The sequence below is a fragment of the Cajanus cajan genome, chromosome 4 (genome assembly GCF_000230855.2).
Source record: "Cajanus cajan strain Asha chromosome 4, NIPB_CcT2T_4, whole genome shotgun sequence".
In the NCBI taxonomy this organism is placed as follows: Eukaryota; Viridiplantae; Streptophyta; class Magnoliopsida; order Fabales; family Fabaceae; genus Cajanus; species Cajanus cajan.
The window spans coordinates 45,722,149-45,794,237 of NC_138520.1; the positions used below are offsets into that span (position 1 = coordinate 45,722,149).

The 72,089-nt window shown below is 33.1% G+C and overlaps 2 protein-coding genes across 2 annotated transcripts; one reads left to right on the forward strand and one right to left on the reverse strand.

Annotated features, from left to right (window-relative positions):
* Positions 1 to 9,246: 9,246 nt before the first annotated feature.
* On the forward strand, positions 9,247 to 11,972 carry LOC145957317 (uncharacterized). The gene is made up of 2 exons (XM_083073551.1): positions 9,247 to 9,286; positions 11,221 to 11,972. Exons 1-2 carry the CDS (start codon positions 9,247 to 9,249, stop codon positions 11,970 to 11,972), a joined length of 792 nt encoding a protein of 263 aa, XP_082929677.1.
* Positions 11,973 to 31,576: 19,604 nt separating this feature from the next.
* On the reverse strand, positions 31,577 to 37,534 carry CCD7 (carotenoid cleavage dioxygenase 7). The gene is made up of 7 exons (XM_020353087.3): positions 36,689 to 37,534; positions 35,241 to 35,369; positions 34,907 to 35,038; positions 34,298 to 34,567; positions 33,553 to 33,635; positions 32,740 to 33,060; positions 31,577 to 31,862 (listed from the first exon to the last, which is right to left on the reverse strand). The coding sequence occupies exons 1-7, from the start codon at positions 37,452 to 37,454 to the stop codon at positions 31,719 to 31,721; spliced, it is 1,845 nt and encodes a 614-aa protein (XP_020208676.1). The 5' UTR covers positions 37,455 to 37,534; the 3' UTR covers positions 31,577 to 31,718.
* Between the last annotated feature and the right edge of the window lie 34,555 nt (positions 37,535 to 72,089).

Below are 72,089 nucleotides of genomic sequence, written 5' to 3' on the forward strand. Positions count from 1 at the left end.
TTATTTTTAGAAGAGAAGAAAGATGGAGAGAATAAAAGACAAAGGAGAACCGTTAATAGTGCACCACCCCAGCATGAACACTCGCCAATCACCATGAATTTTTAGGGTAGGTTTTGGGTTGCCCAGACACAACAAAATTGTAACGTATAACACTGATTCTAAGAGTTGGGAAGTTATTGGGAGTTTGAGAGAAATGAGTGTGCAATTACAATTTTATCAATGTGAGAATAGTGGGTGGGTTGGAAAGTGAAGGAGATGCGAGTCACATATATGATTTTAAAATTTTTTTTTTCTCTTTCCATTTGTATCCATATAAATTAAGCAAGACAATATCTATAACAATAAATAAAGGGAATACTTGAGTTTGGTTTCCACATTAAAGAAATTGAATTGAAAATCTCTTTTCTTGAAAAAGATATTCATATGCTTAAATTAGAAAATAGAAATAGAAATTGACATGTTTAGATTGCAAAAACTTATATGTTGTTTTGAAAAATAAAATTGAAGCATCAAAGTATAAAAGCAAATCCACAACTTCTCACATATCATGTAATTACTGCATGAAACCTTGAAATAGTATCTATAAATTCATGATAAGGAAAATTGGTATTCTTAATGAAAAGTTTGTATGAATTAAGAAATTGAATTATGATTGCACTAACAAACAAGGACCCAAGATCCTTTGGGTACCAAAATAAAGTTATTCTCTTAATTGTAGGTGTGCTTGAGAGCCAAGCAAACAATGTGGTATCTGGACAGCAGCTGCTTAAGACATATGACAAGGGATAAAAGCAAATTTGCATCCCTACAAGAAAGAGAAAATGGAACCGTAACATATGGAGATAATAATAAAGGCAAAATACTAGGATCGGGTACTGTCAGTAACTCCTTTAATACTCTTATTGAAGACATTCTATATGTTGAAGGTCTAAAATATAATTTTCTTAGTATTAGCTAGCTTTGTGATAAAAACTTTAATGTCTCCTTTAATAATGAGTGTTGTTTGGTGTGTGATAAGTCAACCAATAAAACATTGTTTGTTGAACATATACATCTTAGACTTAGATAACACTACATCCAATATTGCATGTCTTTCATCCAATGATGACTTAACATGGTTATGGCGTAGATGCATTGCTCATATAAATGTAAATCAACTAAACAGACTTGCTTCTAAAAATCTAGTTGAAGGTCTACCTAAAATCAAGTTCTCAAAATAAGGACTGCGATGCATGTTAAAAGGGAAAGCAATCTAGAACATCTTTCAAAAATAAGAAAACTGTTTCTACTTCTAGATCGCTTGAACTTTTGCATATGGATCTGTTTGGACCCTCAAGAACATGAGTTTTGTAACGTCTAATAGTATAAATATTAACCCCAATTTTATACGTATATATATTTGCAGATTTATATATATTTATAGATTGAGAACACAAATAAGTAATAAAAGAAAAGTTTCAAACTCACATACATATAATTAACTTATAATGACCTTAAAATAATTGCAATAATATGCGTAATTATAAACTACTCATATCTTACATTATTATTTCAAATATTTATATTACATATTATTCTACTATTATTTAAAGTACATGCCTTACATACTACTTTTTTTTCTACTACTACAATAGTATTTACATTGGTGGTGGAAATAAGTTTATAATAGGATTTGCATGATTTGCTGGTGGTATAAAGAAAGTCACTATAATGGGTCCATCTATAATAGTGGGATTTTCTTGATTGGGAAAGAAAATGAACGAAGACAGTCCTATGCCTTGGAACGTGACTGAGTTGGAGATAGCGTCTACACTCCAATTACCCCTAGTAAAAATGGCAGTGATAACTACTGCAAAAAGACCTAGAATGACAGGTAAATCCATCTATTTTATGATATATTTAATTTTACACAAAAAAATAAGGAGTGAGAACACTTATCAAATAAATACAATTAATTAAATAAAGAACAAGATTGTCTATATAGTAAACATAAAAATTAAATTTTTATTGTTATAATAAAATTTGAATTATTTTAATAGTGACTAGTCAGGATAAATGAGCATTATCATAATATCAACCAAATATCAAACAGGATATTTCACCATAAGTCCTTACTCATTTAAATCCCCAAGGTCGAACCTCCAACTACAAATAATTCAAACTTTATCTTCTATGGCCATAGAACAATATTTATCTTCATAAATAAATGAAGAAATAACAATAAGACGAGTCCAAGATATCACAACTATATTATAGTTGATTATAGAATATATTTACGTAAAAAGAATATATTACGAGTATTAATGATATAAATAAAAAATGAAAACAATTATAAAATAATTAAACAATATAAAACATGAATACCTTAATATTTATTATGGATAAAAATAATCATATATTAAGCAAATAAATGAGGTTAGGGACACCCCACTAAATAAATATACATAAAAAATAACATAAATAAATAAACATAGTAGTATATAAAATTTTAAAGAGATAAAATTCTCCTCCCCCTTACCTTAAGGAAAATGATATGACTTTGAGACATTCCAAAGTTGTATATTTCTTCCTTTTTTTTTTTTTTTTTTTTTCTTTTCTCTCTTCCCACTTACTACTCTTTCTCTACGCAAACCCTTTCTTTTCTCTCAAAATTTTTTCGAGTTTCATTTGACCCTCACCTACGACTATTTATACTAACATTTGTAATGATTACATTCTCATTAATTTAATTATTTATTGTGTATTTAGTTACCAGGAAACTATACCTTAGTGTATCTAGTTAGTAAGTGATAAACCTTATTTTGAGAAGGATAGGGCATGGACAGATTTTATCCGTAGTAATTATCACTTCATTTTTTTTAATAATTACTCATTCGTATTATTTATCTATATATATATATAATTTAATATAATGACTTACATTAAACATTTAAAATTTTAATACTAATAATTAAAATATTCTTCTAAAAGAATTATTAAATATTTCTAAAAGTATAAAAATCATAACTAAAAGAATTATAATAATTAATTATTAAATATTTCTATTTTAATTTGTTAAAAGTATAAAAATCATAATGTATCAAATTAAAACATCTATATTTATTTATATGATAACTAAAAAATAAATAATATATAATTCTATTTTAGTTTAACTTTTTTAATGTATTGTAATTATATAAAATATTGTATTTATTCTCTATTTATTTTTAAAATATAATAACTAAAATTTTAGAGTACTATTTTAAGAATAGTATAATAATAACAAAGTTGAGAATATTGTATTAAAATTTAGGATATTATAATTCTCCCCTACTTACAGAAATTTCGTCCTCGAAATTTATTGCTTAAAATAAATATGGATAATTTTTCGTAATTTTCTCTTCCAGTTCCCAAGTAGCGTCTCCAATGTCTTCATTCCAAATGACCTTTACCAATGGAATCTGTTTGCCTCTCAATTGCTTGATTCTCCTGTCTGTGATCTGTACAGGTATGGTTTCAAATATACGGTTATCCTTTAACTGTACTATATCAGACATTATTACATGAGATGGATTAGAAATATATTTTCTTAACTAAGACACATGAAAAACATTGTGAAGATTAGAAAGAAAAGGAGGTAGAGAAATTTGGTAAGCAATAGGACCTATTTTTCTGAGGATTTGATAAGGACCAATAAATCGAGGTGTGAGTTTCTTTGATTTCATTACCCTACCAATTCTAGTTATTGGTGTAACTTTCAAAAATACATGATCACCTTCCTGAAATTCAAGAGGTCGTCTTTTTTTATCAACATAACTTTTTTGTCTGCTTTGAGTCGTTCTCAATTTTTCTTGAATCATTTTGATTTTTTTTCGTGGTTTGTTGTACCAATTCAGGACCCAAGATTAAATTTTCTCATGTCTCAAACCAATACAAAGGAGTTCTGCACCTTCTCCCATATAGAGCTTCATAGGGTGCCATACCTATGCTAGAATCGAAACTGTTGTTATAAGTGAATTCAATTAGAGGCAAATATTGATCCCAACTACCAGAATCCTCTAGCACACAAGCTCTCAATAAGTCTTTTAAGGATTTTATGGTCCTTTCTGATTGTCCATCTGTTTAAGGATGATATGCAGAGCTAAGGCGAAGCTTAGTTCCCAATGCTTGATGTAAACTTCCCCAAAATTTAGAAGTAAACCTAGGATCTCTATAAGATATTATGCTAGATGGTACACCATGCAGCCGTACAATCTCTCTTATATACAGTTCAGTCAATTTTTCTAGTGAATACCTAATGTTGATGGGTAAGAAATGAGCAGATTTTGTTAGTCTATCCACAATAACCCATATGGAATCAAACTTATGGATTATTTGTGGTAAACCAACTACAAAATCCATTGCTATATTGTCCTATTTCCATTCAGGTATATCTAAGGGTTGTAACATTCCTGCTGGCTTTTGGTGTTCTATCTTGGCCTTTTGACAAATCAAACATGTAGCTACATATTGTGCTACCTCCTTTTTCATTTTAGGCCACCAAAATATTCTCTTGAGATCCTGATACATTTTTGTTGCCCCAGGGTGTATACTCAACTTGCTCTTATGTGTCTCTCCTAAAATTATTTTCTTAATTTCTGAATCATTGGGCACACATATTCTATCATTAAATCTCAAAATCCCCTTTTTATCTATATTAAACTTTTCACCACCCTTTTTCCCCAATAATCTCTTTTTCTTCTGAATGAATTTATCTACTGCCTGAGCCTCACTGATTTGTCCATGTAAGTCACTAGTAATCTGCACTACATGCAACTGTATTCTATCTTGACTTACTATATTTGACAAACTCATATCTCTAAATTTTTCTATCAAATTCATCTCATGAATCATCAATGAAGAAATATGTAAAGATTTTCTACTCAATGCATCAGCCACAACATTGGCTTTTCCTGGATGATAATGTAATTCAAAATCATAATCTTTCAAAAATTCCATCCACCTTCTTTGTCTCATATTCAATTCTTTTTTATCAAAAATATTTTACATTCTTATAATCACTAAAAACATCAAACTTACCACCATACACGTAATGTCTCCATATCTTGAGTGCAAAAACAATAACAGCTAGTTCTAGATCATGGGTTGGGTAATTCTTTTCATGAGCTCTCAGTTGTCTGGAAGCATATGCTACTACCCTTCTATCTTGCATAAGAACACACCCTAATCCCATTTTTGAGGCATCACAAAATATGACAAATTTTTCATTAGGATTGGGTAAGGCTAAGACTGGTGTAGTGGTTAATCTTTCTTAAGCTCTTGAAAACGATTCTCACATTTTTCTGTCCACTCAAAGGGTTGCCCTTTCTTAGTGAGTTGAGTTAAAGGCATGGCTATTTTAGAGAATCCCTCAATGAATCTCCTATAATATCCTGCCAAACCCAAAACACTATGGATTTCTGTCACCATCTTTGGAGGTTCCCATAGCATAACTGCTTCTACTTTAGACGGATCCATAGACACTCCGTCTTTGGAAATCACATATCCTAAAAACTTAACCTCCTCTAACCAAAATTCACACTTAGAAAGTTTGGCATACAATTATTTATCTTTCAGGATTTGGAGAACAGTTTGAAGGTTTTCTTCATGCTCTTCATGAGTTCCAGAATATATGAGCATATCATCTATAAAGACTACCACAAAATGGTCTAATTATGGACGAAAAATCCTATTCATATAATCCATGAAAACTGCAGGTGCATTGGTTACTCCAAAAGGCATCACTTGATATTCATAATGACCATACCTTGTTCTAAATGCAGTTTTCTGTATGTCTTCTACTTTCACTTTGATTTGATGGTATCCTGATCTTAAATCTATTTTAGAAAACATAGTGGCTCCTCTTAATTGATCCATCAAATCATCTATCCTAGGAAGAGGATATTTATTCTTTATGGTGAACTTGTTTAATTGTCGATAGTCTACACACAACCTAAAACTTCCATCTTTCTTTTTAAATAACAAAACAAGAGCCCCCCAAGGTGATACACTAGGGCGTATGAATTATTTTTCAAGCAACTCTTCTAATTGTTTCTTCAACTCAGCTAGTTCAGAAGGCGATATCCTATAAGGTGCCATTGAAATTGGTCCTGTTCCAGGCATTAAATCAATTGAAAATTCAACCTCTCTATCAGGTGGCAAACCAGGAATATCATTAGGAAAAACTTCAGGAAAATTTTGAACAACAGCTATGTTTTTCAAGTCGACTTCTTCATTAGCTTCCATAGAAGATAAGATTAAATATCCTTGAACTTTACCCCATGAAAACTTGCTTATTGATTTGGATAATGAAATCGATAGGTCCTTAGAATCAGAAAACATTACAGACTTTTCGGCACAATTGAGAAAGACATGGTTGGAAGATAACCAGTCCATACCTAAAATCACATCTAATTGTGATAAAGGTAAGTAGATCAAATTTACAAGAAATTTTCTATCACCAATAAAAATAAGACAATCTAAACAAACTTTATTAGCAATTACAGATTTGTTTGTAGGGGTTAAAACAATTAGATTATTCTCTAAAGAAGAAACTGGTAATTGAAGATGTTGAACGCAATCATTGGAGATAAAAGAATGAGTTGCGCCTGAATCATACACATTTAAAGTTTTACCTTTAATGAAACATTTACCTTGTATTAGATCATTATTTTGAGAAGCTTCAGTTCCGGTCATGGTATAAACTTTCCCAGTCGTAGGAGGTCTCGTGTTGGTTCCAGAAGTATTTGCGTATGCCTTTGGTTTTCCACACTCATAAAATACATGACTAGGTTTTCCACACTTGAAACAAACAGGTCCTTTGAGATGACAGTCTTTAGTATAATCACCCTGTCCATACTTAAGACACTTAGCTTGATTATTCATGGGTCTACTTGAATTTCCTGCAAATTGGGAAGATTGGAGTTTCCATTGAGATCGATCATAAGGTTTTCCTTCATTATTCCTTTTCTTATTAAAATGAGGGCCAAAAGATTTTGGTCTATTATCCTTATTATGATCAAAACCTTCCAGAAATCGACACTTGTGTATTAATGTGGGAAAATCAGAGATTTCTAATATCCCTACTGCCTTTCTTAATTCTGGTCTAAGTCCATCCTCAAATTTAATACACTTCATCCTCTCATCAGTGTGATAAAACAAAGCAGAATATTTTCCCAATTCCTCAAACTTAGAAGCATACTCTCCTACTATCATATTACCCTGTTTTAATTGGATAAATTCTATTTCTTTAGCCCTCTTAACATCATTAGGAAAATATTTTTCAAAAATTTTTGCTCTAAACACTTCCCATGTAATAATTATTCCTCCTCCTTCTAATAACCTTCTAGTACCATCCCACCAATATTCCGCTTCTCCTACTAACATAAACACTGCATAGTTTACTTTTTGGTTATCAGGATAGTTCATGGCTCGAAATATCTTTTCTATTTATTTAATCCATAATTCAGTTTTTTCAGGATTATATCCTCCGTCAAAATGGGAAGGTTTATTTCTCCTAAATTCTACTAGTCCCTGTGACTCTCCCATTCTTTCCGGTCGTTGATTTCTTAATAAGGTTGCAACCATGTCCTTAATAGCTTGTACAACCTCTGTCAGCTCGGTATTTCTTCTTCCTGCCATCTAAAATTTTATAGATTAGTTTATCAACTAGAAACATGGTTAGCACATTTCTCCAAGTTACACATGGAACGTTGCTCTGATACCATTAAAATGTAGCATCTAATAGTATAAATATTAACCCCAATTTTATACGTATATATATTTGCAGATAATTTATATATATTTATAGATTGAGAACACAAATAAGTAATAAAAGAAAAGTTTCAAACTCACATACATATAATTAACTTATAATGACCTTAAAATATTTGCAATAATATGCGTAATTATAAACTACTCATATCTTACATTATTATTTCCAATATTTATATTATATATTATTCTACTATTATTTAGAGTTGATGGAATCATGCTTTGGAGTGCAAGAGGTGACATACTCAAAGATCCAAGAGGAGTTGGCTAGACATGAAGGTTTGGGCCAGTCAGGGCCCATCGGGCCCAATGGGCCTAGGAAGGCCCAAGTTGAACTTTTCATGGGCCATATTTTGTTATAGCTATTTTCATATGTTTTGTATACATCATGTTAGTATAGGTATCATATATTTTGGTCTTGTATTTTGGACCACATAGAGTAGCATTTTAGGTTTTAGGCTTGTTGGGCCTAGTTTTGGGCTTCATGGGCCTTTGGGCTTTTGGTACCCAATATTGGGCTCATTTTCATTATTGTAATTTTTCCTTTCCATTGTATTTGTTTGACCATTGTATTTAGGTCATTAGATTAGGAAAATACAAGAAATACTAAAGTAGGTTAACTAGGTTAAATTAGGTTTAATTTGGAAGCCATTTAAGTTACATTTGAGTCACATGTTTTGCACCAATTGGTGGCTGAACATGTGACACTCAAATTAACCCTAAATGACTCTCAAATCAGACCTAGATACACATTAGATACCTAAACTTACGGCCACACCCATGTGCACCAAAATTTGAATTCAAATTTCCAATTTGAATTCAAATTTTAGGCGCCAACTTGTGTAGTTTAGTCTAGGTGCCAAAACCGTCCCTACTTAAAGTGTTTCTCCTACACATTGTAATCACTTTTGAATATATGAGATATCTGAATTGAATTCAGCCATTCAAGAGTCACCGAAATTCCAAGAGAGAGAGCTTTAGAGAGTGCCTTCAAAATTCCTTAGGAAAACCTAGTTTCCTTCCCTTTGAAGTGTGCAATCCCTTGTAGCTTGAGCTTGGATACTTCCTTCTATGGATTAGGTCTTCTAATCCGCAATTTCTCATCCATTTTGAGCTTCCATCCATTCGGTCTACATCTCCTTTGAAGAAGATCCGTGCCTAGAAGAAGCTTGGAGGAGTTCACATCTTCATTTCTCCTACTTCTTCTATCAAGAGTACATGCCTTACATACTATTCTTTTTCTACTACTACTATAGTATTTACATTGGTGGTGGAAATAAGTTTACAATAGGATTTGCATGATTTGCTAGTAGTAAAAAGAAAGTCACTATAATGGGTCCATCTATAATAGTGGGATTTTCTTGATTGGGAAAGAAAATGAATGAAGACAGTCCTATACCTTGGAACGTGACTGAGTTGGAGACAGCGTCTACACTCCAATTACCCCCAGGAAAAATGGCAGTGATAACTACTTTAAAAGGACCTGGAATGGCCGGTAGATCCATCTATTTTATGATATATTTAATTTTACCCAAAAAAAATAAGGAGTGAGAACACTTATCAGATGAATACAATTAATTAAATAAAGAACAAGATTTTCTATAGTAAACATAAAAATTAAATTTTTATTGTTATAATAAAATTTAAATTATTTTAATAGTGACTAGTTAGGATAAATGAGCATAATCATAATATCAACCAAATATCAAACAGGATATTTCACCATAAGTCCTTACTTATTTAAATCCTCAAGGTCGAACCGCCAACTACAAATAATTCAAACTTTATCTTCTATGACCATAGAACAATATTTATCTTCATAAATACATGAAGAAATAACAATAAGACGAGTCCAAGATATCACAACTATATTATAGTTGATTATAAAATATATTTACAATAAATATATTTACTTAAAAAGAATATATTAAGAGTACCAATGATATAAATAAAAAATGAAAATCATTATAAAATAATTAAACAATATAAAATATGAACACCTTAATAATTATTATGGATAAAAATAATCATAGGTTAAGTAAATAAATGAGATTAGGGACACCCCACTAAATAAATATACATAAAAAATAACATAAATAAATAAATATAGTAATATATAAAATTTTGAGGAGATAAAGTTGTCCTCCCCCTTACCTTAAGGAAAATGATATGACTTTGAGATATTCCAAAGTTGTATATTTCTTCCCTTTTTTTTTTTCTTTTCTTTCTTCCCACGTACTACTCTTTCTCTACGTAGACTCTTTCTTTTCTCTCAAATTTTTTTCGAGTTTCATGTGACGCTCACCTATGGCTATTTATACTAACATTTGTAATGATTACATTTTCATTAATTTAATTATTTATTGTGTATTTAGTTACCAGAAAACTATACCTTAGTGTATCTAGTTAGTAAGTGATAAACCTTATCTTGAGAAGGATAAGGTACGTACAGATTTTATCCGTAGTAATTATCATTTCATTGTTTTTTTAATAATTAATCATTCTTATTATTTATCTCTATATATATATATATAATTTAATATAATGACTTACATTAGACATTTACAATTTTAATACTAATAATTAAAATATTCTTCTAAAAGAATTATTAAATATTTCTAAAAGTATAAAAACCATAACTAAAAGAATTATAATAATTAATTATTAAATATTTCTATTTTAATTTGCTAAAAGTATAAAAACCATAATGTATCAAATTAAAACATCTATATTTATTTATATGATAACTAAAAATAATTATTATATAATTCTATTTTAGTTTAATTTTTTTAATGTATTGTAATTATATAAAATATTGTATTTATTCTCTATTTATTTTTAAAATATAATAACTAAAATTTTATACTACTATTTTAAGAATAGTATAATAATAACAAAGTTGAGAATATAGAATTAAAATTTAGGATATTACAAGTTTAGGTGGCAACACATATGGCTTAGTCATAATAGATGACTTTTCTAGATTTACATGGGTTGCATTTTTATCTGATAAAGAAAATGCTTTCAAAACCCTCAAAATTATTGCGAAAAAAATTCAAAATGAAAAGGATTTAAAAATCAAGTTTTTGAGAAGTGATCATGGTGGTGAATTTCAAAATAAAAATTTTTAAAAATTTTGTGAAAAACATAGGATAAGTCACAATTTTTCTACTCCTAGAACTCCACAACAAAATGAAAACGGAAAAATAGATCTCGAGTAGAGCTAGCAAGGGCCATGTTAAATGAAAATGATTTACCTAAATATTTTTGGGCCAATGCAGTAAAATATTGCATGCTATGTTCTAAATAGAATCGTGATAAAACCCCTTTTAAAGAAAATACCATATGAGTTTTACAAAGATAGAAAACCTAACATCTCACATTTTAAAGTATTTGGCTACAAGTGTTTTATTCTAAATAATGGCAAAGAAACTCTTGGAAAGTTTGATGCTAAGGCTGATGAAGATGTCTTTATTAGATACTCTACAACTAGCAAGGCATATAGGATCTTTAACAGGAGATCTTTAGTTGTAGAAGAATCCATTCATGTTAAATTTAATGAAACTAACCCCTTTAAGAAGGGAAGTTTGCTTAATGATGAGGATGCGACAAGTAATAGAAATATACAGCAAGAAGAGAAAAGACAAGAGCAACAACATCAACTTACATCAACTACTAGAACTCTTCTACCCAAAGAATGGAAGAAACCAAGAGATCTATTTCTGGACAACATCATAGGTGATATAGATAAGGGACTCTCTACTAGACATTCTCTTAATCTTTTCTGTGATGATATGGCATTTGTCTCTCAAGTTAAACCATCATGTGTTGAACATGCTTTAAAAGATGAACTTTGGCTAATGGCTATGCATGATGAATTGAATCAATTTAAGAGAAACAATGTATGGGACTTAATTCCCTCCAATAAAGATATGAATGTCATAGGAACCAAATGGGTGTTTAGAAATAAACTAAATGGGGATGGTGTAATAATTAAAAATAAAGCTAAACTAGTTGCTAAAGGTTATAGTCAACAAGAAGGAATAGATTATGATGAAACCTATGCACTGGTAGCTAGAATAGAAGTTGCAAGGCTTTTGCTTGCATTTGCATGTGTTTATGATTTCAAATTATATCAAATGGATGTCAAAAGTTCATTTTTTAAATGGCCTTATAGATGAAGAAGTGTAGGTATCCCAACCCCCTGGTTTTATTGATTGCAAACTGCCTAAACATGTATACAAGCTTAAGAAAGCATTGTATGGGCTTAAACAAGCTCCTAGACAATGGTATGAAAGGCTGAGCAAGTTTCTCTTGTCTCATGGCTTTCATAGAGGCAATGTTGACAAAACTCTTTTCATAAAGAGAGCCTCAAAAGATATTTTGTTAGACCAGGTTTATGTAGATGACATAGATCAACTAACACATCTCTTTGTGAGGAATTTGTCTCAAGTATGTAGGGCGAGTTTGATATGTTAATGATGGGAGAACTCAATTTCTTCTTAGGACTACATGGCAAACAAATGAAGAAAGGAATTTTTCTACATCAAACCAAATATAGAAAAAAACTACCAAAGAAGTTTGACATGGAGAATTATAAAACTTCAAACATCCCTATGTCCACTAACTATTATCTAGATAGTGATGTTGTAAGAAAGAAAGTATAAGAAGCAAGACATAGAGGAATCATTGGATCACTCTTATATCTCATAGTAAATAGACCGGATATAATTGATGGAATAACACTAAGGCCAAGAAGACCAAGAGGTGATATATTGAAGGAGGCAAGAGGAATGGGTTAGTGTTGAAAAACCATAGGAGGAGTAAGCCTACTTTTGGGCCTTAGCTCCTAAGTTTTTATAGCATTTATTTTTATTCCTATTTTTGCCCTTATCTTTAATTTCCTATTTTACCCTTGTATTTTGGGGTATCTTAGTCATAGGATTTATTTTCTTTTGTATTTCCCATTTTACCCTTGTATTATGGGGTGTTTTAGATCATAGGTTTTTAATTTTGGGCTAAGGTATTTAATTAGGGAGCTAGACACATTTTTGGTGGTGTTTGGACCTATTTTTGGACTTAGAAAGGCTTAGGCCCAAGTGGAGGGTAAAGGTTGCATGGTCTTATCATGCACCTAGATGTAGCCTAACTAAACCCAAAGATTCCATCCTTGGCCACCAAGTTGCATCTAGGGTTAATTTGGGTTTCATTTGGTGTGCATTTGGCACCCTAAATGCAACCCTAGATGCCTCCCACTCCTATAAATACCCTAGGCACCACACCTTGTAAATACTTTGGAAATTGAATATAAAGAGAGCATTTTTTCCTTTATATCATCCTTAGTCACCCTTGGCTAAATCCGGCCACCACCCATCCTATCTCCACCTTGAGAGCAAAACCCTAGAAGTGGCCTTCATCTACCTTGAAGTGAGCCAAACCCTAGAGTGCCCTCTCACACATTTCATCAAACACCTTCTACCCAACCTCCATTTTCTTCCATTCCATCATCATCCACCCTAAAACCTTGTGCCACCTTTGAAGAACTTGATCCTTGGAGTAGGCGTCCTCTTCCTTGCTCATCATCTCATGTTCATGCAAGTTAGGATGCCATCATATGGTATCTAGAGCCTTGGTTCTTCAAGGGTAACACTTTCATTGTCTCTACATATATTTGGTCATGTCATGTCATCCTTGTTTGTCTTCTAAGTGTGCTTAAATGAATCATCATAATTGCCATATTTTGATGATCCATAAATCTCCTTTCTTGTATTGATTCATATCATATCTTCCTTGTGAATCATCTTGGCATTTTAGGCTTTCATATTTAGGTTCTTACCTTTTTCTTTAAATTTTTGAGTTGCTGGAAATTTTGGGCTGCATGATATATTAATGCTTTTTATTTTTTTAATCCATCCGGTTTTGTCATAAGCTTGTCTCTTTGAACTACCTTGAAAGAAATTCCAAGTTTTTTATGCTTAGCCTTTGAAATGAACAAAAAATGACATGCATGCCACTTGTTTGATGAAATGGACGTGACTCCTTGATGTGCTTTAGAGAGTCAATCATGCATGCTAATTAGTTCTAGCATGTTCTACATTCCTAAAATATCATGTGTGATTAATTTCTTTGCATATACTTGCTTCAAAATTTTCGGCCACTTTGTGTAATCCTTGGTGCACTTGATATGCCTATGTTTTGTTTGATGTTTTGAGTATGAAAATAACTTTTATGTGCATATTTTTGCTGCTGGACATTGCACATTAAACCTTAAGAAAACACTCAAAACTTGTCTCATTAAGCCATTATAAGTCACTAAAAAGGATACTCCAAAAATTTGCTAACCAAACCAACAAACACAAGTGTAAAACCCAAGCAAAGGAAAGGTATAAACATTAAAAAAAAAAGGAGAATGGCTGGACTTTTGGGACAATAAAACCACACCTTAGCCAAGTATAAAAAGGAACAAAATCAAAAGAATCAAAGACAAAAGAAAAAGGGAACCTTTGCTAGACTTGTGGAGTTTTGGACCAAATTTTCATACCTTGGCACTTGGAGTTATTCTTGGACTTTTGGACAATTCTTATTGACTTTATGAGACATTTAATCAAACACATTAAGTGCATTACTTTCTTTTAAGCCTATTTGATAAATTCTATTCTAGTGCCATTCTAGGACTTATTCTTTTGTGTGCTTACCTTTCTTAATGTGCCTTAATTTTAGTTTTGTGTCTTCTTTCTACTCTTAAGTTTAACTTATCAATTCCACTTGAGTTTAGCCTTTTTAATTGTGCCTTTTTAGTTTTTCTTTCTTGGCCTCTTGTACTCTTGGGTTTTGGTTTCTTCTTGACCTAGGTGTGGAAAGCTTCTAAACACCACACACTTTCTTGGTGGATTGAGTGGAGGGGCTGTCCGATTTAAGTTCAAGGTTCTTTGGAGGATAAAAAAACCACTAAGATAGAAAACACCAAGGGGAGGACTAACTTGGGTGTTCATTGTGAAGGAAATCAAGTTGGAGACTTGAAGACTTAATTTTTCTTCTAAAAATTGTTTTTCTCTTGTGCAATTTTTTGGCCACTTGTAATTTTGGCCTTTGTTTTCATTGATTTTGGTTTGTAATTGGCCTCTTTAAACCAAGTAGTTTTTAGGGTAATTCGAGTAGTGCTTGTGGGAGTGGCTTGAATACCACCAAGGTCACTTAAAGCTCCCACCCTAGGGAATCCGACTAGCACATGCTTTTGTTACTTTCTTTGCATGCTTTAGTGCTTTGGTAGTATAATTGTTTAGGTATTTTAATTCAATTGTGTTCGTTTTAGAAGGATTCAATTTTCCTACTAGGGGGCCGTGCACACACACACCTAACTTTAGTACAAAAATTGTTTTGTAAGAAAAGTGTGAAAGGGCTTAGTGATTCCTACTTGATAAGGCTTGGTTTTTAAGTGATTCCTTGTAGTCCACCTCCCATTGATAGTTCAATTTGTACACTTAGGCTTTTTTTATACCAATCTTACATCTTTGAAAACCTTTTGTGAAAACCTTTTTATCACTCATTCTTTGTGAAAACCTTTTTTTTTCAACCTTTAGAAAATAACTTTGTGAAAACCTTTTTGATCAAAGATGAGTGATCATTCTAGTGTACATGGTCATAACTCTTGTAGTACTAGGTCTAGTGTTAGAGATGAGATTAGAGAGTTAAAAGAGTACATAAGAAAAAAAAAGAGGAACACATAAAAAGAGAGGAAGAAATTAGAAAAAGGGAAAAAGAAAATGATAGGAATAAGGAGGAAATAAAACAATTACTTGCAAAATTAGTTGATGGGAGAGAAACTAGTGGATCCAAACCTAGGATTGTTCCAACTAGATCTCAAATAGGCAAAGAAGTTAGAGTCCCTAGGAGTATGCATGAGGAAGAAAATACAACAAGAGAGGTAGAACTTAGAAGAAAAGAAAAAGAAAAGAAAATAGAAAAGAAAGAAAAAATAAAGAAAAGTATAGAAAAAGTTCAAGAGTGGTTAGAAAATGAAAAAAAACAACCAACACTCTTAGAGAAGAGTAAGGAGGATAATGTTTCTTCCAAAGGGCTTATGCTTGAAGAGAGTCACTTTCCCATTGAAAATGATTTAAAAAAGACTCTCTTCATTAATCAAGACCTTAACACTTTCTCTAACGTTGCCACTAGTCATGAAGTGGAGATTCAAAAACAAATCCTTTTTAAAGAAAAAGAATCTCAACTTCAAGATTTAGTGAAGAAGAAGTGGACTTCACTTAGTCCCACTTCTTGTGCTACTTCCTTGGTGGTGACCAAGGAAGATAAGCCTTCTTTCTTTAAGACTCTTTCTACTTTAATTATCCTCATAAAGCACCCAACTTTTGATTTTTATGATTTGTTGGATACATCTCATGGTGTCCTGTTTTCTATTTTTGATCTTGAGGGAAGTTCAAACTTATTTGAACTTAACTTGGTTATTTCCCTATAAGACAAACTTAGATTATATGAGTTTTATAGACTCCTCTTAACACCTTTTTCTCATATGTATCTAACAAATAATGCAATACAAAGTTGTTTAGGTAATTGTCTAGTTAAGTTTTCTTTATTTTCTAGTACATACCTAGGTCACTACATTGGGTACCTCCAACAAGATATTTTAGTTTTTAGGACTAATGCATTAGTGTGCTATAGTTTTAGTCTTTTTACCTTTTTAGGTTTTGGTTATACATCTAGACTTCACCATGGGGAGGATCCTATCTTTTGCATTAGAGAGTCTATTCCTTTTAGTTTAGACAATATTTTTAGCATTTTTAGTGGAACTCCTCTTAGGATACACTTTCCATTTCTATCATATATTGTCACCTTTAATTCCTATTTTTATGTTTTTGTTGGTCATGAGGCCCACCATGAAGAACCTCTTGATTTGAGGTCAAATCCTTTTCAAGAGGGAGGGAATGATGGAATAACACTAAGGCCAAGAAGACCAAGAGGTGATATATTGAAGGAGGCAAGAGGAATGAGTTAGTGTTGAAAAATCATAAGAGGAGTAAGCCTACTTTTGGGCCTTAGCTCCTAAGTTTTTATAGCATTTATTTTTATTCCTATTTTTGCCCTTATCTTTAATTTCCTATTTTACCCTTGTATTTTGGGGTATCTTAGTCATAGGATTTATTTTCTTTTGTATTTCCCATTTTACCCTTGTATTATGGGGTGTTTTAGATCATAGGTTTTTAATTTTGGGCTAAGGTATTTATATAGGGAGCTAGACACATTTTTGGTGGTGTTTGGACCTATTTTTGGACTTAGAAAGGCTTAGGCCCAAGTGGAGGGCAAAGGTTGCATGGTCTTATCATGCACCTAGATGTAGCCTAACTAAACCCAAAGATTCCATCCTTGGCCACCAAGTTGCATCTAGGGTTAATTTGGGTTTCATTTGGTGTGCATTTGGCACCCTAAATGCAACCCTAGATGCCTCCCACTCCTATAAATACCCTAGGCACCACACCTTGTAAATACTTTGGAAATTGAATATAAAGAGAGCATTTTTTCCTTTATATCATCCTTAGTCACCCTTGGCTAAATCCGGCCACCACCCATCCTATCTCCACCTTGAGAGCAAAACCCTAGAAGTGGCCTTCATCTACCTTGAAGTGAGCCAAACCCTAGAGTGCCCTCTCACACATTTCATCAAATACCTTCTACCCAACCTCCATTTTCTTCCATTCCATCATCATCCACCCTAAAACCTTGTGCCACCTTTGAAAAACTTGATCCTTGGAGTAGGCGTCCTCTTTCTTGCTCATCATCTTATGTTCATGCAAGTTAGGATGCCATCAATAATATTCAACGTGTGTGTATGTGCTAGATTCCAATCTGCACCTAAGGAATCACACTTGAAAGCTATGAAAAAGGTTATGAAGTATCTCAAAGGAACCCTCAATGTAGGATTGTGGTATCCTAAAGGTAAATCTCCTTCCTTAATTGGATTTTCTAACTCTGACTAGCGGTAAATGTCATTAGAGAGTGTCTTGTATCTTGGCATAGCAAGAAAGAAGCTTGTGTAGCACTTTCTACAGTTGAATCGAAATACATAGTGGCTGGAAGTTGTGCACAATCAATATGGATCAAACATCAACTTCAAGATTTGGATTGAAGCTGGATCACATTCCACTGAATTGCAATAATACAAGTGATATCAACATCTCAAAAAATCTGATTATGCATTCTAGAACAAAACATGTTGAAGTCCGACATCATTTTATAAGAGATCATGTGGAGAAAGGTGATTGTAATATTGAGTTTATTGATTCAAAGAATCAATTAGTTGATATATTCACAAAGACACTACCAAAGGAAAGGTTTTAGAAGCTTACAACAAATCTTGGTATCATTAGTGAGTATAATCTTGCCTAATCTCAATATATATATATAAATTTATATATATATATATATATATATATATATATATATTTGTGTATTTGATAATTATGTGAATCTTGTATGCAAACCATATATGTTTGATTGAAATATGCATGATATTTGATTGTTCATACTTAGGATCACACAATTACACTAGAAAATGATTATTTCTCTATAATAATCGATTACCACACGGGCTAACCGATTACCATTAAGAAAATAGGTGAAAATGGTCATGCTTCATCGAGATAATTGATTACTGCACTAAATAATCAATTACCTTGGTGATAGAAAGCTTACTCAGTTATATGTGCTTTAAGATAATCGATTATCACATATAGTAATCGATTACCCTACACCCAGGAAGCCAAAATCCCTTCTACTCTATTGAGATAATCGATTACCACAGATGATAATCGACTAACTGCGATGTAACTACTAAAAAACCCCTTATTTTTGAACCCTTTAACTTTAAATAAACTTTTAAAAACATAACCTTTCACTTCCAAACCATTTCTCTCACATTCTCACCCTTAAACCCTAACCTCAATCTCTCTAAAATCAAAACCCCTCTCTTGTGTGCTCTTAATTCAACACTGGAGAATCTTGGAAGAGGCAAAAAAGTGAAGCACAAAGTGAATCGAGATTACCCATAACTTTCAAAACCAACTCAAGGAGAATCCTCTACAAGAAGGAAGAGAAGAAAACTTTCTCCAGCTCAAACTAAGGAAGACTCTCCACACCACTGGTTTTCAACCAAGACTCAAGAGGAAACTTTCGACGAGTCATTTGCGTGCAAAGACCTCGTTCCACCAAAAGTATTCTACCCCTCTTGGATGAGAAAAGAAGGTTTTAATTTTCAAAACTTGTTATCTGCTCAAGGTTTAGATAAGTTTTTCAATCTGAATGGACTCCACTATCCAGACCTAGTTCGTGTATTTTACAACAATTTACATAAGGATGATGATTGTGTTGGTTTATGAAGTTAATGGTATAACCATTACTTTAATTGAGGATGTTTATGACAAGGTGGCTAGATTGAAAAATATTGGTATTATTCCAAATTTTGCTAATATGAAAGCAAAAGGATTTGAGATTAACAAGGATGTGTTTTTTGAAAGCATGTTAAGAGACATCTTTACTTGGGAAGCAAACAAGGTCGCAAAGAAAAGGAACAATAAGAAGGTAACATACAATGCTGGTGGTCTATTTACTGAAGATAGGCTACTACATTATTGTATTTCATGGGTTCTGGCTGCTAAGGGGAGTAAGCATGCTCAAATTAGTGAAGATGACATGATTCTCTTGGTTGCCTTTAAAAAAGAAATTAAAGTCAACTGGATTTATGTGTTGGAAGACATAATGCTGAAAACTAGAATACTTATGGACTACAAATGTCCTTATGCTCTGTTCATTAACAAAGTTCTTACTGATTACAAGGTACCTCTAATAAGTGAAGCTAAGGAAACAACAAGGGAAGCACATGATGTGAAGGATCGTGCTCTCAAGATGATGAAGTTAGTCAAGACTGCTAAAGAATGGAAGGCTAAACCCTAAACTTAGAAGTAACTCAAGAAGTTGAACCTAAGGAAGCAAAACCATTATCTGCATTTGAATTAACATTGCTAGCCAAGCTGAATGACATTAGGGAAACTCAAAGGTGTGACTACAGTGAGCTTAATGAACTTAGCGGAAAACACACAGAAGGGGGGTTGAATGTGTGTGAACGAAGGAGTTTTAAAAATGTTTCGTAAAGAGACTATTTTTTTGTCTAATGAGAATATTACTTTGAACACTTAAAATTGTGCACGATTGGCTTAGAAAAATATTTTTCAGTCTGATGGTTTATCGCTTGCTTGGAGAAGAGATTTCTTATTGATAAAAATTGTTTTTCTAAGTAGTGAGTTGAACAAATGTATTTTTCGTCTGAAAATAGTTATTGTAAAAGGATTTAATTAGTGGATGAACTTTATAGACTATGGCCAAGGCCAAGGAATCCAAGAGGTGATATCTTAAAAGAACCAAGAGGAATGAGATGATCTTAGGCAAAAAGGGTGACATTTAGCAATGCTTGAGGGTGTGACTAGTAATTGGGTCAGAACTGGGCTTAGGCAAAATTTTGCATATTAGACTCATTTTGCTCCTAATTTTTCATAGATTTGATTTAGCTAGGTCTCATCATCATATGATGAACTTAACTAAACCAAATCAAATATTTTTGAAATAAATCATGGAGCATTTTTGAGCCTTGGCCGCCTAGCCCATTCCTTTGTTCTTGGCCGGAATTTCTAGCTTCTCCTATAAGCTTTGAAGCTTGCCTTCCAAGCTTCTAAACCTTAGTAGGTTTGGCTGACCTTACCATGGTTCTTAAGTGAATCAAGGTTAGCTTCTCCTACAAGTTTTAGAAACCATGGATGGTTAGCTACACCTTACCATGGTTCCTAGTGAACCATGGTTAAGGTTAGCTTACACTACAAGCTACCTCTCCCTATATATTTGTAATCTTTCACTTGTATTCACTTTTGAACATTTTGAGAAATAGAAATCAGATTTCTTTCTCATTCAAGAGTCTTATAAACCGTAGAGAACTCTCTCTCTAAGGTTTCTATCAAAGTTTCTTCAAACTTTACCTTGGTTCCTCAAGCTTCCTTCACAAGCTAGGAAGTAACCGAACCTATTCCATTGCTTCTCCACCATTGGAGAATCCTCCAAGGTGATTCCGCCACCTCAAGGAGTTCTACCTCAAGAGTTCTTCGGTCCTTTGCATGGAAAACTTGAAGAATCAACTTTCTTCTCCAAGTGCTTCCATCAGTTTTGGTATCTAGAGTCTAGTGCTCTTGAGGTTTTGTGTTCTAACTTTTTGTATGAATCCGTGTTGTATCTTCCTTCTCCTATGTCTAAATATGTGTTTTCTGCATGGATCTAAATTTTCTAAAAGTTTTTTGATAGATCCTATATGTCACATAAGAAGAAATTGATTCATGTTTTTGCTTGTTCCTATTAATCCGTGAATCAATTGTTTTGTGCTTTAGGTTCCTATACTTGTGCGTTTTGCTTTTGTTTGAGTCTCTCCATTCTATAACATGTGTCCGTGATTGGACTTCATTCACATTGCATTAGTTTTATTTTTGAATCAATTGTTTTGTCATAGAAGTCATGTGTAGTCCTTTTCATGTTGAAAATTCCTAGACTAGCTTGTTGACCTAATTTTTTGTGTGTTGTTTGTGTCCGAAATTTTTTGTGTATTTTCTTATTGAATCTGAACCTTACCTATATGTTCTTTGGTTTTACATATTGAGTTCATGATTTGCTATTAGTTCTAGCAAATTTCTTAGAGTTAGGTTTCCTTTATGTCTTGTTAAAAGTTTGTCAAGAAAAATTGTTAAACACTAATTCCTATTAGGTTTCTTTGAGTCTTGTGTTGTGGCTGAAACTTTTAACACTTTTTAGGCACTTAAAACAGAGACAAAACAGAGGTGTTTGTGTTCTAAAAACATTAGAAAAACAAGAGAAAGAGTGCTTAAAAATTTGACAAAAAAATAGTACAAAATTGTGAAGCACTAGTTGAACATTGCATGTGAACACCTCTTGTTTTGTGTGAAAATTTCTGCAGCAGTTTTTTATGCTTAAATCCGAAATTAATACTTGATTAAAAGTCATCAAACTCCTGTGTTAAAAAAGAAAAAAAAAAGAACAAAAGAAATCACAAAAGAAAACAAAACAAAAGAACACAAGAAAAAGCTAAGGAGTGAAAATTTTAGCAAAATAGTGCTCTCGGTTTGGTAATATTTTGTGTGCCTTATCTTCAATTTTCTGTCCAGCCACATATACAATCTTTTGAGTCTTAATTTTTTTTCTAATCTTAGCTTTGATTTTGAAATCCATTCTAGTGCCTTTCATAGGTTATCCTTTGTGTGCTAGCTTTCTAAATTTGCCTTAATTTTTGCTTGTCATTTTTATGGAACTCCTTCTAGTTTGTCTCATTTCATTCTACCAATTGGTGTAGCCATTATAAATTGTGCCTTTTCAGGTTTAGCACTAATATTCCAGCAATTGAAGGTGGTTGAGTGCTTCTTAAAAGGTGTAGGAGGCCAAGTCAAAGGAAGTCAACTTGAAGGCTTTGGTGGTTGCTTAGGGAGCTTGTTCTCTCTTGGTGGAAAGCCTCTTGAAAACACCTAGAAGTAACCAAAGTCAAGGTTGCTTCTAAAAGAAGAGTGATACACTTGTGAGGGCTGCATGCTTGGTGGCTAGAATAGGAAGAGAAGGAGCAACAAAATTTTGAAAATTTTTGTGAACTTTAGAGACCAATAGTGACGGAAATTTTTGTTACTAAACCTATTTTTCCTTACAAAATCTGTCTCTAAAATTTGTCTCTAATTAGTGGCTAATTTGTTTTCTTTGAAATTAAGTGCAGCCACTAATTTCATTTGATTGTGAATTTACATTTCATTTGGTGTGAATTTACATTTCATTTGGAGTGTGAATTTGCATTTCATTTGAAGTAAATTTGCATTTCAATTTTTTCTTGTAATCTTTTAATTTTCCAATTTTTGTACAAGGCCTTTATTAAGGAGTGTCTTGGAGTGCCTTTGGTATATCTCCATCTCTCCTTAAGTGTTCTAATAGTAAAACCGTGTAGTACTTGTGAGAGGGTCCTTGAAGGTCTTTGGTGCCTTTTAAACTCTCACATAGGTTTAATTGCTTTCAACGCCTAGTTTATGTTTTCTTGTCTTTAAGATTTCATGCAATTTATGTTTTAAGAAATTTATGTTTTCAACAATTTAAGTTTTCAAGCAATCTATGTTTTCTTGCCATTTATGTTTTCAAGTATTGATTAATTGTACACTTTAGGCACTTGCTTGTTATTTTTCTTTGAAAAATATCTTTGTGAAAATTTTTTTGTGCAAGGAAAACATACAAGGGGGTTTAGAGATTTTTACTTGAAGAGGCTTGGTTATTAAGTGGCTCTTTAGTAGCTCACCTCCCTCCATAGTTCAATTTGTACTCTTAGACCTCTGAGTGCCAAGTCTAAGCACTTCAAAAATATTATTTTCTTAAAATCTATTTTTGTGTGAAGAGAAAAATCTTGTTGTTTAAAATGTCTCAACAATCCAACTATAGTGGAAGTGATAACTCTCTTAAAAGCATTTCTTACTTAACAAAAGAGCTAAAATCACTTAAACTATGGAAGAAGCAAGAGGCCTTTCAAAAAGAGAAGGAGAAAATTGAAAGAGAGGCCAAACTTGCTATCCTAGATGAGAAGTTGAGAATTCTTAAACAAGAAGAAGAAAAATTGAAAGAAGACATGAGAAAACACAAAAGAAGAAGACAAATGAAAATCAAAAGAAAAGAAGAAATAGAAAAAAAGAAAGAACTTTGTGCAGGGAGGAGTAAAGAGGAAGAAATATCCTCTAAAGGATTTGTGACTAAAGACAATTGTTTTAGTACTAAAAATCCTATGAAAAAAATGCTCTTTATTCATAAAGATCTTAACTCTTGCCCTCATTCTGCCACTAGTCTTGAGGAGGAGATTTATAAATCCATTATTTTTAAAGAAAAAGAATCTCAACTTCAAGATTTGGTGAAGGAGAAGTGGACTTCACTTAGTTCCACTTCTCATGCTACTTCCTTGGTGGTGCCCAAGGTAGATAGCCTTCCTTTGTTTAGGACTTTTCCTAGCTTAGTTGTTTCAATAATGCACCTAATTTATGGAATATATTATTTGTTGGATATAACATCTGAACCTTCAAGGTTCCTTGTGACAAATTCTTTTCATAACTATCCAACAAATAATATAATCCAAAATTGTTTAGGAAATTTCTTAGCAGTATTTTCCTTATTTCCTAGGAAATGCCTAGGTTACCACATAGGGTACTTTAGGCAAGATGTTTTAGTTTTTAGGATTAAGTCTTCAGTGTGCTATAGTTTTAGTTTTAGCACATTTTTTGGATTTAGTAATATACCTAGTCTATGTTTAGGAGAGGATCCTATTCATTATATTAGAAGGCCTAGTATCATAGATTTCTTTAGGTTCCATGAAAGGATTCCTTCTAGGATATACCTTTCACATTTATTTGTTGAAAATATCACGTCTAATGAATTTTATTATATATTTGTAGGTATGGCCAATAATCATGAAGACCCTCGAGATTTGAGGTCAAATCCTTTTCAAGAGGGAGGGGATGATAGACTATGGCCAAGGCCAAGGAATCCAAGAGGTTATATCTTAAAAGAACCAAGAGGAATGGGATGATCTTAAAGACCTTTTTCATATATTTTGTACATAGTTCCTTTGTATAGGTCTAATTTTGCCTTTGTATTTGTGAGGCACTTTACTTGCTTTTAATTAGTGATTGTATATTGATTTTAGGGTGAGTTACTTGGAGAGTTTAACTCCATTTAACCTCATTTGTTGATACATTCATTTTTTATTTTTTCAGTAGGGAAAAAGGGGTGGCATTTAGCAATGCTTGAGGGTGTGACTAGTAATTGGGCCAGAACTGGGCCTACGCAAAATTTTGCATATTAGACTCATTTTGCTCCTAATTTTTCATAGATTTGATTTAGTTAGGTCTCATCATCATATGATGAACCTAACTAAACCAAATCAAATATTTTTGAAATAAATCATGGAGCATTTTTGAGCCTTGGCCGCCTAGCCCATTCCTTTGTTCTTGGCCGAAATTTCTAGCTTCTCCTACAAGCTTTGAAGCTTGCCTTCCAAGCTTCTAAACCTTAGTAGGTTTGGCTGACCTTACCATGGTTCTTAAGTGAATCATGGTCAAGGTTAGCTTCTCCTACAAGTTTTAGAAACCATGGATGGTTAGCTACACCTTACCATGGTTCCTAGTGAACTGTGGTTAAGGTTAGCTTACACTACAAGCTACCTCTCCCTATATATTTGTAATCTCTTCACTTGTATTCACTTTTGAACATTTTGAGAAATAGAAATCGGATTTCTTTCTCATTCAAGAGTCTTATAAACCGTAGAGAACTCTCTCTCTAAGGTTTCTATTAAAGTTTCTTCAAACTTTACCTTGGTTCCTCAAGCTTCCTTCACAAGCTAGGAAGTAACCGAACCTATTCCATTGCTTCTCCACCATTGGAGAATCCTCCAAGGTGATTCCTCCACCTCAAGGAGTTCAACCTCAAGAGTTATTCGGTCCTTTGCATGGAAAACTTGAAGAATCAACTTTCTTCTCCAAGTACTTCCATCAAGAAGCCATAGATTCCGAGGAAGAAATTCTACCTTGTGAAGGAGACTTACTATTGGTTAGAAGACTTCTTAACAATCAACCTAGTGGCATTGACCAATCTCAAAGAGATAACTTGTTTCAAACAAAATGCAAGATTCTAGAAAACACTTGTTCTCTCATTGTAGATAGTGGGTCTACTTCAAATTGTTGTAGTACTAGATTGGTTGATAAGTTAGCTTTGACTACAAAGCCTCATCCTAAACCTTATAGAATGCAATGGATCAATGAGCAGAGAGGTATTGTAGTTAACCAACAAGCAAGCATACCAATCTTCATTGGCAATTATAAAGAAGAAGTTTTGTGTGACATAGTGCCATTGGAGGTTAGTCATGTATTACTTGGGAGGCCATGGCAATTTGACAAGCAAACAATCCATGATGGCCTCACCAATAAAATAAGTTTCCAACACTTGGGAAAGAAATTTGTGTGGTGTCCTCTATCACCTTCTCAAGTGAATGAGGACCAACTTAAATTAAAAGCTAAGAAAGATGAGGAGGAGAAAAACAAAAACAAAAATAAAAACAAAAGAAAAGAGAAAAAGAATTTTTCCTTTGAAGAAAAAAGGCTAGGTTCAAGAGAACCTTAACCCTTGTGTCATCCTCATTCTTTTGGTGCCAAAGAAAGATGGAAATAGAGGATGTGCACTAATTTAGAAAGCCATCAATAAAATCTAGGCACCCAATCCCTAAGATAGACGATTTGATGAATGAATTACATGGGGTCAACACAACTTTTGAAAATTTTCTTATATGGTTATGCCTTTTGGCTTCCTCAATGACCCTAACACTTTCATTCAAAAAATTGTGTACTTAAGGATTGCATAGCTAAGTTTTAGTATTTTACTTCCCTAATTGTGGTTTCACATCTTTTTGAAGGATCAATGGAATGGAAGAGCTTAAAGATTATTTGAAGTCAATCCTTCTCAAGAAGGAGGGGATGATGGAGGACCATCCTTGGTACTTCATGTGAGACCCATCACATGGTTCATGGCTAGGAGAATGGAGAGATACCATGTATGGATCCATCTCCTAGGCCTAATTTGAGTAGTATAGAATTTTATTGCTTTATTCCAATTTTACCCTTGTACTTTGGGGTATTTTAGTCATAGAATTTATTTTACTTGTATTTCCAATTTTACCCTTGTATTTTCGGGTATCTTAGTTATAGGATTTATGTTTTTTTTCTATTTTCCATTTTACCCTTGTATTATGAGGTGCTCTAGATGATTAGGATTTTTATTTTGGGCTAGGGTTTTAAAATAGGAGGTGACAAATTTTTTTGGTGTTCTTGGACCTATTTTTGGTGTTAGGAAGACTTAGGCCCAAGTGGAGGGCAAAGGTTGCATGGTCTTATCATGCACCTAGATATAGCCAATCTAAACCTAAACATTCCATCCTTGGCCACCAAGTTGCATCTAGGGTTAATTTGCATTTCATTTGGAGTGCATTTGCCTTGTTAATTTCGGCCATGCATTCTCCAAATGCAACCCTAGATGCCTCCCACTCCTATAAATACCCAATGCACCACACCTTGTAAATACTTTGGATTATATGATATTGAGTGAGCATTATTTGCCTCAACATCTCTTCCTTAGTCACTAGGTTAACTTCAGCTAACCACCTTCATTCTCCACCCTTGGAGAGTGAAACCCTAGAGTGGACTCCACTTTCACTTGGAGTGAGCCAACCTTACTTGAGCATCCATACACCTCACCTACACCCTTCATCATCTTTACATCCAAAATCATCCTTCACCCTAACATCCACATATCTTTTCCCCTTAGATGAGCCTAAATCATGGGCAAGGTGACCCTCTTCAACACACCATTATCAACCATGGAAGGGAGGTCTCCATCAAAGGAGTCCCTTCCCTAGAAGTTATTCATCAAGAGAATGCAATTTCAAAACAAAACCTCTTGATTGAACAACCTTCTTTTATCCTTCTCTGTAGAGGGACTCTCACTTGCACTACCACAATTAATGGAAGTGAGACTCTACCTAAAGGGGTCAAAAATCTTTTAAAAGAATTTGATGATCTATTTTCTCCTGAAGGTCCTATGGGCCTTCCTCCTGTTAGAGGGATAAAGCATCAAATTGACCTTGTCCTTGGAGCTAACCTACCCAATAGGCCAACTTATAGGATAAATCCCCAAGAGACTAAAGAAATAGAGTCTCAAGTTTATGAGTTGTTGGAGAAAGGCTGGGTTTGAAAGAGCTTAAGTCCTTGTGTTGTTCCAGTGTTGTTGGTTCCAAAGAAAGATGGAAAGTGGAGAATGTGATGTGATAGTAGAGCCATCAACAACATCACTATAAAATATAGACATCATATCCCTAGGCTTGATGATATGCTAGACGAACTTCATCGAACCCTTATATTTTCTAAAGTTGATCTTAAAAGTGGTTATAATCAAATTAGAATTAAAGAAGGTGATGAATAGAAAATCGCTTTTAAGACCAAGTTTGAACTATATGAATGGTTGGTTATGCCCTTTGGGCTTACCAATGCTCCTAGTACATTTATGCGTCTCATGAATCATGTCCTAAGGGATTGCATAGGAAAATTTGTAGTAGTTTATTTTGATGATATCCTAATATATAGTAGGTGCCTAAGTGATCACATAGGACACTTAACGCAAGTCTTTAGTATACTTAGGAAAAACCATCTTTTTGGAAACTTAGCAAAATGTACCCTTTGTGTAGATATATAGTGTTGTATTTTTAGGTTTTATAATTAGTATAAAAGGGGTTCATGTGGACCCCAAGAAAATCAAGGCCATCCAAGAATGGCCCACACTTCAAAGTGTTGGAAATATTAAGAGCTTCCATTGGTTGACAAGCTTCTATAGGAAATTTGTTCCTAATTTCTCCGCACTTGCCTCCCCATTAAATGAATTAGTAAAGAAAAATGTAAAGTTTCAATGGGGAGAGAAACAAGAGAGAGCCTTCCTAACTTTAAAGGATAAGCTCACCCATGCACCACTTTTAGCTTTGCCTGATTTTTCTAAGACTTTTGAGCTAGAATGTGATGCCTCTAGGGTTGGCATAGGGGCAGTTCTGTTACAGGGTGGGCACCCAATTGCTTATTTCAGTAAAAAATTAAAAGGCGCCTCCCTTAACTACCCTACTTATGACAAAGAGCTCTATGCTTTGGTTAGAGCCCTTCAAACTTGGGAACATTACCTTATGCCCAAGGAGTTTGTCATTCATTGTGACCATGAGTCACTAAAATATTTGAGGGGTTAAGGCATACTTAATAAGAGGCATGCTAAATGGGTAGAGTTCTTGGAATAATTCCCATATGTGATCAAATACAAGAAGGGTAAAAATAATATTGTTACTGATGCCCTCTCAAGGAGACATACTTTACTAGTCTCCCTTGGATCCCAAATCTTGGGATTTGATCACATTAAGGAGTTGTATACCAATGGATAATTTTCATGATACATTTACCCAATGTTTGCTTAAGCCTCAAGGAGGTTTCTATGTTTTTGAGGGGTACTTATATAGAGAAGGACAAATTTGTATACCCCAAGGATCTACAAGAAAGCTCCTTGTAAAAGAAAGTCATGAGGGTGGTCTCATGGGGTACTTTGGAGTTGAGAAGACTCTAAGTTTATTAAAAGAAAAATTCTTTTGGCCCTACATGAGAAAGGATGTTGAGAGGTTTTGCTCTAGATGTATAGCTTGTTTACAAGCAAAGTCTAAAGTAATGCCTCATGGCTCCTACACACCCTTACCTATTGCTAACTCTCCATGAGTTGATATAAGCATGGATTTTATATTGGGCTTGCCCAGGACCTAGAGAGGCATGGATTCTATCTTTGTGGTAGTAGAAAAGTTTAGTAAAATGACTCATTTTATTCCCTGCCACAAGATAGATGATGCTAGCAACATAGCAAAACTTTTCTTCAAGTGGTTAGACTTCATGGTCTACCCAAAACCATTGTGTCAGATAGGGACACAAAGTTCCTTAGTCATTTATGAAAAACTCTTTGGAGTAGACTAGGAACTAAATTACTTTTCTCAACTACTTGTCATCCCTAGACTGATGGGCAGACTGAAGTATTTAATAGGTCCCTATCTACCATGTTAAGGGTAGTCCTGAAAGGAAACCACAAGTCTTGGGATGAATACTTGCCTCATATAGAATCTGCCTACAACAGGGTAGTTCATAAGACTACCGAAATTGCACCTTTTGAGGTTGTTTATGGTTTTAACCCTCTTACACCTTTGGATCTAGTACCCTTACCTGATTATTCCCATTACTTTCATAAAGAAGAGGTATCTAGGGCTAATTTTGTAAAGAAATTGAATGAGAGGGTTAGAGATCATATACAACAACAAAATGAGAGATATGCCTTTGAAAGAGGCAAAGGCAAGAAAACCCTTATATTTGAGGAGGGTAATTGGGTTTGGCTTCACTTGAGAAAGGAAAGGTTTCCTTCTCAAAGGAAGTCTAAACTCAGTCCAAGAGGAGCTTGTCCTTTTCAAGTCCTTCAAAGGATCAATGACAATGCTTATAAGCTAGGCATTCCATGAGATTATGGAGTAAGTAATACTTTTAATATAAGTGATCTTATTCTTGTTGCAGGTTATGATGAGGAGGAGGTTGAGTCTACAGATTTGAGGACAAATCCACCTCAAGAGGGAGGGGATGATGGACCATGGGCTAAGGGCCCAATTACCAAAGCTATGGCAAGGAGCATTCAGGAAGGGTTGGAAAGCTTGAAGGTTAGTGGGCTCTCTAAGCCCAAGGTAATCTTCACATGGACCACCATATCTTAAAGAGAAGGCCTTAGTTCATTTGTACATAGTTTCTTGTATAGGTTCATTTTTGCCTTTGTATTTGTGAGACACTTTATTTCTTTCTTTATAGACTATTCTATTATGTATTTAGGGTAGGTTCTTTGGATACTTTTGCTTCATTTGACCTTGTATTAAGGTCACTCATTTTACATTTTTCAGTGGTAGAAGTGGGGTGACAATTAGCAAGGTATGAGGGTGTAACTAGTAAATGAGTCAAAGTTGGGCCTAGGCCAATTTTTACATATTGGGCTTGTTTTGCTTCATATTTTCCAAGGAATTGATTTAGCTAGGTCTCACAACATTTGGTGAACCTAACTAAACCAATTTCAAATTATTTGGATCGGACAAATATGGAAAATAAGCTTAAGGCCGCCTAGTCATCTCTTTGGCTAGATTTGCTTCTTACCTTTGGTACCTTTGGGAAGCTTGTGTTACAAGCTTCTAAGTTAACTTGCTTCCCAAGCTACTAAATTAGAAGCTTGCTCCACAAGCCTCCCAAACCATGGTGGACGATCAAGCTAAGCCAACCATGGTTCTCTTGAACCATGGTTAAGCTTAGCTTGCTCCACAAGCTTCCCTACTCTATATATATAAACCTATTCCTATAATTTGTAATCACTTTTGAACATTTATGAGAACTAGAATTAAGAAATTCTCTCATTTCAAGAGTCTAATCCGTGGAGAAACTTTCTCTCCTTGAGAACCTTCACAAAAGACTTCCTCCTTTGTACCTTGGTTCATCTTCTTCTTCTTCAAGAAGAAAACGAGCCACCAAGAGTAGCTTCCATCAATCTTTTGAAGCTTGATTTGCTTCCGTGAAACGCCTTTGAAGACCTCAAGAGAATGATTGGACGTTGAAGATGGAGATTGAAGGAGAACAACAATCACCCCTACAAGCTTCTTCCATCACATGATTATAAAAATTATCTAATATATTTTTGTTATTTTTTTCTTGCTTATTTTATTCATGTATATAATTTATATAAGATTTATATTTTTATAGTGTTACTTGAGAATTTTTATGAATATTATTTATTTTCAATCTTAAAAGCTTTCATTAATGTAAAATAATGGTTAACTATAAACGAGAAATCATACTATTATCGTATTGTGTTACCAAAACCTATTATTGATTGCATTTGAAATGAAATTTGGGCGGAAAACGGTTCTTCTTGGATTATATTGTAAACGGATTTTATTAAATGATTACAACTTACTTTTTTTGACTGCAAGTATTTATACAAATAGACAATTTACTTTTTTTTTTTTCATTACAACTTACTATAGCTAGCTCAATACATAAAAGTTTACAAGCATGTATCAATAATCAATAAATAATTAAATACTATTGTATATAATAAAATAACTACACAATCAATTGTAAGAGCATTGAATATAATTAATTTATTTTCACTACGAAAGAAAATTTACACCACAGTAACAATTTAATTTTGTGTTTCAGCTAGTTAGGTGCCCAGAAACCATGAAAACCTAGAGGAAAATTCAAGTGGCTTGGAATTTCAAGTCTTGCAACAAGGGCATTATCTGCTCCTATCCTTTTTGGGTTCAAGATAACGAGGTAACATCTATGCATTGAAACAGCATACTGCAAAACAAATAATTTATGTCAATATGTCATCATCATAAAAAACTAAATATGTTTTATAGTAGAGCACCTTTAATTTAATGGTGTTCCAATTGAAGAAAAAAAAAGCTCTCTTTCAAAATAATTTTACAGAAAGAAGATAAAGACATTTTAATTGTTAAGACTCGTAAATTTTCTTTCTCACTAAATTTAACATAATTGCTTTCATATGCAATAATTTCTTAACGAAACTTGTACTATTTTATATTTAAATAAACTGGTAAAAACTACCATTAAAAGGACCTGCCATAACATCAACATACTAAATAAACCTCTTGCAACGACTAGTCAATACAAAAATTATAATTAAACTAGTTTTGAATGTAGATAAATTTATATTTTAATGGACACAATGATCTATGACTGATTACAACTAATTACAAATAAAATATTGTCTTTGTCTTTGTCATTAAATCACTCTTTATGGTATATTCCGTCATGAAGCTAGAAAGTTATCTATAATTTATTCTAATATACCTGCCATTTTAAGAGAATATTATGCACATGGATGCCTATATGAGGCAAAGAACTCGACAAATACAAATAAGACAAAATTTAGGTACTTAAATCATAATTAAAATTTTTTATATGAATAATATACATAAAAAATAATTCAACTAAATATAAATATTAATTATCAATGTAAAATTTGAATTTTAATTAGAGAACAATATTAACAATGCCTATAATATTGCATGTAATTAAATTTGTAATTTTTTTAGTAACCATAATATTTGTACCTATTTATCTAATACTAGAAATCTGTGTGGTGAGCGCGTACAAGTCGTTATAACTCAATGTTTGTATTAAATTTTGTAGATATTAGTATGATACTCACCTCAACAACAAGAAGATAGCCATCATCTTCTCCGCGACATTTGGCTTTGGGAACAAAAATAGGTTCCCCAATAAATCTTCTACTTCCAGCTGTCCAAGTTTGTGCAGAATCACCTTCTAGATCTAATTTCACAACGGTATCGAAAGGAAAACTTGGCAATGTTTTCCGAGAACCTAAGGTAGTTGCTGCATATAGATATTTGTTTTTCTTGCCGGAAAACTCTGGATTTGTAGCGGGAAAGTCTGAGGCTTTCTTCCATTTCTTGATGGGCTTCACATCACATTCTTGGCAATTGTAGTCAGAGTCTAATTTTATGGTTACCTGCATTATGTTGTATAAAAAATTGAGCTTTTGTTTTTTTGGACAGCAAAAATTGAGCTTAATTAATAACTATATAAATGTCATGTGTATTTTAACACGCTTGTTCTTCGTGGATTTAATAAAAGATATAATTGGGTCAAAAATGAATAAAAGATATAATTTTATTGTTTATTTAACGAGTCTTACTCAATTTAATATTCTTTTTTTAATAACAAAGAGTACGTTGACAAATAAATCTGTTAAAAATGTAATATTAAATTTTTTCCATAAATGTTTGACAAAGTTAGAAGTAACTATATATATATATATATATATATAACTCTTAAAATCCATTTGCTTTTGATAATAAAATCCTTTGAAATTAATGGGGGCATCATATTATCATTTAGGCATGCATGGTACATATATTTGAATTTGCAATGACGAGAAAATTATGTGAAAATCTTTGAATATTGGATGAGAAACTAGTGTACTAGAGAGAAGGATGAATACCTGAACAAGATGAGGTAATAACTCATTTCCACCTTTTACATTCATAATCGATGGGTCTAGCTTCCGTTTTTGCCAGTCGTACCCTGTTAATTAACCCAAATTAAAGAGCGTTTTTATTAGACAACTTGTGTATATGATTAAGAAATCCACTTTTGTTATTAGAAAATAAAAAGAGAAGAAAAATCCCCTTTTGATTTTATCTCTATATCAATTAATACGTATTTCATCCATGCATGGACCAATTAACTCCCATTCACGTAGTTAAGAAAAAATATTTACCAGGAGAATCACGAGTTTATTTGATTCTCTCTTGATTAGTGAGTGGTGACATCTCCATTTAATAAAATCTCAGCTAAAAAGTATTATTGAAATGTATAATTTAATTAAATAGTGTCTTTATAGTGAATTTCAATGATGAGATTAATTTCGGGTCTGTGCAGTGAATTTGACACTTGAGAAGATCCTAGCACATACACGTATTATTTTCTATATAATAGACTACATATATACCATACACACATTCATTCCCTTATTATGACATGACACTTGAGAAGATCCTAATCATTCTTTATACAGTACACATATAGTGTGTTTGGGTTGAAAACAAAATTACACAAACAATTTTTTTTTATTTTTTATTACTGAAACACTTATTATTTATCTATTAAAAATAATTTTAAACCGGTATTTAAACATATACATACTTATATAATATGAATTGATACAATAAAGTAACCATACATACCAAATAACTTGCTGAAATTGAACCACTGGTAAGAACAAGCTGTAGCTTGCATTTGAATGTCAAAGTTCCCATGAGCATGTGTAACTTCAAAGGCATTTCCAACATGGAGCAACCACAATTGTGAAGGTGCTTCAATTGGTACCCTCCAATCTCTCTCTTTGCCATTATAAGGAAACCGAGGAAGCAAGTATATTGGAGATGTACTCTTACTTGGGTTTACTCTTAATGCTGATATCATTGGAGACATCCCATACACTGCTGACATTGATCCTGCAGATAAATAATTAAGAAATTAATTATTATAATAGTGACATATAAGTGTTCATTTCCTAATGATTTTGTTCCCATGCGCACGTAATACTCTCTTGGAGCTAGTCGTATAGTGAAAGTGATTGCTTAAGATTTTATTACTGCTTTGTTTTGAATATATAAACAAGATCAGTAGATGTAAGTCTTGCTTATTATATTCAATTTTAAATTAAAAAAAAAAAAGGTTTGCCACCTAATTTTTATCGAATAATATCAATAAGGAAAATGATTATTTACTTTGTGACATTTGCACTTTCTTAAACGAATGGTAATGATGTGCACGTACGCATCAATTCTTACCTAGTACATCAAGTTTGATGCGATTGGCAAATACTATGTAGTGGGTATCCGTGAAAGCCCAGTCATGGATCATCAAGTGATCTGGAATTTTGAAATTTTGCTTCTGTACTACATTGAAATTTGAGTCATATTCTGCAGAATATATATATAAAAAAAGGTCAGAATATTTAACTGCAAAATCAAAACTAGATAAATATAAATGAAAAAGAAATTTTATATTATTCAGTTTAAATAAAATTCTCAATAAACATTTGTATGAGAAGAAAATAAATAAATATTATAGTTAAGAAATTTATCTAAACTGAAATAATTTCTTAATATTCTTTGTACTTACCGGTAAATGTAAAATTACTGCGAGGAAGCAACATGTCTTCTGCATTGCATGACACAATTAGTAGCCTGTTTTTACTGGAATCAACCTTATAGTGAGACAAGAGTCTCCTTGGGGGCATCTTAAACACTCCTGCACATATATTCCATAAAATAAAAGACAAATCAAATATTTTAATATTATTGTATATTATATAACTTGATTATGAATGTTGTTTTGTACGAAGTTCCAATTAGTGGAACTCAATGTTACATAGCTTGTGTAAATTAATCAAAGTATTGCACAAAGTGACAGGAAAAATATATATATTTAATTTTCCCCTTGGGAAAGTAGAATAAGTACCCTCAAAATAAACTATTTTTGTGGCCACATGGCTTGTAAGTACTCAAGCTAACATTTAGCTTGGAAACGTATTCCTTGTGTGCCACTAAAAATTTGCTAGTGAAAGTGTCATTAAGCCTCACTTGATTAAAATTTAGTTGGAAAGATATTGGAAGCACTATAATGAGTTGCTTAATTAGAGTTCCATACTTGTACTGCATGTCCAACCAACTACCAATTTCCACCCAAGTTGTTTAATATATTCTTTTAGTAAGTATCAAGTTGCTTACTATTATTCAACACCATTATCACACCGTATGGCCGGTCACCTTTCTTGTGTCTTTTAATATAATAAATGGAAAAATCATTCACTTTCATTGTGCCCATTTTGTCATGTCTTATGCATTTAGCGTGATGATTCAAACTCTTCTATTCATCTATGGGGAAGGAAAGGGGAAGCAGTTTGTTCTCTATAACAACACATACTTTTGGTTCTGCTTATTAACTTCATTCACGTACATTTTAATCCTTTAAATAACATTAGTAACATATATGGTGCAACACAAAAATATGTAATTAACTATATATAAATAGGGTCTATTTGAATAAACTTATAATTAACTGTGAAATGTTTTTAAGATAGAAAAATTGAAATATTTTTTTTTTCTGAGTTAAAAGCTAACTTATTTATGTATGAGTTAAAAATAAGATTTTGAAGAACATAATAAGATAGAACTATAGTTTATGCGTGCATAACTTAATTTTAACTTATGAAAAAATTTATTTGATTTTCTTTTCTAAGTATTTTTAGAAAATTTATCCAAACATACTTTAAATAAATTTTTTTAAATAACCAATTATTACATAAATACAAATATTTGTAACTAAATTTGAATCATGGAAACCATTCGAGTCAACCTAGTGGTAAAAGGTTGAAGTAATAAATCCAAGATTATATTTGAACTTTGAACTTTGTTGTGATCTTAATGATATATTTTAGTGATAGATTATTTTGAATCATGTAAATATTTTATCTTTAATCACGATCCACTTCTTTCATTGTATATAGGAAAAGGAGGGTCTCCAGGTACTTGTAATGAATGAGAAATTATATGAATGAATATACGTACCATATAATATGGGTTTCAATAGGTTGGCAGCTACGTCCCAAACATCACCACCACCTTTGTTCTCATCGTGATCTTCCGAATCAGCACTGTCCATGATGTTGTAGCGTCCAATCGTATCTAATGTACCTGTTTGGATCTCATACGGTTCCCCACCTTCCCACATACACAGGAGCTTCTCCCCCCACTTTAGAACACTAGTGTTAGCCACATTTTTCATCACCTTAGTGTTCCCAACCTTTTTCCCACCCTTCAATACGGAAAATGGGCCTCTATGTGTAAATTTCCACTTGTTAGTCTCCGGGTCATGCTCTTCCACATGAGCCTCCGTCTTAATGTACTTAGCCATGTACTTTGCACTCTTAGTAACATTATCAAAAGTGAATGCCCTTAGATAACCATGACCATCTAGAGGGTGTACCGTGGACCCGTGATCGTCCGACAAAAGCCCCGGTCCGGTTAGATAGTACGTGCCGGACGGGAAATCGGCCGGGATCACGCCGTCCACGGTACTTAATTTAACGGGTTGAGTTGTTTCGGATCTTTGTGAAATGAACAAAACTTGGTAGTCGTAATAAGCGGCCATAGGGTCATCAGACTCTATGGTTGGTGGAATTGGTATGGCAACAGGGGTAGTGGGTGCAGAAATGGATATTGCACGAGGTTTGGTTGTGGTTGGTGGCAAAGAAGGGGTTTGGTGCACCGGAGGTGATGGCCTTATGGGTGGAGGAATGTATGTTGGAGTGTTGTGGATGGATTTGGTTTGCATGTTTGGGGGTTACTAAGGAGTAAGGACTAGGTGTGTTTCAGACTTGAGAATATTGTTGGCATATGATGAAGGTGGCAACAAATGTGTGCTATATATAATAAAGGTGGGCATGGAATAGTTGCTATATGCTATTGCACTTTGAGTTTCCCTTAATTACAGATTTGCCATCATAGCTTTTGCATGGTTATTTTGGTTTGTGCTCTATCAATGTTCATGTGGGGTAGTATATGTATGGCAGCATTTAAAAATGTGGTGGACACCAAAATTCTTGCATTTTTAGTGGCAGACATGAAGCATTTCAATTTTCTCTGGTTGTACATATTTAATTTGTCTTGTTTTGTTTTACCTTATTTTTTATGGCTCATGATCAGAAGAGTTGCTCGGTGCATCATGAGATGAAGATCTTTTCCCCCTCCTATACTGTTATTTTTCTCTCTAGGAGAAGCAATTTGATCATTATACAAGAGCCGCAATATAGCCTTGTGCATTTAGAAAAATGCTGGTACAACTTAGAAATCTAGAAGAGAAATTATATTTGTACACTTTTTAATAAAAAAAAATACAATAAAGAGAGAAAGGAAGGAAAGAAAACAAAATGTGGGATAATAGGAAGATTCATATTGATGTTTTCTAAATCTGCAAGTGCTCTGGTGAGCTGGACGATAGTCTTTGCTCTCAAATACTATGGTGGGAGAATGATATCTAAGTTACAGAGTATGAAATAGATGAGATGATACATAGTGTGTAACACCCCAAAATTTGTAAAAATAATAAAATATATTTTTAATTAATTTAAGGTGTTTTATGAAATAATATAAAGACTTTTAAAATAATTATGTGTGCTTTTGTATAACTCAGATAAGCTTTTTGAAAATAATAAAAATGTGATTTATTAAAGAAGATGGGGTTTTGTAATTAAAAATTATATTAATTATATTATATGATAATTATTTTAAGGGTTAAATGTTTAAATGTTCTAATATTAAAGGAAGGAGATGAGTTTTGACTAGGCTTGACCTGTTAACCTAAGGGGTGGAGGTTTGGTTGGAAAGTTTTCAAAAGCGATTTGGGCTAATTACTATTTATATTTTAAAAACTCACACTCTCTTTTTCTCTTTGGCATAAGAACTCCTTATTATAAGGAGAACGTAAAAGTCATCAGAGCACATCTTGAAGATCTTTGTCCTTCATTTAGTGTTTATCAAGATAAGGAGTAGGGAGTAGTTTCGTTATAAGGTGTGAAATATTTGTTGGGTTGAGAGATTGACTCCCAATCTTGTGATTTGTATTTTGTACTCTATAGGGGAGCATTTGGAACCCCCAACTTTTACTTGTACTCGAATGATTCTTAATAAATATGATTCTTCTATTCTCCATGATTGGTATTGTGTTATGTGCATTGAAGATTGGGGATGAATTGATGTAAATTGTTAATCTACAAAAACCTTTAGATTCTTGTAGGAAACCCTATATATAGAGTAGGGTGAAGATTGATAAAAATTGGTGATATTTTCTATAATTTTTGAATGTTTAGGTTAATTGGTGGTCTAATAGATTAGTAATAGGATTTGATTGATGGCTTTACCTATTAGATTAGAAGGAATTTGAGGTTTAGGATTTTTGGGTGATTTTTTCACATTGTTCTACAGGTTACATGAAATTGTTGTCACACTAACCACAAATTTATAGTGCTAAGCATGAAGACTTGTAGTGCTCTATGTTCCGTTAGCACCAGATGCAAGATAGGCCTTATTGGGCACCATTTGACATTGTTTCAATGTAAGTTTTTTTGTTGTGTGTGACCTCAACTTGATAGCATATGTATAATTCTAAAGATTGTGTTTATAATGCACAAGGTCATAAAAGCTTAAGATAGGAAAATAACATTTATGAGTAATAGTGGTGAGTGTTAAAAATCATGAGAAAATTAAGAGAAGCTTCTACAAGGAAAATGTTAAATTGCGACCCTTCATACGACAGTTTTTCAAAACCATCACAAAATTGTTCAACATTGCGACGGTTTATCGTAAACCGTCGCAAAATTTGTTTAACATTGGGACGGTTTATCATAAACCGTCGCAAAATTATTCAACATTGCGACGATTTATTGTAAACCGTCGCAAAATTTGTTTAACATTGTGACAGTTAATCATATACCGTCGCAAATTTTTTTTAACATTGCGATAGTTATTCATAAACCATCGCAAAATTTTCAGCATTGCGACAGTTTACTATATAGTAAACCGTCGCAATCTACAAGACAATTTTTTTTATTAAAATTTAAAAGTTTTTTTTTTGAAGTATTATGTATATTATCTTAATGAACTTATATTTTATTAACAATTTTATATATACTTCCTTTAACATGAGGTACACGATTTTTTTTTTCTTTATATAATTTCAAAATCGTGACTAGAATATAAATTTATCTTTCAACAAACTTATGAATTTATCTTGTATGTTATATGTGTTAGAGTATATAAATAAATATAATTATCATTTTATAACTTAATTTTTGAGTTATCAGATCACATATTATTGAATAATTTACAATGTTAAATTTTATAAATTTTATTTTAAATGTCCATCTTTTTAACACTATTAAAAATATAAAAATAAATATATGTTAAATTTTATAAAAATTTAGTTTAATTTATTTATGATATAAATATGTTTTTAATATCTAATATATTTTTATATGATAATTTATTTTTAAATATATCTTATAATAACAATTCTAAATGGAACATAAATCTTCTGATTTTTCATATTTTGATTTTTTTAATCAATATATACAATTTTACTATTTTGATTTTTTCAATCAATGTATACAATAAATAAAAAACAGAAAAGATAAACATGCATGGTACAAATTTTATTTTATCAAAAAATTATTTATTTTAATATACTACATTATATATGTGAATATTAAGACATATATATATACATATATATATATATTATAATTAAATTTTTTTAAAAAATTAATTCATTATTAAGAAATTTTTTTTATCACATGAGAATTAATTTCTTTCAAAAATTTGATAGATATCAAATAAATAAACATTTTTTCTGAATCTATATTTTTATTTTATTAGAATATAATATATTTTAGTGTATTTTGAAATGAATATATATATTACATCAATTTTGTTTTATAAAAATGAAGTATCAAATCATCTTGGATTAATATAAAGTTTTGTATATATAATGTATGAGAGATATGAACTTTCAATCTAACAGTTAGATTTACCAAATTCACATTTAATATAAAGTTATTGAGCGGTGCAATACTTAGTAAAAGTCACATTTAATATATATATATATATATATATATATATATATATATATATACCAGAAGTCCCTAAAGTGGATCAAGGAAGAAAGGGAAGAAGGAATGAGCAGATGCAGCAGTAAACCAGATTTACACGGCGGTAGTCCGCACAATACTGGGTATCAAGGGCACACCTGACGAGTCAGGCTTACAAATCCCATGTTTTCACAAACTTTATGATGCAGAAATGTAATGCAAGAAAGAACAAAGATTTAATACAAAAGAGTTGTATTGATTGAATAAGAAATACAAAGGCAAGAGAGAATGAGGAGCTTCTCACTCTAGGCTCTCTTACACGAAGGTGTTTCTCACTTACAAGTTCTGCCTCACATCATGGGCAGAGATTAGAATAAATAGGAAAACTAAATTTACTATTACAACAGTGATTATTATTTCAACAGTAAAATGAAATTTTTCGCTACAGTGAATTACAGTGAACAGTACACTTCCGCAAAATGAGCAGTAATGACTGGAACTGTTGATGTCTTCAGATTGGGTAGACGTCTATGTGGACTTCTAGACTGGAGTAATATCGGTAGATGGCGATGACTACCTGTGGTATAGGGAAATCTTGAAATTGAATGTTAATATGACCACCTGGGTATAAGATTATCATGATTACCACAAAATTTTATTGATGATTGATAAAGATTAGTCCTCTTCGGATGCTTGGTTAAGATTAATTCCGAAGCAATCGTCTTCATTCTGGAAGTATGATCCGGATGAAGAAGATGGGGAAGATACTTCTTTCTTTGCTTTTCCTTTTGACGAACTTGATTCTGAGTCCGTCTGAAGTAGATCAAGGATATGATGAAGATTTGCAATTAAAACTTCATCATTTGTTGACGCTGCAAGGGCAGCTGCGATTTTAGCCTTTCGATTAAGAAACTGGCAGGTTTCTGGATCAGCGGCCTTAAGATTCTTTAGATTCTTTTAGAACCAAAGTGCCACTCCCTGAGTGTTTTCCCGGGAAGCATCAAACTGGTCCCACCATTTAACCGAGGCTTGCTTGCCTAAGATTGGGAGGAGCTTGGAGGTTTTCTTGAACTGGTGTTGCCAGGCAAAAATCCAAGCTAATGAAAATTTGGAGAAGAAATGAAGAGATGGGTGGAACGGGTTGGTTCCTTCTTCAAATCTTGCTTTGAATTGATTGTATCCTTCCTTAATGTCTGGGGGAAGGATATTTTGAATCGGTCCGAAGAATTCCCACCATTCTGCAAACCATTGCGGAAAGAAATATCGAACCTTCTGTTTGAAATAAATAAGCCAGGAATGCCTATGATGTTTGTTTTGAAACCAGAAAACATTTGTGACACCCTTCTACCCCATAATAGATAAGTAACAACAATAAGAATAATTCAATAAATATAACATCAAGAAGGGTCCACATATTTAAATAGAAACTCATAGGTCACAAGTCTTGAAATAAATAGAAATAATAATAATAATAATAATAAAGTTTTACTCTTAAAAGAAAATTATCAAGGTCTCTAAAGAAAAATGAAAGGGATCCAGAATTTACAAATATAAGGTGAATATAAAACTCCTAAAATAAGTCTCCTCAAACGACAAATAACAATTCATAACTAAAGCATCCTAAATTCATGCCCCAATGTCACATCCTATCAGAGTAGAACCCTTTCCCTTTAGAACTCAACACTATGAGTGCCTTCATCTTCACCTAAAAGAAAACAACATAAAAACAGGACGGTGAGAGATAGATAACATCATATATGAACATAGAGCTACCCAATTCCCACCCCACACCGTGCACCAAAATATCATCATTAACTATAAACAACAAATACACCTCATATAATTACCAAACATCATTTTCTTTTTTTAATCATACAAGCTTTCATACACATCTCACTATATGCTCATACACATCTCCTCTCCTAAGAGTCTCAACTTGGCACTCCGCACAATGGGCGTACCTCGTCAATTCCCTTAGTTGTTGCCAATGCGGGCATACCGTTCTCACACCCTCCCAGGGCCGGTATGTTGCACGGTTAAACACCCAGCGGCCCGTGCAAAGGCAATCCACCCACCGTTAAACCCTCTGTGGCCAGTGAGCTGCGCAGTTAAACACCCAACGGCCCACGCATGGAATGCCTCCCGTCATGGTCCCCCCTGTCTCAACCCCTCTCTGGGCCCAGGGTCCAATGCAATATAGCCACGTCTGGCTTCTCAAGCACCACATGCAACTCATAAGTCTCATGCAACTCATGCATCCCACGTAACTCATAATTAATGCATCTCCATTATATAACATCATCACATGTCAATAACAATCCATGCAATATCATCCTCACATGCTAGGTACCTATCATTAAGTTATCAACATCATAGACCACAAATTTCACATAATTCTTCACACCCATCACAATATCTATGACATTCAGTTAATAATTTAACCATAACTCGAGATATACATATCCTTTCTAAGTGATCCCAACTCCATTAGAATCCTAACATCAATATCTACAACTTTCATGAAGAACACAAATCCTAATAAAGTCGTTTAGGTTACCATTCAGGGCTCACAAAAATTGATGTTGTGGTTCGCACACAGATTGGAAGGCTCAAATTGAAACTCACATAACTTGATCAAATATTAATATTTTTACACGATTCTTGTGTCTAAATGGTAGCCCCATATGTCTAGTTTCTAACAAAACAAACGGCACGCGATTTGAATAACTACACAGAAAGATATCGCAAAATTACAAATGTATGTCGGGGTCCCGACGCCCGACGCCCAAAACTGGCGCTGAGCGCCCAAATCTCTGCCCAGACTCCCCTCTGTGAAATTAAACCTGCGTTTTACGAGTTTCAACAAGGTTTTTACCAATTTTCACTACTTCTACACCCCGTTGGTTCAGTTTAACTCCATTTATATTCTTCATACGTTCCAAATCAATCCATACACATCTCAAGTCTCAAAAATTGGTTTCTATTGGTTTTACAAAAAAACATCTAAACTCTTCTTAACACATAAAATTCAAGTCATCAAATTTAAGGATAAAGAATTAACAAGAAAGCCCCAATGGAATTCAAAGACAATTCAAGAAATAAGTTCTTCCAAATGAATTAAGAATTTAGAACATCGATTGCACAGATAATCATTCAGAATTTTAAATAGAGTTCCTAGAGGGACTTAGGGATTGCCCTCACTACCCGAACACCCCTATATTCACATATGAAGAAACCCATCTCCCCCGTACCTGGATGAGCAGAAGATGAATGGTCTTGGTGTGATCTAAGATCGTTCCTGAGTACTCTTCCTTAGAGCTCTTTGTTTCTCCTCTTTTTTTTCCCTAACCCTTCAGAACGCAAATGAGGCAGATAGGGTTAACACCACCTGACTCCTTTCTTAAAATTAATCCATTGGACTGGGTCAAGTCAACCCATTTTCCTTCTCTTCTAACCCACTTCTAATTTTCCTCAAAATAATTAAATAAAATAAATACATGTATATTATAAAATATTTTTTCTCTATAATAATAATATATTTCTGACCCTAAATATAATAATATAATTTCAATAACAAAATATCATATAAAATCAACCTTCTCTTAAAACATATAAATATTTATTTAAAAATGCTAATAAAAATACTTATTTAATACGTACAAAATAATTGTCCAAAATAATAATTATTTAAAACGTACAAAATAATATTCCTCTATAATTATTAAAATAATTATGACCAAATTCCATCTAATAATAATAATAATAACCTTTTTGAAAATTGGGGTGTTACAACATTTGTCCAGGCATTGATGTAATCCTAGTAATTATACCCTATTGGGTCAAAAGGCTGAGAAAATTTTCTGACTTGATTAGGTTTGTTTTCAAAATCTTTAAAAGTAAAGATTTTAAGAATTTGAATTGTTGAATGTGTGATAAGTTGGTTATCATTTTTGTCAAAATTATGTTTAATAGAAACAGATTTTGAATCCACCAAAATAAATTCGTAAAATTTCCTTGTCTTGTTAAGGCTAAGGGGTTTGAAAAGAAAAGTTGGTGGAAATATTTTTTCACAAATCTTGTTTGGGTTTGGATCCCAGAATTCGGGCTCCATTTGGATTGTTGGATAAAATCTTCCTTCTTTTGGTAGATAGGAAGAGGGTTGTTTCTGGGTAACTGGCCGAGGCTGCTCAACCAATTCTTTTGATTGCAGAGTAACCTTTGATTTGGCTATTTCTGAAATGATTGATTTCAGGTTTTGGTCCCAGAAGAGGTCATTAGGTTCTTCTGAAAAAATCTGTTTCCAAGATTTGGAGGGAAGATTGGTCAGCCCACAATCCTGAAGGGCTTGAAGGGTTGGAAGAGCCATAGCATAGTCTGATGGCTTAGCCGGTTGGGTAGATGACCCAGATTTTATAATGGCTTGCTGAGTAGATGACCCAGCTTGGGTAGATGACCCCTTTTTGGAAGTCTCCTAGGAGACTTTGATTGATTGGGCATCCTCAGTTGAGGATGTTGATTTTCTTGGGCGAGTTGATCTACCCAGAACTATTCCTTTTCCTCTTCCCCTGGAAGAGGTCGATCGTAGTCGTAGTTTTGGCATCATTTCATGCTTTTTGTCCCTGAAGAAATTCACGGGTAAGATAGTCAGGTAAAGTGTTTGAGGTGCCTTTGATGTATTCTATTTCAAAATCAAAAAACACTTAAGATTGCTTGCCATCTGGCAAAAATTTGTTTTGATGCTAAATTTTTAACATCCTTTTGTAAAATTTCTTTTGCTGATTTACAATCAACCCTTACTAAAAATTTTTGATTTAGTAAATCAGATTGAAATTTCGAAATACATAGAACAATGGCCAAAACTTCCTTTTTGATAGTAGAATAGTTTTGTTGTGCCTTGTTCCAATGCTTTGATGTAAATGCAATGCAATTTTCTGTATTATGCATGCGTTGTTTAAGGACACCACCATAACCAATGTCAGAGGCGTCGATTTCAACAATCTTTGGGAGATTGGGATTAGGCAAATATAGACAGGGTAAAACTTTAACCTGCTGTCTAATTTGTTTGACAATATTGGTATGGACATCGGTCCATGGAGGGGGAGATTTTTTAAGCCTTTCATGAAGGGGTTGAATAAGGTTATTGAGCTGGGGGAAGAAATCAGCAACATAATTAAGGCAACCTAAAAATCTCTGGAGTTACGTTTTTTCAAGAATTTGGTTAGGAAATTTATCAGCAAACTCGATGACTCGACAAATAGGCTGGATAGTCCCCTGAAAGATGATATGACCAAGAAATTTGATCTTCGTTTGAAAGAGACAGATTTTGGTTTTAGAAACAGCAAGACCGTTACGTTTGATAACATTGAAAAATATTTCAAGATGTTTGAAATGTTGATCAATGGATGTAGAAAAAATAAGAACATCATCAATATAGACAATGCAAAAATTTGAATAAGGATTGAAAATATCATTCATGATATTCTGAAACTCTGAAGGAGCATTTTTAAGACCGAAGGGCATTACATTCCACTCGTAATTTGGATTTTCCATAATCCAGATTTCATATCAAATTTTGAAAAGATCTTTGCAGAGTGCAAACGGGCAAGCAGATCTTTCTTATTGGGGATTGGATATCTAATCCATTGAAGAGCTTGATTGAGTGGTTTGTAGTTGATGACCAACCTTGGGGCACCTTGTTCGATTTCAGAAGCCTTATTGACATAAAAGGCTGCACAAGACCAAGGACTCTTGCTCTTTCTAATTAATCCTTTAGAAAGAAGATCTTTAATCTCCTTTTGGCAATGGTTGACAAGTTCATGACTCATCTGGATAGGCCGAGCTTTGGTCGGGATCTGTCTATCGGTAAAATCCTTTTCGTAAGGAAGACTAACCATATGTCTTTTCCTATCCCAGAAGGCATTAGGGAGGTCAGAGCATATGTTATTCTGAAAATGATCATGAAGACTCATAATTCTTTGTTTGATTTGAGTTTGGGAAAGCTGGCTTTCGATGTGTTTGAAGGATATTTCTTCTTTAAGAAAATTGATCTGATTGAGTTTTTGGTCGATTTGATTGAGACTCCGATGGAGAGGTTTGTTGAGGAATCTAAAGGTAACTATTTTCCCTAAGTGCTGGGTAGAGATGCCCTCACTAGAAATATTAATAGGGAAAATAGATTTGATGAATGGTGTTCCTAAGATTACTTCATTCTTAAGATTTTTTACCAGGAGAAATGGAGTTTCAACCTAGAGGTTGTCATTTTTGATGATTGCTGAAGGAAGCTTATACTGGATCTCAAGCCTTGAACCATTGGCGGTCCTAAGCTTCTCAGAGGTTTTATGAAAGTATTTGGTCGGAATAATTCCTTCCAATATACAGTTGGAATCAGCTCCAGTATCAAAAAGAGCAATAGTATTTAAGACAAAGTCTTCGATAAGAATGGTAACATCAATATAGAATTTCTGGATGCTACACTGATTAATCAAGGCATTGAAGAGAGCGTCCTCATCAATAGAATTATGATCAGAATCATGGTCATCACTATGATTGTCATGGTCATGCTGAACCATGTTATCAGAAAAAGCTTCAGTTATCTGGGAAATAAAAGTCTCATGCAACTGCTGCTTCTTTTTGAGGTCTCGGACCTCAGATTTAAGGGAGTTGATTTCAACCTGCAGGTCCTGAATAGTAACAGGTTTAGCTGCAGATTTTTCAAGTCGTTTGAGGGTTTGAGTAAGGTCAAACTTGTTACTAACAAACCTATTATCAAGTTGTGACGTGTTAGGCTTGTGAAGGATTGTTTTGAGTTTTTCCAGATACTCTTCCCTTTCATGAGGATCCTGAATAGTTTTAAGGGCATCAAGAAGAAGATTTTGCTCATCATTGTGAATGACATTGATGAGAGGAGAATCAGAGCTTTCGTTACTAGAGGAGGAAAGATCGTCATCCGCTTGAATGTATTCAGAAGACATTTGCTCTTCTTCTTCTTCATCGCTACTGCCGAAAGAATTTATCAGAAGATTATTAAGCTGATCCTGAATGGTAGGATCTAGATTGAGTTCTCTAACCTTAGAGGAGATTCTACAGAATTTGGCTAGGTGACCACGGCGGCCACATTTGAAACAAGTCCTAGTTTCTCTAGAATTGTTAACAGGATTAGGGCCCGGAGGAGTGGTTTTCGTTGCAGGAGGCCTACTGGTGATTTGCCTAGGCTTAAATCTAGAGATCCTGGTTCTAGGCTTTTGTTGTTTCTTCAGTTGTGGCTGAGAATATTTCCTATGTTTAGTTTTAACAGGTTCCTTAGAACAGGGAAGACCGAATTGATGGAAAAAGTTTCCTAAATCTTTGCGATTCTGTGCCTTTTCTTTGGCTAATTGTTTCTGGATTTTGTCATCTTGACAGATTTTGAGGGCTACCCTTTGAACATAGGCTGTGAGATTTCCATAACTTAACTGGTTGTAAGGGATATCGCCATTAAACTGGGATCTGATTTTTTCCCTAACTTTATCTCCTAAAGATTTTGGGAGTCCAGCTAGGAACTTTTCTTTCCAGAATGGTTGGTTACTATCATCTCGGGTGTAGACCCTAGTGAGAAAGGTGTCCTTATACCACCTAAAATCCCCTAACGTTCTACACTTAAGATTGGATAGGAGCTCACCAGATCTGTCTTTCCAAATACTAGGATCTCCGATAAAATGTTTAACAATGGCCATGATAAGGGTATTAACAGCATCAGGGATGGATTCTCCTTTGGCAGTGGTGATGATGTTACCCTCAGTATCAGTTTTGACAGCCGTAAGGATTTCATGTTTCTCTTCTTCAGAAACATAATTATCCCACCAACCTTTGAGTTGTCCAGAAAATCCAGACGTCAGGATTTCAACAATAGCCTCGTCAGCACTATCAAGAGTATTTTGATAAGCTGTAGAAACCATTGTCATATGTTGGAGAGTATTGAGAATGTTATACTCCGTTAAACCGTCTATGTTCCATTCATAGATGTTAGTGGCGCTGAATGACCGAAAACTTTGAACATTCTTTTCTTCTAGCAAGTGATCAGGGGCAGTGGCCCGATTATAATAGAGCTTAGAAGGCTGCCTCCAATTAAGAGCCTTATTGATAACAGGATTAACCTGAAGAATAGATTTACTACTAGGCTTAGTTTCTTCAGAATTAGAACCTATAGAGGAAGTTCCTAATTTGTTAATCCTAAGGGATTGATCTTTCTGGGAGATACTTCTAGTAATCGGTCCTGTTTTAACAGATCCAACATGAGAAGAACTAGGGGTATCAGGGATAATGATTGAGCTATCTTTAACCTTATTGGAGTCTTCTAAGGTCTTTGTCCAATTTTGGTGGATGGTTCTAAACTTGTTTCTAGTCTGGCTAGTTAGACTAAAAGGCTTGAATAAAGGTTTGGTCATCGATTGAGTTTCATCATCCTTGGTTTCAGAGGATGAAGCTTTTACTACAAGGCTTTAATATCCTGAGCTCCTATGGTTTCGTCCGATTTGTACTTAAAGGGCGAGGCTAGATATTTGTCCTCTAAGTTTGGGATGAAATAGCTACTGTTCGGAGGAAGATCAGATTTAATTAATTTACCATCTTTACGATGCCAAATAGTGAGTGTATTAACAAAAAGGTCTTCTGTGATTGTAATAGTCCAAGGAGGATTGATTTTGTTTCTGAGAAGGTATACATTAAGCCAGTCAAAGAAACAAACATGGGTTTGAACATTGTTAAGAAAAGTATAGAATAAATCTATGATTTTTGATCTATGATCACTCTTAAAATTGCTAAGGAACCACTTTCTCTGAGGTGTCCAAACGTCAGAGTAGAATTCCTTTTGAAGGGAGGGCTTGTCTATGGTGTAACTATTCATAAGTGACCATACTGCATTTCAGATTGAGTAGGGGAGTGAATCTCGGATAAATTTTCTTCTTCTGCCCTACTATAGATAGTTCTAGGAATGGACGATGAGTTGTCTGATCCTTGAAGATTGGTTTCTGGAATATTGATCCTAGGAACAGAATTCCTACTAGAGTGAGATGCTACAGAAAAAGATCTCCTAGCACTAGTATACTCAGATCTAGTAGCTTCTGATCTTGAAGAGAAAGAATTTCTCCGATCAAAAATGATTTCAACTTTGCCAGCCTCAGATTGCCTGATTTCTTGGAATTCAGGGGCTTGTCTAGGAAGGGTTGGTGTTGCCCTGTCGATTTGCCAAGATGTAGGTAATTCAACCTCATCCCACTTGATGAGTTTAGGAACAGCCACATTGGCTTTTGTCATGTCCGTGACAAACAAGGTGGTTTCCCTATCAGTAGTTTTGAGTAGAACCCTTGAGTTGCAAGTGTTCATGACTTTGTATTGAATCCTATAAAGGAGAGCTGCAGGGATAGAACCTTCTTTCATGTTCAGCCCATGCAATCTGATGTTTAAAAATAACGAATCTAAGACATTTCTGTCTAAAAGACTCACAGTTTTGTTTGGAAAACAATTGAAATAAACAGGGCCATGTCCTAAACTTGTTTCTACGGTTCTTATTAGGGAGTCGTGGAATTCGTTGTGTCGAATATCTGTAAGACACATAAGGATTGAGGCATTTAGACCTTCCCTGATAAGGGGTTTGACAGCTACTTGAACACATCCTATATGGAGGTATTTGTACTTCCTAGAATGTTCAGTAACAAATTGTTTAGTGAGAAGATGGAATTCTTCACTAGCTTGGGGGTCTAGAGGGATGTTGTTTTCAGCAGTCTTGATAATATAGTCAGAACTGCGGACATGTTTATTTTCATCAGGGATGTAGAGCTCATCCTGAGGGATTAATTTTGGGGATTTCCCAGTTATCGATAGCTTGATTGATATCTTCAAAGCAAACTTCTTCTTCGAAGATGTTGTTTTTGGGAGGAATTTCTTCCGTTAATTGGCTTTGCTTAGTGAGCAGATTTTTGGAAGATGAAGAGGAGGAGGAAGAGGATGCTTTAACAGCAAGGCGACGGGAAAGGGAGCGAAGGAAACTCATGGTTTAATAAAATCTAGTATCATTACCCTCACTTGGGTTCATAAGAAGTTATAGTAGGATCTAAGTCAAGATTACTACAAACCCATCATATAAGGTTATTCAAAAGTTAAGTTCTATGAACCATTTTTTCTGGAAAAAACTCTTTCTTTTTTTTTTTTTTTTTTAGTTCGTGGTGTTGTTGGTGACTTAGTGACAAGTCTCTCTGGGTGCGTTCGAAATACACTCTTCTGAACCAGAAGATCCAGAGTTTTCTAGCCAATAAACCTTTTAAGCGATCTTTACAAAGTTTTCCAGATCAAGTAACTATTCATGGTGATCTACGGTCAGCGCTTAAACTCCTGGACTTACTGCCTCTCACTAGGTCTTACTGCCTCACGCCCCATTCCAGAAACACCATGAATCCTTACTTAATCAGAACAAAAGTTCACAAAATAATTACAAAACAAAATTGAAAGACAGATAAAAAAAAAAGAAGGGAAAAGCATAGTTAATAGATCCAGAACATAACATCCTTATATAATAATTTTAATAGTAAAGGTAAACTTAGATCCAGCCATAAATTATATATATATATATATATATATATATATATATATATATATATATATATATGAGGGGGGTTATAATTACATTGGTGTAAATTTTACTAAGTGTTACACCGCTCAATAATTTATATTAAATGTGAATTTTGTAAATTCAACCGTTAAAATGAAAATCTTTTACTCTTAAATCATATATACAAAATGTTATATTAATCGAAGATGATTTCTTATAAAACAAAATTAAATCTGTCGAAAAATTTATATTTTCGATGAGAAAATTTTTGTAGGAAAAACTATATTATTGATGGAATATTTCAGAAAAATTTATATTTGTCAAAAATGTAAGAACTGGTTTTAAATTTGATATGAAAATATTATGATATAATTATATAAGATTTTAAGTTAGTATTTTATTAATGATTGATAATTAAAAAATAAAACAAGGATAAATACATTTTTTGAATTTTATATGTTTGATTTAAGATAACTTACAAAATAACTCTTGGTAAAGTTATTCCGCTCAATAACTCATGATGTGTGTTGAATTTCATAGATCCAATTAATTGTTAATTTAAAAGTTATTAAATTTTACTAATAATTAATATATAAAAATTAATTAGTTTTGGAATAAATTATTTGCTAATTAACAATATAATTGAAACATTAATTATTTTAAATTATTTAACTAAAATCTTATTGACAATTTACTATATGATCTTAATATTTTTGTATAACTAATATCTAGTTTTAAATTTGATATGAGAATATTATATATAATTAGATAAGATTTTAAGTTAGTATTTTATTAATAGTTGATAATTAGAAAATAAAACAAGGATAAATACTTTTTTTTTTAATTTTATATGTTTGATTTAAGGTAAATAAATATATTAAACTAATTAATAATTTATTTACAATATTAAAATTTAATTTATAAGTATGTAATAAATAAATATTTATAATTTTATAAATTATATTATCATTATAAATTATAAAATTAAATAATTTAAATTATAATTTTAAATAGAAATAAGTAGATGTTAATTATAAATGTAAGTACATATAAATAAAGAATAACTAAATATATTATTATTATTATTATTATTATTATTATTATTCGTAATATAAAATTATTATATATTATTATTATAGTACTAATATGAGATTGTATATTTGAGAATGACTTAAATGAATTAATTTGTACAAGTTATACTGACAACATACATATACATTTCGGTAGCTTACTCATCAGAACTTCACAGTTAAGTGTGCTTGACTTGGAGTAGTACCGCGATGGGTGACCTTCTGGGAAGTTTCCCAGAAATTTCACAAGTAAAGGATAAAACACGCTAAACAGTGAAATATCGTGAAATAGAACCCTTGAGAGGCCAAATATGAGGATTGTTACATTAATAAATTTGATAAAATTAAAAAAAAATTATAATTTTCGTCGGGTAAAAAAAGGGTCGTAATATTAATTTAGAGGCAGTTGGTGCGACAGTTGATGAAAGGGTCGCAATGTTAATATAGAGGCAGTTAGTGCGTCGGGTGCTTCAGGGGTCGCAATTCCAATTTTGCGACGGTTTGTGCAACGTTTCTGATAACCGTCGCAAAATTGCCTGGTGACGGACAATTCTGCGACGGTTCCCAAATCGTCGCAATGTTGTCTTTGCGGCAGTTCTAACCGTCGCCATGTAGGTCATATAACCGTCGCATAATCGTCATTTTCTTGTAGTAAGTTTTATGATTTGTTATGTGAAATTTTAAAGAGTAATTATAATGTGTATGTGAAAAGTGTTAAGGGCTAAAGCTGTGTTTGAGATGCTGTGTGATAAACTATTGCGCTATGAGTTGTTATGTGCATGTGAGTTATATGTTCGATTGAGTCGAGTATGTGTAGTAGTTTTGTGATGGATTTGTTGAGTGAATGACATCAGTATATGATGAGTCCATGAGGCGAAGTGATGCATAGAGTCTTGCATGTGACACATGCATAATGTGCACGAAATATTTTATAAGCATACATGAGTATTCGCCTTTGGGCAATTGCATATGAGTATTAGCCTTTGGAAAACTATATATGAGTATCTTCGAGCAATTGTACATGAGAATTAGCCTTTGAAAAATTATACATGAGTATTACCCTTCGAGGAGCCACACATGAGTATTAGCCTTTAAGCAGCCGAACATGAGTTTTACTGGTGTCACATGCATATGGATCTAGATAAGTCTATGTCCATTACATCAAGTGTGTAAACTATGACTACTCATTATTGTGTGGTTTGATAAACTTTTTGTTGTTACTTGTAGTTCTGATATATTGTTTACATTCTTGATATTACTTGTATATATTGTATGGTATGTAATGTGTGTGGCTACTTGACCTTATCTTACACTAAAAGACAAAGTAAGATGTATCTCACTCCCTTTCTTCTACTTGTTCTTATATATGTTTTTCAAGAGGATGATCAGGATGATAATGATGATGCTAGAGTTGAGGCTTAGGCCTTAAAGTGTTTATGGGTGAAGCTTTGATAGAATGTGACATCGGGGTTATTAACTTAGGATTTGATATTTTGTTTACTTGGTTATCTTGTTTAGGAACGTTGTTAGCCTTTGGATTTATGTATTGTTTTTGGACGACTACTATGGTCTAGTCATTATTTTGGAAACATTTATGTTTTCAACTTGTTTTATTTTGAACCAAATGTAAATTCTCTATCCTTAGAGACATTTTATGAACTGTTATTTCTTTTAAATAAGGTTTTATTAAATGAGATTTTTTTGTTTCATAAATATTTTTTAGTATAAGTACGTGAGGTACATGTCACATGATACCCTTTATATAGGTGAATGAGTTTTATCATTAAGCATGGTATATCTCACAATAGATAAAAGGTTACTAGAGATAATTGTTTTATCATCTAGTAAATGCATGGAAACAAGATATTTATTTGTTACCAATCCATAATTTGAGGGGATAATTGATAAGAGATAGTTGATTTATCTGTTACTAGTCTACGATCCTAGGAGATAATTGATAGGTGATAGTTGATTTTTCATTTTAGTTTGAGATCTTGGGAGATAACTAACATTTTTCAAGCGGGCTTGGATTGAGGCCCATCGTGGGTGAGGTAGTGAGGACCACTTAACTAGCCGAGCATGGTTTGTGCTTGGAGGTACATAAGCCCCCTAATCTTCAAGGTTTTGTGAAGGGAAAAAGTTTAGATTGTGACTATTAGGTCATCTAATTTTTGAGTTGTGGCTAGGCTAATTTCGTCAAGTAGTTACTTTAGTGTGTAAGTTGAAGTTTAAGAGACTCGTTAACGTAGATTGAATCTTTTTGTGCATGAATTAGTGTTTCACAAAATTTTGTAGGTAACCATTTGATTTATATTAGTAAGAGATAGTAAGGTTGCATGTTGTAATAAGGATTGGCTCACTAGTACATGCTTAGCTTGCTAAAAGTGATAAGTTTGTAATAATCATTAATGTGTAATTGTTTAAGATGATAAGCTTGGGCACTTTAAGTAATTATCTTGTAATATTAAGATAAATAAGCTTGGAATCTTGTAAAATGATCACACGTAATCGTTTAAAATAAATAAGCGTAGAAGCTTGTAAAAGGTTAGCTTGTAATCAATAAGATGAGCTTGGAAGCTCGTGAATGATTAACTTGTAATACTTAAGATGATAAGCTTGAAAGCTTGTGTAAGATTAGCTTGTAATCATTAAGATGATAAGCTCAGAACCTTGTAAATGATTAGCTTCTAACTGTTAAGATGATAAGGTCGAAAGCTTGAAAATGATTAGCTTGTAATTATTAAGATGATAAGCTTAAAAGCTTGTAATGATTAGCTTGTAACCATTAAGATGATAAGTTCAGAAGCTTGTAATCATTAAAATGAGCTCAAAATCTTAAATAATGATAAGGGTCTAAATCTTTGGGGAAATTAAGCTAAAAAGTAAGTAGGCTTGGACTCAACCTTTGGTGAAATTAAGCTTAGAAAGTTGTGAGTAGATTCATGCTTGGCCTTTGGTGAAATTAAGCTTGGAAGCTTAAGAAGTTAGTAGGCTCAGACTTGGCTTTTAGCAAAATTAAGCTTGGAAACTTAAATATTGAGTAGGCTTGATTGGACTCAACCTTTAGAAAAATTAAGCTTGGAAGCTTAAAAATTGAGTAGGCTCGAACTCGGCCTTTGGCAAAATTAAGCTAGGAAGCTTAAGCATTGAGTAGGGTCAAACCCAACCTTTGGTGAGATTAAGTGTGAAAGCTTACGTAGTGGCTATGCCTGAACTCAGATTTTGACAATTTTAAGCTTGGACTTGACTTTTGTAGAGTACACTTGGAGTTAGCTCGTAATAAATTTACTATCAAATTGATCATAATTGACTTGAAAGGTTCTTTTAATTTTACCTTTTATTTGTATAGGCAAGTTTTGTTTTGTCACAACTAAGTCATATGTAATTGGAGTCTATAGATATTTGCATGTTAGATTGGTAAATGTGTTTTTGTCTAGTTTTGAAGTTAGTTAGAACCAAGCAATTGAAGATTATATGTTTCCTATCTTTTGCATAATTAACTCTTTACCCTACTTGCTTGAAGGTGAACTTACATAGAAAATGTCATATTTTATATATTTGTATAGAAAATATGTCTATTTGTATAAGCAAGTTTTGTCTTATCACAACTAAGTCATATTTAATTAGAGTCTATAGATATTTGCATGTTAGATTGGTAGATGAGTTTTTGTCTAGTTTTGAAGTTAGTTACAACCAAGCAGTTGAAGATTATATGTTTCCTATCTTTTGCATAATTAACTCTCTACCCTACTTACTTGAAGGTGAACTTACATATAGAAAATATGTCATATTTTATATATGACAATAAATGTGAGGAAAAATTTTTCATTTACATAACAAAATATGGAGTTGTTAGTTTAACAACTATAAAAGAGATACATGCAATGTATTGAACTAAATATTTAGATTGAGAATATGAAGTTTGCTAACATGCACTACTACAAAATGCATATTCTACATCAGTTCTCTAAAATCATCTACATCGGTAGAGCGACGTAGAAAATGTATACATTTTTACATTGGTTCTGAAAAACCGATGTAGATTTAAGCATAAATCTACATCGGTTCTCTAGACAACCGATGTAGATTTAAGAATAAATCTACATCGGTTCTCTAGAGAACCGATGTAGATTTATGCTTAAATGTATATCGGTTTTCTTGAGAACTGATGTAGATTGCATTTTAAAAAAAAATCATGTTTATTTTTGGATTATTTTTGATTACTTCTGGAGCACGTCCAATTTTCAAGGATTTCAATAGTTCTTGGCAGTACCTGAAATCAAATAACAGCAATAAGATAGGAGAACATATAAAAAGAAATATCCCAATTAAAATAATGTTATATGAACTTCAGATTTATTTGTTACATTTAAACTTACTTAATACACACACAACAAAAATTATGAAATATTATATGCATTAATTTTCTTACCATGCCCCAATAACCAGGGTTAGAGATACCAACACCACCAAATGGGCAAGGTTTGTGACCACCACAATATACCTCCATAAATAATGCAACTTTATTATGCTCAAAGCAAGAGGAACGACTAATTGATACAGAAATTGATGCTTCATTTCCAATAATTGTCCAAGGATAAAATATATTATTTTGAGCTCCAACTTCAAAGCCTAAAATTAAATTGATAGTAATTGAAAAATAAAAAATCACTTCAAAAATATTGAGATCTAATTGAATTTGTGGACAAGAAAGACAAAGATGAAGAAAGGTTTTAGGGATATGGAAATAACCTCTATTGCTAACAAGTTCTGCCCACAGTCCCCCAACACCAGCATGATTAATCTCCTGAAAAATAAATTCAAAGAAATTGATGACATTTTCAACATTGAAATAAGATTGGGTTTTTTTCTTGTGATACTTTTTCTCTCTCCAATGCGATTGATCTACTGCACCACACAGAGACAACTTTAAAGTTAGCTTTTTTATGATGAGTGCCGAGAATGATGGTGCATGTTGGCAATGAAGTACAATGTGTAACACCCCGGAATTTCTACTATAGCAATATCTATTATTGTCTATTTTTATATATTTATGAAGATTATTTTTATAAGTTATTTTGGTTAATTAAAAGGGGTTTTTATAAAATATTTGTAAAGGTTTTTAATAATTTAAAATTATTTGTGAAAGTTTTATAAAAATCTATTTTTTATTACACCGGAACGGGCTGTTCCAAAAGTGGAACGGGCCGTTCCAAACAAAGAAAATATACTGGTTTTGAGGTAGCAGAACGGGTCGTTCCAAAAGTGGAACGGGTCATTCCAATTTAGTAAAAAGGCCCATTTTTGTTTTCCCAGAACGGGCCGTTCCCAAAGGGAAACGGGTCGTTCCAAGGTTATGAAATTGCCTAAAGACCTTAGTTGGAAACGGGCCGTTCCAACTATGGTCAATCAGTGTTAACATGAACTTCAGAACGGGCCATTTTTCTTTTTGAAACGGGCCGTTCTGCTTTTTGAAATGGGTCGTTCCAGTTGCTAAATTTGCCTATGTTCGAAGGATCCGGAACGGGCCGTTCCGAATCCAATACGAGCCGTTCTGAGGACCCCAGGATGCTTATAAATAGGGGCCGAGGGTGAAAATTTTATATACTGAGAGAGAAGGTGAAATCTTAGAGAGAGAAAGAGAAGAGAGAGAGAGAGAGAGAAAGAAAGAAAGAGAGGGAAAGAAAGAGAGAATCCAAAGGAGGAGGCCCTGCCCAAGTTCCAGCTCCTGCTTATCCAGGTAAGGGGGGGAGTGAGAAACCTCGCTCAGGGGTGTGGGGATAATTGTTGGATAGTTTGTTTGTCGGATTGGCCCCCAATCCCTTGCCGTTGTTCTGTTTGATATTCTATTTACTTTACTTTGTTCTTTGTTGAAGGTGCTGTTGTTCTGTTTGATTTTCTATTTACTCTACTTTGTTCTTTGTTGAAGGTGCCGTTGTTCTGTTTGATTTTCTATTTACTCTACTTTGTTCTTTGTTGAAAGTAATAAATGAATATGAAATTAATGTTAATAATAAATGAGTTTTAATATGAACAAGAATGCTCTCTGGATCGCTGTGAATTCCTGTGCGGACCTTATGAGGAGTATTTATGACATGACCATGTGAAATATGGACAAATGACATGAGACCTAAGAATGGACTATTGAGACAAACTATGATTATGAGACTATGACAAACGAGGACATGATGTACTAAATGAAATTCTGTAATAAGTTAAATGTTGAGTCAATGAAATTATAAATGTATGACATGCATCATATGCATATATGACTCCAGGTGTGCCGCTGAGGCCGCATACCCACGACTAACAAGGTGTACCTTATGGTCACCCACGACTAACAAGGTGTACCTTATGGTCACCCACGACTAACAAGGTGTACTTTATGGTCACCCACGACTAATAAGGTGTACCTTAGGGTCACCCACGATGTAACATGCTAACAAGGTGTACCTTAGGGTCACCAGTGATGATATGTGAAACTTCCTTATGGCGCCACATGCATGCATTTATGAGTTGAGTCCATGACATCATAGCATGATAAATGAATATATATGTGATATCGATTATTTATGTATGTTATTTACATGTGACTTATATTTGTTGTGTGTGTGTGGGCTATTTAACCTTTATTTCTGCACCTGAAACTGAGTGAGATGTTTCTCACTCCCTTGTTGTTCTTGTATATGTTTAAATTATGATGCAGGTGATCAGCATCATGAGGATATTGGTGATGAGGCTTAAGGCTTCAGTTGGGCATGCTCTGATAGGATGTGACATCGGGGCATAGTTAGCTTAGTTTAATATGTTATTGTTTTAATAACTTTAGTTTCTCTTCTTTTGTAATTTCTAACGAAGAGATAACGTAGATAAAGTTTATAATCCAAGGAAAATGTATGATAAGAATTGTAATTTGAACGTTCTTGATAAAAGACCAGAATGATATCTTTGTTATATTTTTATTACATGATTTGGAAAATATAAATAAATTCCTAACCAGGAGGCACTGCCACCTTTACTGGAGTTAATTTATATTTCCTGTATTATATATATATATATATATATATATATATATATATATATATATGATTTCTTGTTGTCACTAAATTGTATTGAAAATCTTAACTTCTTTTCTTTTGTAATTTTTACATTGGAGTTATGATTTATGAGTTATGAATGTGAATCTTCTACCTTGTGATATTTGAGACATTTGTCAACTATGAAAGATTTTATTTACTCAAAAAGAAAGAAATTTTTTTTATTATTACATTTGTTGTATATTAATGTTGGGGTAGAAGGGTGTCACACAATGAGTAACCTTTACTACAATGCCTTGAAACCATACATTTATTAAATTATTTAAAACCCTGTTTTGTATTAAAGGTCTTGTTATAACACGACATTCAAATAAGTTTTCAGTCGAACTTTGGTCATTACTAGATCAAATTTATTAAATTATCATGTTTTATGTTTGGAAAATAGGTTGAGCTCATTAAAGTACACTATGAAAAAATAAAATAAATAGCACCCATTTTAATAGTAAAGCATGATTAGCCGAGGGGGAAAGAAGCTTACCTCAATGAATACTCCATGAAAAGTGAGAGTTTCCAACCACCTTTGAATATTCATATAACTCGGCCTATAAATCCTTACAAAGAATAAGGATTCTATTGCCTTAAAGGCAGAAGCATACCTTGTTTAAAATAATACAATTAGCATATGCAACTTGTTCTACTGCCTCATTAACCACAAATCTTGGTTTCAATTCATTTAAATGTTTCATGGCATGCTTGCAGTCAACCAAAGTCACAACTCCATCCAGCTTCACATGCTGTGAGACCAGCTCATCACTGCAAAATGTTTCAATAACAGGAGCTAGTTTTGCAAGGCCTGCAAAATGAAAAATAAATTCCCCAGTCAACTGTTTCATACAACAGATGGATGAATACTTTCATTTCAATTACTCATTTATTTTCACTTTTTCTTCAACACGTGATCCAAAAGTCCCAAACACTATGAATTTTAGACTGCCATAAGAATAAAACAAACTTAACAACTTGATCAGTTTAGTTTCAACTTGCCATTAAATATCCAACCTCCAACACCTTAATCCCACCCCACTACATAAGTTCCTTTAACTACATGAACAATTTACAAACTTGTAGTTTCAATAACAATATGATCAAACTTGTCTAGTTTTTTCTTAACCAGGTCCAACAACATTTTAACCAGATCTCCTCGTACAGTACAGTAGAGGCAGCCATTGTTAACCATGATGATTTGTTCACTCGCAGAAGAATGACTAGCAACCAGTGACCCATCAATATCAACCTCACCAAACTGCATTCACACCAAATAGACAATTTCACAAATAGTTATAAGCCCATATTACCACATTTTGTAATGCCGCAGTAATACATGGACCAAAATATTTATCAAAACTCAGTATTTGAATAAAACTTTACTCCTAATTTAAAATAAGATGAAATTACATGGAACTTCACACAAATACAGATCAAACTCGATACCTCATTTTCAATGACCGCTATCCACTTTCCATGTTGGGATGTGAGAATATGATTAAGGAGAGTAGTCTGTTAGAAAAGAATGGCACAATCCAAGAAGGGGGGTGAACTGGATTCAATGACCCTTTAAAAATTTATCAGAGTATTTTGGATCTTAATTTCAATCAAAACTTTTCTATGACAGAATTTCCAAATGAAGCTCTTCTAAAGACTTGTTAAGAAAATATGAATGCAATATGCTCACTTGATTACAACATAATGAGGTTCAAAAATAATGTTCAATTACAGATTTAAACCATCAAGATTCACATACACTTGTTAATCAAGTTTTATCTTCTTTAAAGTTCAACCAAGAAATTACACAATGTAAAAGATAAGGTAGAAGAAGATTGCACAAGTCTTTTATACTGGTTCAGCCACTCCACATGTGGCCTACATCCAGTCCTTAATCAACACCTGATTAAGATTTGTTCCACTATCTTTAAGCAAGAAGGTTTACAAGCACACACACATGCATATACTTCAACACTAAAGATAACCACTTTCTTAACCCCAAGAAAGCACCCCTTGTAGAACCCACTACAAGAAACCTTACCACTTGAGAAACCCTTCTCAAGATTTTCCACAAAGATTCACAAAGAATAAAAGGAACGAATTCACCTGGAATTCTTGAACAAATCTTTATCTTCCCCTTTCAAGAATATGATGATGATGATCTTCTAACAAAGCTTTTCACAAACGTTTTTACTCTTGGATTTCACAAAGAAAACTCTCCAAGATGTCACAAAGACTTACAAAAACGTTTTTCACAAATTGATTATCAGTTCTAACTCCTTGTCTGAAGTTTCTCAAAGTTCAAACTATTTATAAAAGTTTCAGACACAGATAATCGATTATTTTAAAGAATAATCGATTATTTTGTTCTTCATATTTTCTGGAAATCAACCAAGAACAATATAATTGATTATTTAGCTGGATAATCGATTATTCCAGAGAGTTGTTCCTGGGATAATCGATTATTTTGGCGAATAATCGATTATTACAGCAAGGCATTCCACTTAGCCTATTAGCTGGAATAATCGATTATATTTAATGATAATCGATTATTTTGAGTTAGTTTTTAAAAATTCATTTTATACCGCAAAATAAGTTTCCAATCTTTTTAATTCATCATCATATACTCTCTACTTAGTTTAGATATAGATTTTCTTATGCACAAAGCATACAAAGCACACAAAATATAAAAACACATTCAAAACAATTTATTTCCTAAGCTCTATTACATAGCTCCATTTCATAGCATTTTCTTGACTCTTCTTTAACTTTGTTTTTGTGCTCCAAGTTGTTGTTGTATACTTGTTGTGATCATCAAAACTCCTTTAAGATTCAACCTCTCTAAGCTCAACATAGTCTGTATTACCCAAAACTCAGTTATAACACATTCAATCGATGAAAAGAAAACATAAAATAGAGTAATAAATGTTTCAAATTTTTTTAATTTATAATTTTGTCGTCATAAACCAAACAGGCCCTTACCTTTCCAGAGCCAAGAAAGCCAGTTATGAAGGTGACAGGAATGCGATTATCGAGGGCAAGCGAAGCAGCTTCGTGGAGACTGAGGTCTAGGGCAGAGACCATGCCTCGGAAGGTTCCAGAATAAGGGTTACGAAATTGATGAGGGTCGAAGCCAGGGGCAACATAGGAATGGGAATGGAAGGATCTGATTGAATGAAGTGCAGTGCGAGATTGAAAGTGTTGGAAAAGGGTTTTGGTTGAGATTCTCAGAGTCATGTACCTTGTCGCCATTTTTTCCCGGAATGTGCTTAAACCCTAACCCTAACCTTGTCTCCATGCCATTGACGGAGGCATGACGAAGGAGTAAGCGGAAAGTAGTTCAGTGGAAAAGAAAGGAGCAGGCGTTGTTGCAAGCCTGCTAGTGTGTGATTCGCGTGAGGGTTGCTTCAAAAATCACCTTCTTGCAAGTGGAGATGAGTGTGTGCGAGAGTGTTGAGAGGTGCTAAAGGTACTGTGTTAGCACGTGCGGAAGAAATTGCTCATCCCTTCTACATCGGTTAAAAGGAAACCCGATGTAGAATACTTCAGTTCTACATCGGTTTTAGGAAGAACCGATGTAAATTTGCTTATACTTTCTACTTAATTACAAGTTTGCCACCGCATATGTTTTTTACATCGTTTCTTGGACAACCGATGTAAATATAGCGACGTAAAATAGTATTTTCCTAGTAGTGATGTGTTTGATGGTATGACCCTTAGGCCATTGAATCTTTGGATGACAAAGGTTTGCCTTTGTACCACCATTTTTTCTTGATCTTTTGGTGCTTTCTTTTTAGGAGAGCTTTTGATTACCAAGTTTGCTTGCATAGAGCAAGTGCCTCTCAAATGAGGGATTTAAGTGCATACATAAGAACATATGTTTTGGAAGAGAGTTTTTGGATAATTAATTGATCTATTAATCAAAGGTTTTCCTACTTTGTCGTGTTCAATGTAATGGTGGACAGCTCATGATGTTGCTAAGTTCAAATTCCTTAGGCTTGTCTTATTTTCTTTTTAAATAAAATATAATTAAATAATCCAACATAAAACATATTTTTTCAAAATACATATAATCAATTAATTAATTAAAACACATAATTAAATAAAATAACTTAATTATTTCTTAGAAACCCATTTAATTAATTAAAAACACACAATTATTAAAAACTTCTAAACTATTTTATAAAACATCTTTTATTAATTAAAATATCCTTTTAATTATTTTAAAAAACTTAAGTTATTACAGTTCTCTTCCCATGAGAAATTTTGTCCTCAAGATTTTACTCGTAAAAATATATGGATAGAAGAAAACACAGAGATATACTTTCTAAGTGACATAGAACAAGAAGAGTTTTTGCCAGGGAAAGAAATAATACTATTCGATAGGAAACTTCATCGACTCTTTTTCATGTATAGGTATGAAGCAATGAAATGTGGAGTAAGCTTACGCGGTTATATGTCAACCAATTCCAATTCAATATTTTTTTCTCAAGAATGCATGATCTCCCTCACTAGACTCAAGACCTTCCTCTTTATGTGGTATCACTTTTATCTTCTAAGAATAGTCTATCATTCTTTCTTAGTTTGGGTCTAACCTTTTTAGCAATTTGTTACACCTCTTTAGATCATAATACGAAGTTCTTTCTAGGTTCTAGCTCAAGGGTGTTTCACATTTCTGCTACGTGCTCTAATTATCTTGGAGCTTTAGAATGAAATTTATATACCACCTCAATATCATTCTCCTACCTTGGTCCAACTCTAAATTGAAGCTAACATCAAGGATCTAATCCTTTTAATCTCATCTACCAAACTATTGGTCCCCTTCAACATTTCAACTTAGGATATTTTAAAGGTTAATCATATATCAACTAAGATTTAAAGCTTATCCTAATGGTTCAACTCTCTAATCATCAAGGTAGACATGTTAATGATTTCCTACTCACTTATATTCCCAACTTTCAAGGAAAAATGATCATATATACTTGAATATGTTTTTTCTCAAAGAAGTTTAACTTGGTTGACAGTCATAACCCTCTTACTCTTATCAAAGCAAACATTTTATCAATGTAAATCAATAGGACATGATCAAAAGATAGCCAATTCGTACCAAGGATTATGTCTAGTTGACTACGAGGCAACAAATCATATTAACTACAAAATTTCAACAGGCACTTGCAAATGACATTATAAACAAGTAACAAAGATAAAAACGTGACCACTAGTTGGAGTTACATCAAATAGTAATAAATCAGGAGACAACAAGAAATTGAATCTTAATAAACAAATAGATAATTAACATGAAGGAATAAGTTGCACAAAAATCAATAAGGGGAAAAAGTTGTACAAAATCTATAAGTGTAACTAAAGATGTTTTTTTTTCCAAGAAAAGAGTATCTTGGATGAAAATGTCAAACTTTAGAAGTTCAACATCACATGAAAAAGGAGTTTCCAACAATCTCTGAAAGAATAACATACAAGCATCGTCCACTGCCACTTGCACCCATACTAACAACATGAGTGATACAACCAACAACCACTACTTCTTACTTAAGCAAGAAGTATGTAAACAAGAAATCCAACAAAGAAGTCAAAGAAAATAAACATATTAAAACATACAACCAATAACATATCATAGTACACACAATCATGACACATAACATACAACCCAGTTTGAATCAACTATGCTTTGATACTAATAAATGTGACACTTTATACTCCACATACTAATATAGACATAAAATAAAGAAGATGGAAAAAAATTCAAACATAAACTTTACTAAATAAATACAATTTGCAAATCTCCTCAGATAAAGGTAGCACATAATAACATGTAACCAAAACAGGAACATAAACAAATGTATAATAAAGTAATTACACAAGGAAACTAACATGAAGTCCTAAACATAAAGAAACCAACAAAATGGAAATCCTAACTAAAGGCATAATGTCACATCCTATTAGAGCACAACACCCAACACAAGGCTTAAGCCTCACCTCTAGCCTTATCATCCATTTATATCATCACCAACAACACATACACAAGAGTACTAACAAAGAAAAAAGGAGTGAGAAACATCTCACTCTATCTACCAAGGTAGGATATAGCCAAATAGTCAAACACAAACAACACATAGAATATACAACTCATACATAAGAACAATATAAATAGACACAAAATCATAGAATATCTCAACACATACATTAATTGCTCATGAATGCACACAATGCAATGAAACAAACTTTGTTGTATGGTATTCATGTGGTGCTAGTAAAACATTTCAACCATGTACAATTACCTGAAGGCACACATATAGTAGCCTTGGAGAACATCTCATCTCAAATCATTACAACATTTTACATTAAGAGGAGATACACTAGGGCACACCGGGATAATGGTTTTGTGCAAGTTACACCCCATGCACACTTCCTTGGCAATGTATTTCATATCATACCCATTACAAAAGTATTTTATGTTTATGATGCATGTCACACAAGACCCAATGCAATTATCATGTTATCATATTATCACAATATCACAAGTACACATTACACACATTACTCACATCACTGTTAGGCCAACATGCCCATACTTTATTCTTGTTAAGCCTTATCTTAGACTTCATGCCCCATAATCATCACATGATGCACACGAAAACACTACACAACGTAGGACATAAACGTAACATGTTCACAGTTCAAACATAACAATGTCCACAACATCATCTGACAACACCTCAAATAAAGTCTATGAAATTATCTAATCATATGTTAATAACTAAATCATAGTCACTATGACATCAATATCCAACTAAACATATAAATTAATAACTTAACTAGTCTTGCAATGTTATTGATATCACACATTAATTCATTAAACATCACTATCATCAAAACACCTCAAGTCACTAATAATAAATTCACACCATAACTTATTCATAGTAGTTTCTCCATTATTTTCCCTTTCTTAACATTTATATAGGCACCTAAAACCATCATTAAGATCAAACACTTAAAGGGTAAAGCAATTCATTATCCTCTCTCGCAAATTGTATTTCCAGAACTTAATCATCTATTACCTCTCATAGTCCAAACATGATATCTAGAGCTATATACATGTTATCAAGCTGATCTTATTTTTTTTAGAAGGCTAAGACAATTATATCAAACTTTTATGTTCATCTAAAGAAATGATTTTTCCATCTACTAGTTTAAAAAATTAAAAAATCATAACATTTTAGACTAAATTTGACTTTACCTCAACTCACTAATTTGATCATAACTTGATTTCTAAATGATTTTTTAGTTGATTCCCACTCCATTGGAAAATTAACATCCAATGCTAAAATTCCTATAAAAATAAAAAAACCTAATTTTGACTTTATCACACCTAGCAAGGCATTTTTTGTGCCTAACATAGAGATGTTAGAAACCTTTTTGCAGCACCTACACCCAACGTGGCTAAGATCATGCTCGATGTGAAAATTACATAAAAACAACAACAAATGACTCCCAATGAGGCCCATTTGACACCCAAAGAAAAGTAACAAAGAACACTGAATTTCATGCCCAGTACCATAAATTTGCGCCCAACACAACACTAGTTCATGAAAATTCTACGGAGTGTGTGAAAATAACACAAGTCGAGCCTCAAAACCTAAAATCTCCATCCAATCAGTAAAACCATAGATTAATGCCTAAAATTACTCTATTATACCACCAATTGCTCAAGTTCAACATCAACTTCACTATTCATAGAATTAATGTTAATCTTCACTTTGCTCTATAAATCAAGAGTTTCCTACGAGAACTACATACATACACAAATATACACATACTTCAATTCATACGAAATTGATCAAAGATATGTCTTAATCATCACAAATAACACTTAGAATAACATGGCACAAATTCATAAATTACATGACAAAATTAGGATTTCTCCCTCACCACACACAAGCACAAATAAGAGATTAGGGTCAATCTCACTACCTAATATACAACTCACACCATAGAGAAGGACTAATCATTCTCCCTTACCTTGATGAACAATCACAAACAAATGCAAGCCTCTTGAGTGGTCACCTTCTAGATCTTTTGAAAATTCTTCAGTTTCTTCAAAATATAGAGAATAAAGCATAAATGTGAAAACAAGAAATGTAAATTGTCTACGCTTAAAATCGTAATTTAAAAACATTGTCCCTTCCCTTATTTTTCTTTTTAAATAAATATAATTGAATAACCAACATTATAAAATGTATTACATTTGATCAATCAATTAATTAAAATGCATATAATTAAATAAAATAACTCAATTTTTTTTTGAAAATACATTAATTTTATTTTTTTAAATAAAAGACCAAGGTGCAAAATGCATCACTATAGGGTAGAGACATACCAACTAGTTGGCATCCTAAAACCTACCAATCATCTACCAAGGACAAAGAATAAAATTAGAAAAAAAATAAAAAAAAAAATTCTTGTACAAAGCATGAGGGGACTAGAGAAAAACTCATGCAAGATGTACAAAACCTAAAATTAGGCAAACCATTCCTATTATGGAAAAAAGAATCCTAAATAAAAAGCTAGTATAGTATCCCACCAAACAAACACTAAGTGATTAGTTAATGCAAGGTTAGCCAAATTTTTTTCACATTAATTCCCTTCTCAAAAAAATGTGAGATATATGAAATCTCATGTGAGCACATAAGGCGAGACATTTATAAATTAAAAACTCATAATTATTAAAAGCTTCTAAAATATTTTATAAAACCCTTTTAATCAATTAAAACATTCTTTTAATTATTTTACAAAACTTAGGGTGTTACAACTCCTAATTCCTGTGGCCAAGAAAAATTTTACCAAGCTCACGCACTACAAAAAATGTTACATATAATGACATATAAAATGTGTCACTATAGGTATAAAATATGTAGGTATTAACCTATTTGACATATAGCTACACTCAATTTTAGTACTGATTTTGAATGAGATTTAACAACATATGTTATGTGTCACTATAGCCTATACTTACACTTTTTAATAATATACCAACATATATTATATCTATAGTGCAGAAAAAAGTAGTTTTAGTGACAAGTATTGTATTATTATAGAGTGTGTGTCACTATATGTTAATTTTTTTGTAGTGGCGGTGGGCGTCACATGTTGTTACTTCACTCTACAAGTGCTTTAGTGAGCTGAATGATGGCCTTTGCTCTTCAAGATCGGTAACGGGGATGTTAGACTATTGACAAGTTGTTGCAAGTAGTAAAATGAACAAAAGTCTAAGTATTGAATGTAACACCCCAGTTTTTATTTCATTTTTTATTTTATTTTAATTGAGGGTATTTTGGTAATTTTATAAAAATGTAAGGGTGATTTAGTAGCTTGGAACGGGCCGTTCCGGAATTGGAACGGGCCGTTCCAAACTACCAAAATGTATGTGAGTTAATAGCCCAGAACGGGCCGTTCTCAAGTTGGAACGGGCCATTCCGGACTATTAAAAATTGCCTTTAACTCTAAGTGGAACGGGCTTGGAACGGGCTATGGAAGTTGTGAGTAATAAATGCACACCAGAACGGACCGTTCTGGTTTGAGAACGGGCCGTTCTGGGTGTGGTTTTTACCCATGACTTAAGGGTCCAGAACGGGCCGTTCCGAATTTGGAACGGGTCGTTCCGGCGAAGCCTGATGCCTATAAATTGAGCTCTATGCCACTCCCAAAAAAAGTACACCTCTCATTTTCTGATTTCTTTTCTTCTGCTCTCTCTTCTTTTCTCTCTACTTTCTACTTTAGACCAAGGGGAACCCAGCGAGGGAGACCAACCAGATCTTGTGTAGGTTCAACTTCTACATATCCAGGTACGGGGGAAAAGGGAATTATTTATATGTAGAGTTACATGAGGGAATTGGGTAGAGGAAGAGCCCGGAAAAGGGAATTATTTATATGTAGATTTACATGAGGGAATTGGGTAGAGGAAGAACCCTTAAGATTATGTGTAATTTTATAATTATTTCTGTTTGGAGAATTATTTGTCTTATGTGATTCTGTATATATTTAGGACTACGAATATATGATTTATTTGTAAAAATGATGCTCTGGGAGAGAGAACGAAATTATAGAAAAGTGCCTGTAAGTTAGGTTTTGGAAAAATTAGATTACTTCTATTTGAGGAATTAATGATACCATTAGATTCTGTATGTGTTGAGGATTAGAAATATATATTTAATTTGTAAGAATGATGATCTGGGAGAGAGAACGAAATTATAGAAAAGTGCCTGTGAGCTAGGTTTTGGAATAATTGGGGGTTTTACCGTTTATGTTAAAATTATATTAAATTGATAATTCTATTGATTATTTTATTAATATATGAATGTTATTTTTATATTAATTGATAAGAATTGATGATCTAGATGTGAATTGCTTTAGGGGTGTGTAAACCCTTATTTTGTTAGACTTATCTGTTGTGCATGTAATATGGAATTGAGATATGAGATGAGATGTTGTGTGGATATGATTATGATTGTGATTGTGGTACCTCACACTAATGACCAGGGATGAGACGAACCTTGAGTAGTGATGCTTCAAGGACGAGCGTGCCCTGGCATGGTGTGGGATGAGTGAGTCAATTAACATGCATCACTTATGTCACATATGGCAGCCCTGGCATAGGGTTAATTGCAAGAGATTGTGTGGATTGTAATGTGATTGTGGTTCCTCACACTAATGACCAGGGATGAGACGAACCTTGAGTAAGTGATGCTACAAGGATGAGCGTGCCCCTGGCATGGTGTGGGATGAGTGAGGCAATTAACCCGTATCACTTGTGTCAGATGTGGCGTGGCCTTGGCATAGTGTTAATTGTAAGATTTATGTGGATTGTGATGGATTGATGTAATTGTGAATTAAGATGTGAAGATGATGAATGATTGATAAATTATGATATATATATATATATAAATGCTTGTAAATATTTTATTAAGTAACGAGTTATGATGAGATTACATTTGTGGTGTGTTTGTATGTGCTTTGCATATAGATATTTTCTTTTCTCATCGTATAAATTATGGATGTTTTAGGTGAGGAAGATCCGGCTACGAGTGGCATCTAGAATGCCAACAGTTAAATTGTGGGGATGCTCTGATATTGTGACATCGGGGCAGAGGATTTTTAGGACATAGATTTTTATATGGATTTGAAATTGCAATTATTATTTTTGAAAATAATTTGTAAACTCCTGTGTTTCATTTTTATTATTGTGGTTATTGAAGAATAATTTTGAAGATTTTCTTGTGAACCCTTTTACCAAAATTGTAAAATTTATTTGTAAGTTTTCATTATTACAATATATGTGTTGGGGTAGTAAGGGTGTCACATTGAAACCACATAGACTTGTACTATGATTGATTAATCTAATTTAACATTAATTAGGAAAATTGATAAAATAATTTGTTTGAATAATGCATAAAAGTAAAGAACGTTTTTTAGGGTTTAAGAGTAAAAGGACAAATTGAAAAGATAATTGAAAATTTATAATAAAAGATGTTAGGAATTGATTTCACTTACCTTCGTCACATGTATCCTTCCTAATTATTATTCAATCTCAATTATTATCAAGTTAATTCAACAACCAACAAAAATATTTTAAACCTAATCCTTTAGGCAAGAAATTCTAGGTTTCTTAATAAAAATTGCAATTCCTTGGCAAAATTTATTAAGCAACCTACATTAAGACCAAGGGCCTAACAATTTTTACCATTTTTCTAGCAATAAGTGTTATTCTCCATATCGTAGTTTCAAAAGGATTTTCCAACGTCAATTAAATCTATGGGATCATGCAATGGACGATCAAGTCAAAATAAGCATTAAGAACAAAAGAAGAAAAATTAACTAAATAAAAACATTTTTTGAATAAGAACATGAAGAATTATATGGAGTAAAGTCAGCTACGTCAATCCTGAATAATGACTTCCTTTATTCTCTCAAATCTCTATAAAATATACATTATGTGAAGTGTTTTTCCTTTTTCTCGAGTCCTAATTTTATAATATTTTAAATGAGTTTTCTTTCACATAACCTCACTAAAGCAACCCAAATGGCTCCCTTAAGAGAGCTTATTGGTAGAGTTGACATGTGTTTGCATTGTTGGATCACTTAACTAACAAAAGTGGCTAGCATAAGTGAGTAGAGGGTAGGGATGGCAACGGGGCGGGGCGGGTACGGGTTTTATGATACCCGTCCCCGTCCCTGCGAGTCAAATCCATCCCCGTCCCCGTCCCCGTACCCGCCGGTTATGTGGTTTTCATCCCCGTCCCCGTCGGGTATCGGGTATACCCGTACCCGTACCCGTCAATTTTTTATTTTATGTAAAAAAATAATATTTTTAAATTATTTTTTTATTATATTATAATTATAATTAAGTTATTTTTCTATCTCATATTATAATAAATAATCACACATAAAAAATAATTTTTTTTAATATAATTAAATTAAAAGTGAGTATTAAATTAAAAATGGAAATGGGGACGGGTACGGGTACGGGGCGGGTAAGTACATACCCGTACTCGTACCCGTACTCGATTTAATATATCAGGT

Bases quoted from the DNA above. Each gene is read 5' to 3' on its own strand.
- LOC145957317 (XM_083073551.1), top strand. From the start codon at position 9,247: ATGGCAGTGATAACTACTTTAAAAGGACCTGGAATGGCCG. The intron at 9,287-11,220 runs GTAGATCCATCT...ATAATGGCAAAG, and splicing joins AAAAGGACCTGGAATGGCCG to AAACTCTTGGAAAGTTTGAT.
- CCD7 (XM_020353087.3), bottom strand. From the start codon at position 37,454: ATGCAAACCAAATCCATCCACAACACTCCAACATACATTCCTCCACCC. The intron at 34,568-34,906 runs GTAAGAATTGAT...ATTTATCTGCAG, and splicing joins CATCAAACTTGATGTACTAG to GATCAATGTCAGCAGTGTAT. The intron at 33,636-34,297 runs GTATGTATGGTT...GTTAATTAACAG, and splicing joins CAATTTCAGCAAGTTATTTG to GGTACGACTGGCAAAAACGG.